Below are 72,089 nucleotides of genomic sequence, written 5' to 3'. Positions count from 1 at the left end.
GCAGAGACCGATAACTAATGATATAATGATTGACAATCCTGACTTCTTAGATGAAGACTACGTTTCATCTTAAAGGGGGAGTTGTGTCACGAATGTCAAACATTAAATCATGTTTATGTTGTATGTCGTGATGGTGGCGTTTTGTGTTTGTCTTACGGCGATAGATAGGCAATGTTGTTTTTGGCGATAGATAATTGTTAAATATAGAGTGGCAAGATGTTTCTTTTAGTCAGCACTAGGGAAGCGGACTTTGATAGAACCCGATCTGAACGTTCATGTGATCAAATGTGGATGTCCGATCTTGTAGGTACCACAGTAAGCCATTGAATAATATTGCATCATGGGAGTTTGTGATCTATTCTGGAGGACGTCGGTTCGCCGTTGTTGGCAGTATACCATTTTTTACGTGTCTACTAATCACGCGTTTGCAAGTAACGTTAGAACAATACACTGTGTATTGTCATACAAATTAATGTATTGTGATCTACGGAATGTGCATCATAAAGATAATTCTATTGGCCAATTCCGGCCTACTGCAGTTAACGAGTGGGGAAACTCGCCAGTGAATGACATTCCCGATTTTGGTTCTGAACTGGATGTGCCTTCTAATTTATGTTACTGGCTACGGAGGTGTACTGCGGTGCAAGGGAATCCACCCGGACCACTCTCCTTCTACAAGTTACGAATATTGGACAGATAAACTCTGTAATTGATTGGTATCGTGCTCGACTGAGTGTGCAGCGTGTATTCTACGACTACAGTGCTTCTGACTGCGTTTTGTAATTACCGTCGTCGCCACCGTTAGCAGAGACTCGCTGGAAAATACACCGTTATCACGCAAAGACCCGTTTTCATCTAGTTTGAAGAAACTGTATGTAGGTAGGGCTGTGTCCGATCGCCAGTATATTATTTGCGTCCGTTGTTTGTTATGTATGTTTGTCTCTTAGTTTTATGCATGCATGCAAGATTCTATGTTAGACAATTATTTACATTATCGATTTAGGCATTTCCTCGTAATAGTATAACGTAATCCACTACCCTTTTCCCGTGTGGAAATATTACAATATTATTACTGAATTATATTTCTAGTGTTATATTTTTTGTGTAACAAAACAACGTGTACCCCACTACCCCTTGTAACGGGTCAGGCATTTCCTGCCCATCTTTTAGGTGTGTGGAATAAAGTACGTTGTTTAAACCTTACTCGTGTAGCGTGTACTTGTTGTTTATGTCGCATATAAATTATATAACTGTCCTAAGTTTCGAATTATTAAAGGACCCAGTTCACAGGGGTGTTATGGGTGTCATTTGTTTGGGACAATTTGAAACCTTAGCTCAACCCAACTAGCACCCTGTGACAAGTTACTTTCAAAAAGTTCTTGTAGAACTTCCTATAGTACCCAGCCGTTTCCAAGTAATAACCTGTCTTCCAACCACTATATGACATAAAAACCTTACTTTAGCACGACCAAAATCACACTTCTCCAGATTTACAGTGAAATCGGCCTGTTGTAATCGACAAACATTTGGTCAAGTGAAATCATGTGATCTTGCCATGTATCATTATATACGACAATATCATCGATATAGGTATCCACGTTATTCAAATATATTGGTACAAAGCATCAGGTGTGACAAAAGCTGGTGATATTTCCTTTCGTTAAAGGAACACCCCAGTACCCTTTTAATAAGTCGCATGTTGTTATATATTTTGGCATTCCAAATCCGTTCAATACAATCGTCAATTCTGGGGATAGGGTACAAATCAGATTTAGTAACCGCATTAACTTTTCTGAAATCTTTGCAGAATGTCATTGAACCATCAGGTTTAGGTATCAAAATACAGGGTGAAGCCCAAGCACTCTCGCTTGGTTCAATGATACGGTTAGCTAACATGTACTCTACCTCTATACGGATTTCCCCCCCCCGTGTTTTAGGGTTCATGCGATAAGGATGTTGTTTGATCAGACTGGTCTCGCCTAAATCTACATCATGATAACAAACATTGGTGTTTTTGGGTATATCTGGGAAAACATTAGCATATTGGGTTAATAGAAGTTTAATATCATCTTTTCTTTCCTTTGACAAATATTCTAGTTTAACGTCAGGATTTGTAAGAATCTCAGAATTACTTAATTTTACTTTACCATCCCTTCTAGTTACAACATTCTCTTATATCTCTGTTTCTAACCTATTCTCTGCATACTCTGTAACAGGAAAATTCTGTGCTACCATAACACTCTAAATGTATGTCATCAGCAACATGATACAATTTTTGCATATTTATGTGGCATAATTGAGTAGACTGGTCATGAGTCTTGATTATATAATTTACATCATTAACTCTTTCTAGTATTTCATATGGACCATGGAACTGAGCCATCAATGTATTCCCTCTAGCATGCAATGACGCTAAAACCAGATCACCACGCTTAAATGAACGTTTTTTTGCCTTTGTGTCATACCTGTACTTAATACTAATTTGAAAAGACTTTAAGTTCACACTCTTTAAGTTTACATGCTTCTTCCAACCGCCTTCTGAAAGTTGATACATACCGATAAATACTCAACCTTGGCAAATTATCATCGAGCCAATGCTCTTCCACTACTTTCAAAGGGCTTCGGGCCACATGTCCGAAAATGAATTCAAACGGGCTAAACCCTAAAGACTCCTGAACTTGCAGCAAATACCAGCAAGTGAATTCCTTCATCTCAATCGCTCTCATAACAATATTTCCTAATCATATTTTTAAGCGTGCAATGAAACCATTCAAATGTCCCCTGGGACTCAGGATGGTAAGCACTGAACATGATCTGTTGTGACCCCAGTCTATATACAAGCTGTTGGAACAACTTTGACATAAAATTTGTGCCTTGATCGGATTGAATCACTCTAGGTAATCCAAACAATATAAAAAAAGCGTATCAGTGCATCAGCGATTTCACAATGGAATAGCTACTATTTGGTATGCTACAGCCCACTCTTCTGAGGCTGCTACAATTTGAGATCGCTATTTTCTCATCAACACACCTCGATCCAGAAAATAACCTCAACTTTCCTCAACTCATCCATAAGCAAAATTAACTCGTACAAATGTGTCAGATCTGGGTCGCCCTTTTGTTCAGTTATTAATTTCTGACGAGACGTGGGCACGTTGTTACTGTCTGACCTGTCAACTCCCTTACACGCATCTTTCAAATTGCTTTCACAAATTTGCCAAATTATTGCCCAACAGTAATGATATTCCCACAATTGGTAATGTAGGACTACTTCCTACAATAACTGGACCAGATATCAAATCAGAAATAATATTAAATAATAACTTCACCATGATACCTTGTGCTATCACTTGTTCACCAGTATCAAACGCGCTCTCAACTATGCATAATCATTCGTGATAAATCTGAAGCATCCTGTTTGATATTTCAACTAAATTGAGAAAGACAGGTAAGACAATACAGAATTGTGTATAAATGATTATGCATAGTTGAGAATTTTAAACTCTGGCAGCAAAGAAAGGAAATGCAGTCCTGGCGTTTGAGGGCGCAAACGCATGCGCAGATTGACACAACTTGAAGGCTGGTATCACAAAGAATAGAAATTGTCAAATTTCGTCATAAATGCGTAAAATCTGGAAAAATATATGATCTACATGTAATCGGACAACATTTTGCGATTGTTCAATGTCTTATAAACACTCGTAACTGGTTTGGACAAGGTATTTTGTATTTTGAGGTATGATTTTCGGCAGCTAGAAAAATGTGTGCATATTTTGTTTCCTCCCTTGTCTTATATATAGTGCAAGCTGATCGGCCGGAAACAAGTATTAGTAATTTTTGTGGTTTCGGAGCGTGATGATTAAATTTAATAACGTATGCTTGTTTTACATTACTAAACTGTTTTAATTCCATACTTTCTATTATTTTGAGCAAGGGTAAGGTCCTGTACCGGGACATAGTCGCACGGCCCCATAGACGTCCACGCATTGAGACGAATAGATCGTCAAGCCCCTGTGCACACGACTGCCCCATTTATACCCCGAGTGTAGCGAGTATCATAATATGGCTGACTGTCATTGAATGCAAATTAGATGAACTTAAGAAATAACAACGACTAATGAATAAATTTGTATAAACGCAAAAATACATTTCTACAAGATCAAATATTAAAATATCGTCACACTGACCCATTTATAAGGTATTGTAAAGGTCACAGGGGAACTTCTTCACAATGAATATTATGACTAAAACCCCAGTGAAAATCCCTAAATTCGCTAAACGTGAAACTAGATAGTTTAGTACAATGCTCCTCCTACAGTAAATCAATTCGTATTCCCCATACTGCACGGACTGCAGTGAGTACCTGATAGTAAATTGCCACCCTGCAGGCATTCATGATGAATAAATGATCGAAGATGACCTAGTTGATAAAAGGAGGGCGTTTGAATTACAGCTGGTTGGTTGAAATAAGAGCGTTGCTTCCATGCATCACAATAACTTTATTCTGTTATTCGGTGTTATCCATGGTTTAATTAATACCAATACCAATTTACCAATAAGCATTCTGATTCTAAACAGCCGAATTCGGGCAGTCGAATAACATTTTTACACAGATTCTCCTCAAACAACACACCTGGGTTGTATCCCACCAATGTTATTAATGTGTAGGTGTGCAAAAAATAAGTTCCAAAGATAAAAACAAAATGCTCGTTGTTCAGCTCAAACAAATACTAAAAAAAAGATGGAAACAAACAACCCGGAGAAATGGGCACTTGACTGGCCGATTAGTTGTTTGAGACCTTAATAGTGCGTTAAACCTATCCTACAACCTTTGACCGTAAGACGTCACGTTTGGACGACATTTGGACACGTATTACGCTACACAGATTGCGAGATACAAAATAATGTCACGTCCATTGTTGGGTAAAGTTTGCGTAGTAACTGGTGCCAGTCGTGGCATCGGTAAAGGAATTGCATTACAACTGGGAGAGGCTGGAGCTACGGTTTACATAACAGGTACGTTTATATATACATCACTGTCGCTTGTTCTTCCAGGGTCATATGCTTTATTGTTAATCTAATTCACTCGCTGCCTTCTATAAATGGAAAGTATAAAGACCGATATTGAGCTTGACATATTGATAATAACACGTTACTCTGGGACCCAAACGACTGAGAAGAATGGTTCCTTACCCAATACTGATTTTGTGATGTCACCCAAAGCACCGTGGAAAAAGGCACTGACCTAATTTCACAACTATTTATGGCCTTCCCATGTCGGTTACCACTATTATGATACACTGTGTAAGCATAGGAGACTGCACATTGGGTCGATTTGAATAGCGCAAAATGTATATATTGTTAGTAATCCTGTAGGTCGAACCTTTACACCAAATGACACACCATTACCAGAATCCTTGCAAGAAACCGCAAAACAGGTACTTACATTTACTATATTAATATTTATAAGCCAAAACCCTGAAGAACCTCGCCCCACATTATAATCTATATAATCCAGCAGATAGGGTAAATTAATGGACTTGCATGTTTATTTTTTTAATAAAATCAATTATGATGGTAGTGCAAATGAAAAGAACACCAACAAATGAACAATGCAAATCTGGTCAGGAAAAGGCAAAACAAGAACATTTTGGATTCCAAATTTGAAACTTTGAAAAGTCTTTTACATAACTCTGAAATTATATTACATTAAATTAAATATATTTAATATGGCAAATATTGGTATCATAATATGAAATATTATTATCGATTCAAGAAATAATGCATATTTCATTAAAAAACAAAAGTGGCATATAATGCCCTCTAATGGATATTTCAAATCCATTTACTCAATTATTAGCGAAGTCTATTGGAAATATTAGCTAATCAGGTCTAGACAATGTCTCATGTATAATTCAGTATATATAATCTGTCAATTTAAGGCGACTAATTAACTCCGCTAAACCATTAAACCCCAGTGTTAAATTATAATTATATACTCATATAATTGATTAATCATTATTTATATCATTTACAGTTTTTATATATTTGATATATACCACGAATCTACATACACATTAATACACGTGTACCAAATGCCATGCTTTTATTCGTACAATACTTCATCCTATTATATGCTGTATTTATGTTCTAATTTTGACCAATTTTTGCAATGAAATATAAATTATTTCTGGGATCATGATTTAGATGTTTGCCATATTTAATATATGTATTACAATTACAGGGTTATGAGAGTTTCAAGTTTTTAACCAAAATGTCATTTTTACAGTCGGGGGGTCGTTTTAACGATCATTTGCAAGTTTTTCAATTTTTATTTTGAATCAAAATTTTGGTTATTTAAACCTTCACATAAGAAATCCTTATGCTTTTATCATAATCATAACAATTGCATGTGTTTTGATGGCTTTATCAGATGAACTACAACAGTTCTTGAACAACACTGAACAAGCTACTTTAATGTGGTATTACCGTTAATCAACCTGAATACGTATTGGTTGGTGTGTTACACAGTGTGGCAAACACATAATATTGTCATTATGTTCAGGTCGAAGAACGTGGTGGCACCTGTATACCAGTGAAATGTGATCACACAGATGATAAACAAGTAGAAGAATTATTCGATAAAGTCAAGAAAAAACAAAATGGGCGATTGGACCTCTTGGTTAACAATGCATATTCAGGCGTTCAAGTGAGTGATATGCACAAGGCGATAGTTGTTTTTTTCTAATTAACTATTGAATGTGACCAAGATGGTAATATCGACATTTGTAAAGCCATTGTACATACTGTATTGCAAGTGACGTCAAATACATCACGTGTATGATAATCTAACATTATTTGTTTTCCCTTTCTTCAGGCTATGCTCGAAGGTCCAACAAACAAATTCTGGGAACTCGATCCTGGCTTTTGGAACACTGTGAACAAAGTGGGACTCAGGTACTTTCATTAACATGCAATCAATATTTTTTTTCAGTTAGTCCTAAAACGCTACAGTCGTTGAGTGGGTAAACTTTGCACGCGCTGTATATGTCGCATGGGACCCACATCAAATACAACGTGTTACGACGATGCTGTACTTTAATTATATGGTATACCTACATGTGTGTGTTTCTGTCGTAACTTAATGTCATTTGAAAGGAAATAAGTATGTTTTTATTATATTGCTGGTATGATTTTAATGTTCTGACTTTCATAAACGTGCATGAACTATTCCTGTGATATTGATTAGTGGTGCAGACCAGCTTAACTTTGATAACATCTTTCTATTAAGGAATTACTGAACATCATAACACAGACCTTGCGCATTAATATCTTTTCTTCTGAAAACATGTTAGCATTCAGGCTAGCATATCATGTGACATTGTCAGTGTTTACTTTATTTCGTCAGAGGCCATTACGTTGCATCAGTGTTTGCAGCAAGAATGATGGTACCAGCAAAGCAGGGTTTGATTATCAACATCTCGTCACAAGGGGGGGCTGATGTACTTTCTTAATGTTGCTTATGGTGTTGGAAAAGCCGGGGTAACTATAATCGTTGCTATTCAGAATTTGAATGAAAGTTACTGTGTTAGCATTTTAGCTCACCGGAGCGTAGGTTCGCTGAGCTAATCCGAAGATGCTGTGTCTGGCCTCTGGATGAATGGATGTGGGCGACTTCTTCTCCAGTTTGACTTAAAGCGCGATGGTCGTCGCGCAGCGCGTGTTCGAGTTTCATTTAAATAAACAATGTATTTTATGTTGTTGTATACGTCACTATGAGTCTCATATCGAACAGGATGCGGCACGACGACTGCTGCCCTTTAATTTGTTTAAACAAACTATCTACCTACCAAAAAACTATAAAAAAATTAAATGACTTCTTCTATGACTCTATTTGATGTACATGGTTGATAGTGATATTTTTGTAGAATATTTTTTAGTGCATATTTACAGTAAAAAATTGCTATTTTTGACTTCTTGAAATCTACCAGCTCAATTGCTTAAATTGGAATAATTCATTAAAAACTCAGAAGGCTAAAACTACCATGCAAATTATTTTTCTCCTGTACTAGTATCTAGTATTGGGATGCATGTATCAAGAACCACTAATCTAAATCAATACAACTGGATATGCAGCTCTTTAGAAATCTAGAAAACTGTTAGTTAATTATGGTTTGGCCATCAAATCTTTTATTTGTTTAACGTATTCTGGCCTGTAGCAAGTGCTGTAATATGCATATGACAAGATGTATTTTTGATTGCTGTGTGCAAGGCATGCAATGGGAGTCATTGCATCAATGTATATATGTGTGTTTGTTCCGCAAATATCTCATGAAACAGCAATTAGATTTAATGATAAGCTGTGATAATACACAGACCTGATGTGGTTTCAGTTGGAATAATATACCATTCCTTTTTGGTAAAACACATTGGGCGTCAGGCCTATTGGCCGATTTTTATGAAACTGACTAATTGCATACCAGTTATCATAGGATCCGTTATACTGCCATGTGGTTCAATGTTAAGAATGAAAATGAACATGATACACACTGTTGTGTAAGTAGCGCTCTCTAAAGACGAAGATCTGTTTGTTGTGTATATGGGTATATGGATGTAATGAATGCCTTTGGATTGTCATTGTATGGACCTTTGTATTTACTGATGTGAACTTTTTTAGGTTGACAGAATGGCACGTGACTGTGCGCATGAGCTGAGAGAACACAACGTTGCGGCTGTTTCGTTGCACCCTGGGGCTGTGAAAACTGAAATGGTCAAGGATACGTTAACTCGAGTCCAAATTGGTGAAAAAGGATATGTGGTAATTAAAACAAGTGTTAATTGATTGCATGTAACGCTATGGCATGTTCCTGACTAGTTCCTGATTACAGTTAATTATGATTAGATTTGTATTTGCTCAATGTGAGATCTCGCATGATGCGTGTAAGACACAAATTAAACATCTACCGCTTAATCGAATAATGTGAATTTGAGTTTCTGTTTTTCAATGTTGAAATGTTGAGATATCCTAACTTCATCTAAACTGACCATCATCAAATGTGTTTATGACATTATTGGGCGTGGAAATACCCAATCAATAGTTTTGCGTTTGTCGAATCCCAATCGATGTTTTTACATCACTCGAACGCTATGACCTTTATGTCTCCTATTTGAGTCCTATTTCACGCATAAAGCGGGATCTCACTGTGAGCAAAAAATATTCAACTGCAGTTCATCTCAATTTCATACCATTGCCGCGCCATTATCTTTTAGTCACACAAGACATCATTACATTCGTCCATTGTTGCTATTGTTGATGTGCAGTGTTGGAATTTTTGATACACAAAATGTGAATATAGATTTTGAATTTTTTTCTTCATCTTTACAGACAACGAAACTATTTGAAAATGCAGAAAGTGCCGAGTATAGTGGCAAGGGAATCGTACATCTGGCAAGCGGTAACTAGCGACGTGTTTTATTCAAAATATATAACAAAATTATAATTTATTTTTCAGCATCCCACTATGTAGTGGATCTGAAAAACGCCTGCTACAATTTTGATTTTGTTTTCTTTTTTTGAATATGTTTGTTCACGACCACACCACACCCAACTTATACCTTGATGTTCAATTAACAGTTAAATGAACGTGGATTTACGGGCAACATAGATTTTGGTTTTTGTAGAACGTCCATATCTAGTAAGTCGAACTTTAATTAATAGTTAACCGAACTTCGATTGTTATTGTGGTTCAAATTCTACAAACGTGCCAAGTGACTAAAGAGATAAATTGCAACAAGCAAACTTACAACATGGTTAAAATGAATTATGTTATGTGAATGTTCAAACAACAACACAAATCTAGGTTGTCTGTATCTCGATATTACAAGTTACTAACTTATCTCCGTATACAAGTCATACAACCCAGATGTACTGTCCTATTGTGTTAATTAAGGTTAACACCTAATGGTGCATTGATTAAATGAGAGATAATAACTCGAATATGCTCACCACGATTTTAAGTATAGCAACAATTTAAAACAAGACGCTTTGCAGCAATCAATAGCACTCGCCTAACATTTATAAGATAAGATAAGATAGAATTTTATTTGGAATGTACCAAAGAAACCTTGAGTAAAGACCAATAGTAATAACAACAACAAAACAAAACAACATTCAGGACAACGAAACTTACAAAACTAAAACATATAAAAAATATAGAAAATAAAATGCTAAGAATGAAAGTATCATTACTTGAAACAATTATACGAAATAATTCACCTATACTTAAATCTACCAACTTTCGGGCATAGATGTACAGGGCTGCAATCAATCTATGTTCTTTGACTTAATAACTGTTACATTATAAAATAAAATACATGTAGAGTGAAAAAGCAGTATTTTTGCACAGGTTCTTCACCTATCACCTCCCTTCTCAGCTGAGATTGATTACTTCACGCGATACCACCGAAACCTGAGATATAGGGCCTGGTGTAGTAATGGCAGAGATCAGCTCATGCTACCCACTTGACACCATTAATGACAAAGCAAGTTTCTTGCTATATTATGGGCCCCTACGTTGCTGGTACTACACATGACATCTCTGACCTACGTTAGGTATCTAGGTATCTCCTGGCAAAGTTAATACTGTTACTCCTCACTGTTAATACAAACTCCTCTCCTCTAGTTTGTCTGTTAGATTCACCCTGTCGTCTGATGATCATTTAGTAAACCTTGCAACTACATACTGTAATTGGATGACATGTATCAACCCCGTTTTTACATGTCTTGTTTAGATATGACCTTGTAAACTACCTGATGTCACGACCACTATGTTTTTGAATAAGTTCTTGATCTAGTTACAATTCGGCGATTTAATAATTTATTATGAATTTTGGTGAGTGTTTTGTTTTCTTCACTTGGCCGTGAAGAAATTATGGGTTGCCATTCTTGATTATAAGTTGTGCATGTGCTATATTAAATTGCAATTATTGGAATTATTCGCTTTCTCGTGAGCAATATACTGTTTAACAATAATTACTATATAAGTTTGTATTTCTAGGATGTATTATTAAGTATAAAAGCTAATAAATCTAAACAAGTCTAATTTTAAACTGCGAATTACAATTTGTGTCCACCTTTTTTTGAACTGCAAAATTAGTTCTAATCAAAGTTATCAAACTTAAAAATTACAATTCTATAATATAAATTCACTTATTTTACAGACCCAAACATTATGAAGAAAACAGGTCGTATTTTGTCATCAGGAGACTTGGCATTGGAGTATGGCTTTACAGACATAGATGGAAAAGTACGACTTTTTAGCAGATATTGATAGGTGCAACACACCAGTGAGAGAATAGTGTATTTGGCAAACTTTACACATGTGACATGTATCAAATATATACATTGTGTAATAAAGTCTGGTCTTATCTATTTTACAAACTGAGAACTGGATTTGAGGTTTAATTCTGATTTCACATTGTCGCAAATAAGCAGAAAGTGCTGCTTTATTGTCAAAGATGACGAATTGTTTCCCTGACACGTGACCAAATAGTATATGGCCAACATGAAAAAGCTGAAGAACAAATAGTATAAATAAGTGGAGTTCACACCACACTAGCTAAATATTAGCTGTTACGTTAAATGACTAAAATGACCTAGGTAATGTAAACAATTCTCTGCTAAACATAGTACGTTTTTGTCTGACAAATAGACGTTTTTATTTTTCAAGACGATGCTAGTGCCATGGGTATTTAATAATGGTTGATGCAGTTACCAGTGATGATTGTAATGGTATTATTGATAACTATATATTTGCTATTTCTGATGTTGATCGAATTCCATTAGCTCTGAATATAGGGGTTGAATCCCAGATCAGTAGTGTTTTTTAAAAACTATATTTAGAGAACTTGCCTGATGAAGAAGCTGCAAATAATTATTACTGTAAACTTACTACTAAAGACACATTACTGAATGTGAATATCTCTGAATCCTGAAGCTGCAAAGTTATTCATTGCAATTACATTATCAAGACTCATAATAAAAATGATGCATTCAATGCATGAAAGCTAGCTTTGTTTCTGCGTTCCTGACATTCTTATTAACCACGTGACGTATGTTGACGACAATCAGTTAAAGGCTTAGCAAGAATGTTATCAATATGTGAAGCATATCTAAACCAATGTTAATCAAAGAAAGCTTAGAAAGAACTCCCGTGTGCTGAGAGTATTGAAGACACATTAAAAATTAATTCAAAATTACTTGTACATGAGATATTGATGGAAAAGCTGAAAACTAATTATGTAAATCAGGTAACTAATATGAACAGAACAGAACAAAAAAATTATGAATTATTATGCCAATTAGAGAATTAATATGAACAAATTTTAACCCAAAATTAATCAGACCTGGCTATTGTTCTAGATCATTTATGTACCAAATTTTATTCAAATGTGATGATCAGTAATTGAGATATCAGTGTTAATTAATTATGTTTATTAGGAGATTAATAAACATAAATATTTACCAAAAACTAATTGGGTTTCTGCATAGTTCTCTTTAAAAGTTTCATTAAAATCCAATTTGTGGTTCTTTATATATCAGTGGAACATTATGCAAATTAGGTAATTAATATCCAATTAAAACTAATCAGGTCTCTGCATAATCCTAGAAGATCTATGTAGCAAGTCTCATTGAAATGATGATTACTACTTGATATATCAAAAGTTGAAAATTAATTAATTATGCAAATTAGGTAATTGATATGTACTCATATTACCCTAAAAACTATCAGGTCTGTGCAGTGTCCTATGACATCTATGTACCAAATTTCATTGAAATGTAATGATTACTACTTGAAATATCAAAAGCTGAAAATTAATTAATTATGCAAATTAGGTAATTAATATGTACTCATATTACCCTAAAAACTATCAGATCTGTGCAGTGTCCTATGACATCTATGTACCAAGTTTCACTGAAATGTGACAATTACTACAAAAATATCAAAAGGTGAAAATTAATTAATTATGCTAATTAGGTAATTAATATCTACTGATATTACCTTACAAACTATCAGGTTTGTGCAGTGTCCTATGACATCTATGTACCAAGTTTCATTGAAATGTGATGATTAGTACTTGAGATATCAGTGGAAAAGCCGAAAATTGATTAATCATTATGCAAATTAGGTAATTAATATTGCACAGATTTTTACCCAAAACTAATCAAATCTGCGCATTAGTTTGGAGCGTCTGTGTGCCAAGTTTCATCAAAATCCAATGAGTGGTTCTTTAGATATCAGTGGAACAGTCATGGAACAGCTAAAAATCAGCTGATTATCATGCAAATTAGGTAATTAATATGCATGTATTTTTACCAAAACCTAATCAAATCTGCGTATTGGCCCAGAGCATCTATGCACCAAGTTACATCAAAAACTGATGTATGGTTCTTGAAATATCAGTGGAACAGACGGACACACATACATACACACACACACACACACAGACAGACATACAGACACACTAACTGCATTTGATAGACTCTGCGTTGTAAAGTTTCACTTTAAATGATGAGGAAGTTTGAGAAGTTAAAATTAAATACATCTAAATACCTTCGGCATTTCATCTCCAATGATCTGTCAGAAGATGCTGACATTGGTAGAGTGCAGACAACTGTTAGCACAGGGTAATTGTCGCATACGACTTATTTACCACTTCCGTTTCACTGAGAATGTTCTAGAACCGTACTGTGTCTGGGTGGAATATTCAATTATTTTTTTAGAAACTGGTTGAATAGGTAATCGAACACTGTAGGAGGCAATAGAAGGTAATGGAACATTCTAGAAATTTGTAGTAAGTTCCAGACTCATTATGTATGCTGATGTAATGGTCTATTTATAGACAGTGGGGGTATATATAGGGGAGTTGTTCAGCACTGAGTTCAGATCCGAGATCTCGTTGAATTGTATTGGAGTTTAAGTATCTAGTTATTGGAGTAGTATTAGTAGCGTTATTGTACTTGATGTTTGCAGAGTATAATAATACCAGTACCAGTTGAAACCTCATCTGTTGGCTCCGTGTTCGTATGTTATCATCGCCGCTAGGGAAGTCTTTATGTTACTGTTGCCATTTTGGTATTTGAACCATCACACCTGTACTATACCAATTACGGTAATATTACGTTGCGTGTGACATCTGGGGGCTCGTCCGGGAGCAGTGAAGACATATAGAAGACAACATGGCCAGCGAGATGAAAGATATGTCGAAACAAGGGTTGATGGAATGGGCGGATGAACTGGGAATGACTGGAGAAGACAAAAGGAAATTTATTTTGGAGCAACTGAATTCTCAGCGGGCTGACAGACAAGCGGCGAGAGAAGAGAGAAAGGCAAAAATGGAAATAGAAGCAGAGGTGAGGAAAATGGAGATTGAGGAAAGAAAGGAAAAGTTACGGCTGGAAGCGAAAGCAGGCGAAAGAGAATTTGAGTTGAGGAGATTAGAGCTGCAAGCAGCAATGCCGGAGTTCCAACAGGCTGATTTTGGCGGTCAACGAAATGTGGTCAGGGATGCACAATAACCAAAGTTGCCTGCATTTGTTGGTGGTAAGGACGAACTTGATAGTTATTTATTGTGGTTTGAGAGGTTTGCAACGAATGCGAGTTGGACACAGACATGGACATAGACATGGATGGGCCACAAAATTGAGTGCGCTGTTGACTGATGCAGTTGACTATGATTGTGTGAAGGTGGCGCTGTAGACAAGTATGATTTCACAGAGGATGGGTACAGGAAGCGATTCCGTGAAATTAAACCTGAAAGTTCTGAGAGTCCTGACCAGTTAATTGTGCGGCTTAAGAATTATTTTGCTAAATGGGTTGAGTTGTCAGGCACTGCAGCAACATATGATGGTGTTACTGACTTGATGGTGAAGGAGCAGTTTATTGGTGCCTGTACAATATATCTTGCAGTTTATCTTAAAGAAAGAGCACCCAAAGATTTAGATGAGTTGGCAGTAACAGCAAAGCAGTACCTAGTGGCACATGGTCGACAGTTATACACGAAGGACCAGGTGAGGCGTACCGATAATAAGACTGCCATTAGAAATACTGATGTGGGACAGGGTAGTAGTATCCGGTGTTATGTATGTCAGGGTGTTGGTCATCGAGCAGCACAATGTCCATCCCGCGTTACTGATGTCAACCATGACAAAGGTGAACAGTGCCTTTCAGTGTGGTGCCATAGGACATGTGGCTAAGTTCTGCCGTAGTGGACAACACAAGGGTCAAGAAAGAAAGTGTCAAACCCAGTACTACTACTGGTGCAGCTGCAGTGGTTAAAGGGGAGTCTAATATCAGTGCTAGATGTGCTGTTCAAATTAACAGTGATGTGCCTAAAATGATTGAGAAGGACCATTTGTTGTTAGCATCGGGGGAGCAGTTAAAGGTTGTGAATGGTGCATGTATGGAATGGAGTGGCGTTGTGGAGGACTTTGCCTGTGGGTCAAGGGAAGGTTGGTGACACAGTTGTGACCATGTTGAGAGACACTGGGTGTAATGGCAGTATAGTCAAGAAGAGCTTGGTATCAGATGACCAGTATACAAAAAAAATGGGTCATATATTGATGGTTGATCATACTGTAAGAAAGGTTCCAGTCGCCATGGTGGAAATTGATACGCCATATTTGAAAGGCACGGTTGAAGCATTATGTGTGCAGAACCCAATCTATGAGTTAATTGTTGGGAATGTGCCCGGAGCAAGACCACCAGATGACCCGGATCCAATGTGGAATGTGAGTGGAGCAGTAACAACCAGAGCGCAAGCGAAGAAATCTGGTAAGGTGAAGCCGCTCAAAGTGTGTGATGTAAAGACTGGAGCACATGTAACAAAAGACAAATTAATCGAGATGCAGCAAGCAGACACATCGTTGAAGAAGTATTATAGTAAGAGAGAACCAGAAGTGAGAGGGCACCATACAACCGAGTTCCAGGTACATGGAGGCTTGCTATATCGCATGTATCGGGATCGTTCAGTTCCAGGAGGCAAGACGGTACGTGGTTGTGCCGAAACTGTTGAGGACTCGTGTTATGGAGATTGCCCATGATTCAATATTTGGTGGACAGAAGACCGGATTGTGACTAGATTTTATTGGCCTGGGCTACATCAAGATGTTACCAGTTTTTGTAGGACGTGTGATGTGTGCCAGAAGACTGTTTCAAAGGGATCAGTTGTGAAGGCCCCATTAGGTAAGATGCCTTAATTGATATGCCATTCAAGCGTGTGGCTATAGATTTGGTTGGACCAATTACGCCAGCCAGTGACGGGGGTCATTGATACATCTTAACTATGGTGGACTATGCAACACGGTATCCAGAGGCCGTTGCACTTAAAAATATGGATAAGGAGACTGTAGCCGAGGCGTTGATTGACTTTTATAGCCGATTGGGGGTTCCAGAAGAAGTACTAAGTGACATGGGGACTCAGTTTGTGTCAGAATGCATGCAGAAGTATCAAGATTGCTCAGCATTAAGAGACTGATGTCTACGCCCTATCACCCCATTTGTAATGGACTGGTGGAAAAGTTTAATGGTACTTTGAAGAAGATGTTAAAGCGGTTGTGCCATGAACAACCAAGGCAATGGCATTGGTATATTAGTGCTTTACTCTTCGCATATAGAGAGGTACCACAGGAGTCAACTGGTTTTTCCCCATGTGAGCTGTTATATGGTCGAACGGTTAGAGGCCCAATGAAGATCCTTAAAGAGTTATGGATCAAAGAGCGATACTCCTTAGATAGTTAATAGTTACCAGTATGTGTTTGAGTTGAGAGATCGGTTAGAACAGACTTTAGCGATTGCTCGAGAGGAATTACAGAAGGCACAGAACCGATACAAGTGTTACTATGATCGAAAAACGAAGAAACGAGTGCTTAAGGAAGGAGATAAGGTGTTAATTTTGCTGCCAACTGACAACAACAAGCTATTGATGCAGTGGAAGGGTCTTTATGTGGTGGAGCAGGTAATAGGCGAAAACGATTATCGAGTGAGGGTAGGTGACAAAGTGAAGACGTATCATGTAAATATGTTAAAGTTGTATGTTGAGCGGGAGACATCACTTACCTGACTACATGAACTTTTGAACAGTATAGTAGAATGTTATTCGTTTATGATTATATTTCCTATTTTATTATATTCTACTGTATGTGATTTTCGAATTTATGTACTCAGAGCTTTATTCAGTTCGATTTGATATATTGTATTGTTGTTACGGGAATAGTACATTGCGTGCGACAGTAATATTCTTAAGGTTGATAAATACAGGTTCATGAAAGTCTCAAGCAATACTGGAATGCATAGACTGATCATTGTTACATATGAATAAACACTGAATCACAAAAAAATGAAAAGATCACTGATGCCACGTGATACGGTTACGTGGGGACGATCACCCAGTCAATCAGAGTGATACAAACAATCGACAAAAACAAACAAGAGTTACGTATATGCGAGAATGGAACGTACTCATTTATTGAAGTTAGATAGAATATATACATATATGCAATACCAGAGGGACGTATGGTTCGCATCTACAGGGCATCAGTCAATTATAATAATATATTCAACAATTCATTACATAGCAAGCGCTAAATACACAAATACAAATACGCTGGGCAATGTGGTAGTTAGCGTAAAATGGTGGGCATAAATGTAATTTGCTATACAAAAATTACTTAACTACAGTTCATTGTTCACACTGCAAACGAAGCAGGCTGCAGAACTTCTGAGCATAGACTTGGTAATACACTAGTCAAAGTGGCTGTAATTTTAAGGTACTTTAGGCGACCAATACACAACCATTTCCGTTGGTGCGTTCGTAGATGCCGGTGCACAAAGCCAGTTGACTTTCGGATAGGCAGAAGGCAAAGCCATGAAAATATCAAGCAATCACCACGAAGTGCAAGACCACGCCCATACCATCCAGCTGCTGTTCTAAGCAAAATCTACCACAGTACTGAACTTGAAACCACATGACTGCCCCATTTATACCCCGAGAACTCCCTAAGTGTAGCGAGTATCATAATATGGCTGACTGTCATTGAATGTAAATTAGATGAACTTAAGAAAGAACAACGACTGATGAATAAATTTGTATAAACGCAAAAATACATTTCTGCAAGATCAAATATTAAAATATCGTCACACTGACCCATTTGTAAAGGTATTGGGTCACAGGGGAACTTCTTCACAATGAATATGATGACTAAAACCCCAGTGAAAATCCCTGCAACATCAAATTCGCTAAACTTGAAACTAGATAGTTTAGTACAATGCTCCTCCTACAGTAAATCAATTCGTATTCCCCATACTGCACGGACTGCAGTGAGTACCTGATAGTAAATTGTCACCCTGCAGGCATTCATGATGAATAAATGATCGAAGATGACCTAGTTGATAAAAGGAGGGCGTTTGAATTACAGCTGGTTGGTTGAAATAAGAGCGTTGCTCCCATGCATCACAATAACTTTATTCTGTTATTCGGTGTTATCCATGGTTTAATTAATACCAATACCAATTAACCAATAAGCATTCTGATTCTAACCAGCCGAATTCGGGCAGTCGAATAACATTTTTACACAGACTCTCCTCAAACAACACACCTGGGTTGTATACCACCAATGTTATTAATGTGTAGGTGTGCAAAAAATTTCCAAAGTTCCAAAGATAAAAACAAAATGCTCGTTGTTCAGCTCAAACAAATACTAAAAAAAGATGGAAACAAACAACCCGGAGAAATGGGCATTTGACCGGCCGATTAGTTGTTTGAAACCTTAATAGTGCGTTAAACCCATTCTACAACCTTTGACCGTGAGACGTCACGTTTGGACGACATTTGGACACGTATTACGCTACACAGATTGCGAGATACAAAATAATGTCACGTCCATTATTGGGTAAAGTTTGCGTAGTAACTGGTGCCAGTCGTGGCATCGGTAAAGGAATTGCATTACAACTAGGAGAGGCTGGAGCTACGGTTTACATAACAGGTACGTTTATATATACATCACTGTCGCTTGTTCTTCCAGGGTCATATGCTTTATTGTTAATCTAATTCACTCGCTGCCTTCTATAAATGGAAAGTATAAAGACCGATATTGAGCTTGACATATTGATAATAACACGTTACTCTGGGACCCAAACGACTGAGAAGAATGGTTCCTTACCCAATAGTGATTTTGTGAGGTCACCCAAAGCACCGTGGAAAAAGGCACTGACCTGATTTCACAACTATTTATGGCCTTCCCATGTCGGTTACCACTATTATGATACACCATGTAAGCATAGGAGGCTGCACATTGGGTCGATTTGGATAGCGCAAAATGTATATATTGTTTGTAATCCTGTAGGTCGAACCTTTACACCAAATGACACACCATTACCAGGATCCTTGCAAGAAACCGCAAAACAGGTACTTACATTTACTACATTAATATTTATAAGCCAAAACCCTGAAGAACCTCGCCCCACATTATAATCTATATAATCCAGCAGATAGGGTAAATTAATGGACTTGCATGTTTATTTTTTTAATAAAATCAAATATGATGGTGAAATATGAAATTATGAAATATAAATTATTTCTTGGATTATGATTTAGATGTTTAATATCTATTTATAATTATAGGGTTATGAGAGGTTCAATTTTTTTTAACCAAAATGTCATTTTCGGAACCATAATATATTTGGGTCAAGTACTTTTTTTAACATTAAGATGCTCCAAATTTGCATTTTATCTGCCCTTTCCATGCTTACACTGGCATTTGCATTATATGTGTGCACTATGTCTGATTAATCACTTTTTATCTCGAATTTCAGACCGAAGATATGTTTTTTTTACAGTCGGAGTGTCGTTTTAATGATTATTTGCAAGTTTTTCATTTTGGATCAAAATGTTGGTTTTTAAAACTTTAGATACGCAATCCTTATGCTTTTATCATAATTACATGTGTTTTAATGGCTAATCAGATGAACTACAACAGTTCTCGAACAACACTTAATAAGGTAATGTGGTATTACCGTTAATCAACCTGAATACGTATTGATTGGTGTGTTACACAGTGTTGCAAACACATAAAATTGTCATTATGTTCAGGTCGAAGAACGTGGTGGCACCTGTATACCAGTGAAATGTGATCACACAGATGATAAACAAGTAGAAGAATTATTCAATAAAATCAACAAAGAACAAAATGGACGATTGGATCTCTTGGTTAACAATGCATATTCAGGTGTTCAAGTGAGTTTTATTTATAAGGCGATAGTTGGTTTTTCCTAATTAACTATTCAAAATAACTAGAAGTTTTGGGCACTGGCCCTTTATCAGTAGTATCATGAAAAGGTGTGTGTGTGAGTGTTATACGGTTATCTCTCTCTTGCTTTTTATGATAGCGATGTTGAGATTATACAAGAAGAGTTGCCATTTTTTATTGAATGTAACCAAGATGGTAATCGACATTTGTAAAACCATGGTACATACTGTATTGGCAAGTGACGTTAAATACACCACTTGACCAAGTTGATGAACGAGTCTGTATTAACTATGCATGATAATCTCACATTTTATTTGTTTTCCCTTTCTTCAGGCTATGCTCGAAGGTCCAACAAACAAATTCTGGGAACTCGATCCTGGCTTTTGGAACACTGTGAACAAAGTGGGACTCAGGTACCTTTTATAAACATGCAATCAATATTTTTTTTCAGTTAGTCCTAAAACGCTACAGTCGTTGAGTGGGTAAACTTTGCACGCGCTGTATATGTCGCATGGGACCCACATCAAATACAACGTGTTACGACGATGTTGTATGGTATACCTACATGTGTGTGTTTCTGTCATAACTTAATACCATTTTTAAATGTTTTCTATTGTTGGTATGATAAAAAAATTCTATCTTTCATAAACTTAGCTATTTGTTCATTTGTATGAACTATTCCCTGTGATATTGATTAGAGGTGCAGACCAGCCTAGCTGTGATATAATCCTTCTATTAAGGAATTACTAAACATCATAACACACACAACTTGCGCATTAATATATTTCATTCTGAAAATATGTGAGTAGGCTAGCATATCATGTGTTTACTTTATTTCGTCAGAGGCCATTACGTTGCGTCTATATTTGCAGCAAGAATGATGGTACCAGCAAAACAGGGTTTGATTATCAACATCTCGTCACCAGGGGGACTGACGTACATTGTTAGCGTTGCTTTTGGTGTTGGAAAAGCCGGGGTAAATATAAACCCCATTTTTTAGAATTGATTGAAACTATGCAAATGATGCTATGTCACGCATATTGGTGGATGGATGTTGGCAACGCAACGCTGAACCGTTTGACTTGATTTTTGTTGTGTAGCTACTTTGGTGTAGAATGAGAATCCGATCTGCCAAAATTATCTACCAAAACAATAAAAATACTTAAATGATTCTTCTATGACTCTAGTTGATGTACATGGCTGATATTGACAGTGCAGTTGCATTGGATTGACCTCAGCAACATTTTTAATTTAATTTGTCGAATATTTGTTCGTGCATATTTATGTTAAGAATTATTTTTGATTTCTTCTTGAAATCTATGTGGCTGTTGAATACCGTTATATCAAGAACCACTAATCTAATTAAATACAACTGGAAATGCTGTTCTTTAGAAATTTGTTAATTGAATTATCGGTTTGACTATCAAGTCTTTTCTTTGTTCATCATATTCGGGCCTGGGCCAGTAATTTGCATATGACAAATGTGTATTTGATTGTTGTGTGCAAGGCACACAATGAAAGTCGTTGCATCTGTGTAGGTATCTATCTGTAGGTATCTGTATATATATGTCCGTTCAACCAATATCATAAACCAATCATTAGATTTTAATGATGATTTGTGATAATGCACATACCTGATAAGGTTTCAGTGGGAATGAAATGTCATTCTTATTTTTATGAATATGACTAATTAAAAAAATCAGACATACATACCAGTTATCATAACAAATCGTCGTCATGTGGTTCAACGCAATGATCCAATAAAAAGAACATGATACATACTGTTGTGTAAGTAGCGTCTTCTAAATACGAAAAGATGCTATTGCGTATATGTGTGTAATGGATGTCTTCCAAATTGTCTATATTCAGCATGAATCAATGAAAAATACTGTATTTAGAGGTATTTTATATTCTAAAAAGAGTAGTTTACGATATTGCTTAAACAATTGACTCGTGACTCATTCAATTCAATAATCAATTCAAGTCAATAATCATGGCTTTAACTGAATAGATGTGAACTTCTCCAGGTTGACAGAATGGCACGTGACTGTGCGCACGAGCTGAGAGAATACAACGTTGCAGCTGTTTCATTGCACCCTGGGGCTGTGAAAACTGAAATGGTCATGGATATGTTAACTCGAGTCCAAAATGGTGGGAAAGAATACCTGGTAACAAAAACAAGCGTTAACTGATTGTGTGTAGCACTAATGTTTTCTAATTTCTAGGGTTTATGCAATGCTGTTATACCTGTTATAATAATAACAATTTCGTTGACCCAATTAATAGCATAGTGATGTCATCATAATATCACGTGATAAATGAAATTGTTATTCACGTATAATTAGAAAACAAAGGTTTAATTATCTGCTCAAAACACCTAATAGAAACAACACAACGCTATCACCTTTGTGTGTCCTGTTTTAACGCGAGATCTCGCCATGAACGGAAAATGGTCTACTGCAGTTCATTTAAATTTCATATCATTATCATACCACTATCTATTAGTCACACAATAAAATCATTGCATTCGTCCATTGTTGGACTTTTTGATACACAGAATGTAAATTTGGATTTTTTCTACTCCAACTTTACAGTCAACGAAACTATTTGAAAATGCAGAAAGTGCCGAGTATATTGGCAAGGGAGTCGTACACCTGGCAAGCGGTAAGTAACGTATTTTATTCTGAATATATTTAAGCGAGATGGTCGTCACCTGTGCACGCGCGGGAATTGAGTCCCAAGCGACGAAAACAACACACACTAAAAACGCAAAGGCTCATGGGTAGACGCTTGTTTGTTAACAATGACACGCTATGGCCGTCTGACGCATGCACAGGTGACGACTCCCCAGCTTTAAACAAATTTAATTTTTTTTATCCACTATTTAGTGGATCTAAAAAAACGTCTCATACAATTTTGATTTGCTTTTTCTTGTTTCTGAATATGTTTATATATATCATTTGTCAGACATGCTGAAATGCTGATTTTTTCAAGTTATGAACATCGAGTTATACCATGTTCAATTTCGCATGACCACATCCAAATTATACCTCAATAATAGTAGTTTATAAATAAATAAACGCTGCTCGGACTGATAAGTATGATATATTGAAGATAATATTTGGTAATCGTAGTCCTAAATAACTATTAAAAATAGCTAGACGTTTCGAGCAATGGCTCTTTATCGATAGCATAGAAGCAATGCTATCGATAAAGAGCCATTGCTCGAAACGTCTAGCTTTTTTTAATAGTTATTTAGGACTACGATTACCAAATATTATCTTCAATATATCAAATTATACCTCGATGTTCAATCAACAGTGAACCGAACTTTGATTGTTATCGCGTTCCAAATTCTCCAAACGTGGCAAGTGGCTAAAGCCAAAAGTTTGCAACAAGCAAGCTTGCAACATGCTTAATTTTGTTAATATGTGAATATTCAAACAACAACATAAATGTTACCTGTCAATTAAAGTTTGGGTTACTAACTTATCTACGTATTTAAATTATACAACTCAGACATGGTGTTAATTAACATTTACCAGAGAGCTAATAACTCCAATACTTGTGATTTATTATTTTTATGGCCTGGGAACATGCATTTCCACTATAAGACTCTCAATGTGACCCCTTCCTACATCGGGGCGTCACTATGTCTGTGCTGATTCAAAAACACCACAGTTACATTTTCTGTATTCCTCATGATTTCTGGATGCTGTTCAAGTGAACTGCATTCCCAACAACGAACTGTCACTGGAAGAACATGTTTCAAATGTGACTAATGCACTACTCATAGCTCTGAACCTATCACCATTTTGTCTCAACAAGTCACCCACAGAGCATTGTTCGTCCAAGGTTAATGTTTGTTGTATATAAATCTATTGAGGCACCACACATTGAGGCTACTGTAAAGCTGTACCTACTACTTTCCCCCCAAATAGGCTGGTTGAGGGAAGAGTTGTCAGTGTTGTAGACGTGTTGGATCTGTAAGCAGAGAAACATCCACCTGCAATTGTTTTTTCACTTGGGGAAACAAGTGATTTGCCTTTCAATCCGAAGATTTTTTCATTCTCACCATATAGGGTTATGCATGCATTGCCAGCAGGTTCCTCTTTCTTCCAGGTCTTTCAGACCTTACTGGGTTCAGTAGCCTGCATGAAGGTTCAATTAATTTAGAACTTTTGGAAGCAGATTGGTAAGGATTGGAAGGTTTGTTTTGTAGTCCCTTAGGGGAAGGAATTACACGCTACTTGACAAAACGACAAAAGAAGTTTTTTTAGGTACCCCTGCTATGCTGGTACTACACATTATATCTCTGGCCTACCTTGGATATCTCCTCGCCTCACTGATACAGTTATCCGCTCCTACAGATTTTTTTCTGTTAGATTTACCCTGTCGTTTGATAACAATTACTTAAACCTCTTTAGGGATGTTCTGCAACTACATATTATGTAATTGGATGACAATTTGTTTGTGTTCACTTCCTTTCTCATTCGAACTGCAAACATATCTGGAATCAAAGTTTAAATTTTGTAATATATATTGGCACTATAAATTCACCTATCTTTACAGACCCGAAAATTATGAAGAAAACAGGTTGTATTTTATCATCAGGAAACTTGGCATTGGAGTATGGCTTTACAGACGTAGATGGAAAAGTACGACTTTATAGCAGATATTGATAGGTGCAACACACCAGTGATAGAATAGTGTGTCTGGCAAACTTTACACATGTGACATGTATCAAATATATGTGATGATACAATGTGTAATAAAGTCTTGTTTTTTTCCATTTTATGTTCAAATTGTAATTAGGGTAAGTGTGAATAATTGAAACTGATTTTAAGGCGAGTTTTATGACATTTAATTGAATGGTTTGGTGCATACAAACTTATTACTATGGAATAGTTTAATTCTGTTTTCACGTTGTCGCAATAAGCAGAAAGTGATGATTTATTGTCAAAGATGACAAACTGTTTCTCTGACACGTGACAAATAATACAACTAAAAATAAATACAAATTTCAAAGGTCTAATAACTACAATTAAATCGGAAAGTAATAAAAATACAGTAGATAAATCAAAGTAAAGATTTTCCCTACCAAGGGGTTTACACAAGTGGTGCTTTGTATTTTTTTTAGATATAGTGAAAAGGCAATGTTATTTTTCATAATTTTTAAGAACGTTACATATTTGTTCACTGAAGGTAATTTCGCTGTTTTAGTAAGATTTTACCTTCTTTTTCAAAATATGTGCAGCTCAAAAGAAGATATTTTTCATCTTCCATATCGTCTTGATCACATTTTGACAGACTCTTTCTGCTGCTGGTAGTTTTGGTTTAGTCCTTCTCCTCAGTTCAATTTTAAAAATGTGATCACTAAGACTGAATTTTGATAACATTCTACGCAAGCAAAATTTTTTTTTATTTCATTTAGGTAATTTTCAAATTCATAGTTTATTTTAAATTGTTTGTATGTTAAGTTTAGTGTTTTCATTTTTGTCTGAATTTAGCTGCTCCTTCCAAGACGATTTGTACTGGTCTCCTAATTTCACTTTGATGATGTAGCTAATATTGTCTACATTGTCTAATATTGTGCCGTTTTTTTGCTTCATCCAGTTCCTCGTGACGAATAATATTTTCAAAATGTTTTATCCACTTTATAATTGCTTTGTTTTCATTTAAAGCGCATTAGCAAACATGCTAAGTCTATACCAATAATATTTTTTTTCTAGAGTTATGACGAATGATACTTTTGAATATTGTATGTATTATATAGCCAAGATAATTGTAAACGAGCTGAAGATCGAATAATATAACTAAGAGGAGTTTGTGATGCATATATATGTTTGTTGATGTGTTACTGAATACAATTAATGATGTTTATATGTTAAATCAATGTGGCGATACTCAGAAAAACCCAATTCAAATGTTATAACTTAAGTTCAATCACGAGTGAAAATGTTCGAGGCTTTTTGTTATAAGAACATTTCAGTAACATCAACATATAATGTAATAATCATTCAACATGCATTATGACATTAAGTATATGTGGGAGATTCATTCATACAACCACAACTTCGATTATGTCAGGTCATTTAAAGGATTTTGGTCTTTCAATCATTATTAAATTATCGAAGCTGCGAATTATGAGAGATGCTGAATTGTTCAAGTTACAGACGTCAAGTTACGAAGTTCAAGTTACGAAAACATGACCACGCCAATATTTCAGAAACCACGCCTACTTTTGCAAAACAACGCCCAAATCGTTTATCGAACAATTCACCATCTCGAATTGTGAATGTATGCCCCACGTTTTGATCGTGAGGTGGGGGAAATTTAAAGCCTACCTACACGCACATATTTGTCTTTTGATTAGTGTGTATCCATAGAGGTTAAAATAAAAAAATGTTTTATTTTTAATATTTACTTACTGTATCGAAGCCCAGAAAATGGGGGCAGTTAGATAAAATGGGAGCAATCAAATCCACTTTAGATGAGCAAAATACTAGCTGTTACGTTATCGTGGGTGACTACAATTACCTTGGTAATATGAATAATTCACTGTTTGCTAAACATATGGTACGTTTTGTGTGTGTATGTGATGAATACGTGTTGTTAATTGTGTTTGCTGCTATTGCAATCGGGTTCTTATACTTAGTACGCGAACGAGTCATGGGATAGTAAATCATGGCTGGATCAGGCAGTTACCAGTTATGATTGTCTTGATATTATTGATAACAATATATTTGCTATTTCTGATGTTGAACACCACACCATTTGTCAGAACAATAATATTTCCCGTAAACCACACTGAGAGAATTTGCCTGAAATTATGAATTACTGTGAAAGTAAAAGTGAAAATCTCTAAATCGCTAAGCTGCAAAGTTATTCATTGTAACACCGGTGATAACATAGAGTGTGTTGAAATGTTTTATGATGATATTTGTATGTCTTAATGGTGCCGTTGTGTTGCTGTTATGTTTTCACAGACGAGGTCATGGAAATATAGTTCCAAACCTGGCTGGTTCGGGTATGTAGTTGATTTGTACAACGTATCAAGGGTCTTGTGGGAGAAATTATATGCTGCAGAGAAAACCATGCAAGGTCCTCTGTTTGATTTCCGCAAGAAAACAAAAGACGCAAATAAATTTATTAAAACTCGTGAAACTGTCTTACTCAAATAACTGCCTTCATGACACTCTTATTAAACACATTATGTATGCTGACGACCATTAGTAAAACACGTAGCAAGATTGTTATCAATATGTGAAGCATATGTGAAGTTGTAGTCATAACATTTAGTACTAGTATGTGAGAAAATTGTCTTTGTCAAGTTTCACATTAAATGGTGAGGAAGTTTGAGATATTTAATTAACCAGGGTTTACTTGAAGTCAAATAGCCATGTATGACAATGGGCAGTTAGAATATACCATTTATAAATATTTCATTGGCTCTCCCAAATAAAAGCCAACCTGCTTATGAATCATGGCCTATTTAAGGGCTAGTAATTGTACTTAGGTTGTCTAATGCTATAATTGTTTTGTGAGACAATGTTTTCATTATATTAACCCGGTATTAATAAATAGTTATTATATTGTAAACTACATTTCTAAGCAATGGTTTGATTTAAAAAGTATTATGCTTGTGTTTTCACACTACCCAAATAAGAAGTTTATTACGATCTCCAAACAAAACTTTTAGATATTGAGATATCCTTGCCATATTGAACAATCCTAAAATGTTCTAAACATTCTCCATTCTCAATTGTGGCCAATTATTTCTGAACCGAGTACATTGACAGGCACTTCTTAAATCATAAAATGTTACATGCGTAAAATTGACATTTTCACTTTTGAAAGGGTTTTTACTCATGGCATACCATTTATAAAAGACTATACGATAAGCTAGAAACACCACACGGAAATCCTGTGAATATGCATTGCATCGTGCATTATTTTCTTCATTGGTAGATAAATACAGATTCATAAAAGTCTCAATAAATACTTGAAGGGATGGACTGCCTATTGTTATACAAGGTTGAATACAAAAACTATATTCAGGTCACGAAAAGAAAGGGCCACTGATATATTTGCGAAGGTAAAGGGTCACATGGGACATTTTTCACAATGATTAATCACTAAACAATGTTCCTCCTACAGTAAATCAGGGGAAATGATCTTAAATTCAATTTATATTCCCCAAACAGCAGTGAGATTTCTCCTAAACAGCTGTTTATATATATATCATACCACAATGTGTTTAAGTTGTTCACTGTGTTATCCAACTTCTAACATATTACTATGCTGTGCAGTGTTGTCAGTCTGTTATTAGGAATATAGTATTCCACTTTATGCATATTCATCCCATATATCCGTTTCACATCTTCTGAAAGTTTATTTCGTTACTTGTGAGCGTTTATTCAAGAATAGTAGAGCGTCCTTGCTCATTTGCATAAACAATTGCCGTTCACGGACACCGTTTACCATTAGAGGTTTTACTCATTGCATACCATATATAAAAAATGATACAAGACACCAGATGCGCCACATAAAAACTCAACGAATATATATGCCTTATAAATATATTTTCTTGCCCAACCGTATAAATTAAGGTTGATAAATAGATTCATGAAAGTTTCAAGAAATACTTGAATGCATCGACTGATTATTGTTAAATACAAAGAGTTTATCATAGAAAAAAATATCACAGGAGAACTTCTTCACAATGAAGACTAAAAATCCAATGAATACCCCTGCAACATCAAATTGGCTGAACTTTAAACTAGTTAATTTTGTATAATGCTTCTCCTACAGTCAAACAAAGATATTAGATTCAATTCATGTTCCCAAAACTGTACGGACTGCGGAATAAGAGCTGAAGGACTGCCCACATTTTCTCATGTTGCCAAGAGGATAAAACAACAATTTCATGTGGCGATGCAAAGCACTAAACTTTATTGAGAGAGCAGCGATTTCGTCTGAAAGCGAAGCAAAACAATGGGGTTGAGAAAATACAGGTCAAGGTTATGTTTTATTTGATGCCTTGCTCGCAGGCATCACAATAATTTTATTCTGTTATTTGGTTCTATTGGAGTAGTTGAAAAGCATGAAATGATGTATGATGGTTTCAATCAATGTGTGTATGTGTCTATGGTTTAATTAGGTTGTCAAATTCTTTACATTGGTAAGTTTTACCGATATGTATTCCTATGTGTGTTTTCAGTTCTATTTGGGGAGTTCAATAACATTTTTACATTGGCAACTTGTAAGAACTGTTTTCAATAATAATGATTTTAATTGATAATGTAATAACTGCCTCATGTATGACTTGTATGTGTTTTAGGCCGAAAGACATGTTTTAGTGATTCAGTATACAATACAATATTTGCTGGGCATCCGCAAAACATTTGATAGTCACCTATGGGGATTTACATTTAGATTTGGCTTAAACAAATTATGTTATGATTTGTCACCAATGGCTAGATCAATTTCAAACGAATATTCATGCTTCGGAAATGATCATCTCACAGAAGGTTAGATTTATATCAGAATGTTACAATGACATATTACAATTTGCTACATGAATTGAAAACTACTGGCTAAGAAAATTAGTACATATTCATTATCATGGCTACTATTTTACCCTTGGAAGCCCAGATATAGTGTTAGTGACACTATGAATGGAATGTATGTGTAAGGCATAAATTAGGTCACATAAGTCACATATTAATTATTCAGACAAACGCTACCGTATTTGCTCTAATAGTAGTGCATGCACTTATGTAAACAACATATGTGTCTTGCAGGCTCTTGTGTACATGACAGAAGTGTGCCCTATAATTAGCAAATAATCATATTTTAAGGATCGTGTATGAACTATCGTATTTTCTTTACTAGTAGTTCAAACGCCAGAAAGGTGTGCTTTGGGCCAACATAGGTAATATTTCAATGATCCAGTGGACAACACTGCACTATTAATAGTGTATGCCTATTACCTTTCGTTTAAAATAAATTATATGTAACAATGACCTACAAGATATTTTTGCTAAGCATTCTTATAATTGATAATTAAATTAGTATTGGATTTTCCCTGGTGGTATTGGTCTATATGCTGTTCTTTGGGCCAACTCATTAATAGTTTGAATCAGATCTAAATTTGCTGATGAATAATTCTAAATGTAATCGTGTGTAGTAGTACTGTGTAGCACATGCTTATCTCTATACAGCTCTGCGAGCTGAGAAGAATAATTTTCTGTTTTGTCTTTGCTTCTAAGACCACATTCGGCCACCAAAACGTGGCAGCCAATGTCATTGAGAAGCTGCCATTGATAAGTGCGTCAACCTCTCTCAGTGAAGTAAGCCATCACTATGGCACACTCTTGAGATAAGCTCTTTATTCACAAATCGCCCTGCAAACGAACCAGTTTGTGATTTACAGTGTCATTTCAGTATCTCACTTTGCATCCACCACTCATTTCCACATCGGCCCTTCCTAATGGAATTTAATAACAATTATATATTTCATGGGAGTTTTACCGCTCATTCAGTATACTTTCATTTTTTGAACTATCACCCTTTCCCTCCCGTTCAATCAGTGTAAATTCATTTTCAAGTTGTGTGCCTGCTAAACTATTCTTGAAAGAAATCACAGAAACATTTAATGAACAGTAACTTTTTATTATGAAGCTTCATAATCATGCCTTAAGTGGGAAGACAATAGACTAAAGTTTTCGTTTAATTTCTACGGAATTAATATTTCATCCAATACCACATTCAACAGCAGTCAAAACAAACCTTTAAATCACATGTATGAAGATACTGAATCTTGTAGTTTTTTGGAGGATTTTGAAAAATATATAATATATAAAAAACTTTCGAAGAAATTACAGAAAATCGCACAAGAAATTGTTTAAAATCACTGGTGTTTAAAATTTACTGGTGTAAGTGAAAGTTCTATGTGGAATAAAACACCTAAACTATTGTAGCATATATTATAGGTTGAGTTACAATTGAGTCAAAATACAAGATTGTTCATGGAAACTTAACACATGAAGTCTTATGACTGTTAAAGAGTAAGTTATGTGTAATCGTACTTTAATAGTCGTCCAGATTATTATTAATGTACACAAAGGTTTTCTATGGTCTACTTGTACGTGATAAAAATCAAATACAATATTTATAATGTCAATACGTATAAATCAACACTCCCAATGCAATAAAGACTTTCTCTTCATCTTTATAAACATTTATAATTTCCAATAGCAGTTGAATTAAACACCTGATCAAAGGTCGATAGATCAGTTTGAATTATAAATATTTATTAAAATGGAGTGAATGCCGTTGTTGCGCTGAGATTTCACATCACAAAGAAATAATGTTCAGAGCCGCATTTATTTGTTCAATGACTAATCACATTGTAATGACTCCATGATAACTGGTTTCCGGATGACTTGATGCTTAATTGCTTGAAATTGAACCGTTTAAACGAGTTACCATTTTCTCCAAACCAGTATCACGTGTATGTATATGAACTTTGAGTCACTATTGGCGTATATCAACTATTTATCCTTCTTTGATCATATCTGCAAATCAAGTACTAGTATGCACTGAACGAATGTTTACACTACATGGCAGCTGAATTACCCTGATGTCATGGGAGGAGGTATAGCCAAAGACAACAGAGGACAGTCAACGGTACTGGCTGTCGATTGGCATCCTAGTAATGAGTAACTTTGTGCCAAGTCATGTGACGACGATTCTAATGTCGTTGATATATCAGTCATATCGGGCTGCTGCCCAAATGAAGGCATTGGTTGCCCCGGCAGCTGTTCTAATGATGGCATTGGTTGCCAGGGTTTAATGACATAAATTACCGTTGTTTGTACATCCGTTTTTGGTTCAGCATCTTCGTTGTCATCATTTGGAACTGCTGTTGTTGTTGTTGTTGTTGTTGTTGTTGTTATCGAGCCTTTTTCACACACGCATTTATCTATTAAACATAAACTTGCACACACAATATTCACACATGTTATAATACAAAGAAAGGGAATGAGAATTCCTCCTACTACAATGTGATCCCATAAAAAGACGAAGAGGGGAGTGGTCATAACACTCGCACCAATTGTTGAAATGAATATATTACAACATTTTGAAAAATCGCTTCTACAACAATAACACTTTCTAACCAAATAACCATCTCCTATCCATCTAGGCTTTTCAGTCTCCATCACACGAGTAACTATGAAATCTACAAAGGAAACAGAAAAATATAGCAGCTATTTACTACAAAATATTAATATTATAATTGGCGAATAAATGTATGTACATCCAAACAATAAAATCACATTATAGAAAAGAGGCTGACGAGTACCATGTGAGTTTCAATCAAAAATGGCCACCAAAAGGTGTCTGGGAAAACATTATATTGAACCACATATATATTCACATATGCACACAATAGCGAGAATATTTCTCAGTCAAACAAAGGTAAAAAAAGACAATACCATGGAAAAAAATAAATACCAAAGGTCACATTATTTGTATTAGTCGGGTAGAATTTATCATTATACCATTTATCAAAAGCTATTTTAAAACTTTATATGTTCATTTTGACATTTTCATGAATAATTTGCATACAAATTTGATTTTTTAAAAATATAAATAATGACGTCATTATGAACTGAAATATCTCAGTTATCAACTTATCTCAAAGATTGCCAAACAAATGTCAAGTTGTTCAATATCATCACCCTTAATTGAATGTGCATTTGCATATCTTTAACTTTAAATCACCAATGTCGTTATTCAGCACGCCTACGAGTTTCATGTGAGCACACAATGTACAACAACGGAAATTTCCTTCATCTTTATAAATACTTAAAAATTTCACTGAAATTAAAACTGAAACGAGAGGTTTATATGGTCGAATTATATTAACGTTTTCAAATCTTTATTTTGGTATATTGCTACATGATATGAACGGTGCCCTGTGTTATCAGAGTGTTAAATCAGTTTGCCTTTTTGCAACAACATAAAGAACCGCCATGCCAAAATATAAACTATTCTGTCTTTCCAACAAACATAACTTTACTAAAACGTATTTTTCTAGATCTTTTCTGATATGCACACTTTTTATGTGTTTCAATAATACAGTGATATACACGCCAAAAGGTAATATGAATAGATTATGAACAGATTTTATTTATTCGTCAGCTCGTACGAAAGTGATAACATGGGAGACATGATTCCCAAAGTGAGGGTTCAAAAGGTATACACAGATCGTCAAACAGCTCGGCGCAACTAACAGATCTTTAACATCCGTTGCATAAGACTTTTTTTTTATTCAACGAATAAATTTATATAGACAAGTACAAAAACAGCCAATGTTGTTTGCCAACAGCATCGGTTTCTGAATAGGGCACTTTTGTCATTGAATCTGTCAAGACGTTTTCCTAAATTGAACACTTTTTTAATTTTACAAATGAATAGTCTGAATGAGGATTCTTTTCTGTCTTGTCTACAATCATATATAAATTGTTTTGCAATGATTATAATGTAATTCAAAATATTCTAAAGATAGGAGGATCCAGTAATGATAATATCATTTGTCAACTGTAAATGCATGTTACTAGTTTTGTTCCACCATTCATCGGAACCTGCCCAAAACAATGTTACAGGGGTGCAATCACAGAATATATGAAAAACAGTTTCACTGTGCACATTGCAAAAACTGCACTTATCACTATCTTTAATTTTCCATTTGTGTAACCAATAATTGGTAGCAAGAAAATTGTGCAGAATTTTATACTGGATTACCTTCGTGTATGAATCTATTGCCACTACATGTGGAAGCTGAAATATTTCATCCCAGTTAATATTTTTATTTTCAAGATAGCTACAGATGCTACCACTAGAATTAGGATATCTTTGTTTCAGAAGTTTCCAGTAAATTTTATTTGAATGCATAGATGTTTTTTGAATACTTTTTCGATCATTAGCCTGCAGATTTTTTGGGGGGTTTTGCTATATTGATCAATGCAACCCAAAGCCACAAATTATTAAATTTAACTCCTCTTTGTACCCATATTTCTAAAGGAACTACAACACCATTAATGTCAGATCTTGAAAATACCATATTCCAGCTTGCATCATGTTTCTGTTGAAAATTGGCTTATTATTAATAAGTACATTTCTTTTGTTCCATATAAAGCAAGACTCGCTACCGGAATTTGCTTTTGACCAGGAAAATAACATTTTTGTATAATAAATTGGTAGGTCCTTATAATATTTAACATCATAATTACATAATAAAAATAGTTGTAAACCACCATATTTATGGATATAATTGTGGAGATATGAACAATCCTGGTAAGCCACTAAGTGTCGTTTCAACCACATGATTTGTGATGATACAATCATAGTTGGCAAGTGCGGAGCTCTTAAACCACCCCCATCAAGATTCAGATTTAATATATATATATACGCAACTTTTCGTTTTTGTTATCCCAAATGAAACGGTAAATAATGCTTTTCATTTGTTTGACATAATTGTTTGGGACATGTAATAAATTGGCGGCGAGGAACAAGAATATAGAGACAATATAAGTTTTGGCAATAATATAAGTTTTGGCAATTTGTATTCTTCCTAGAAGCGTGAGGTTTCTTGATCTCCAAATATTAAAACAAACAGCAGCTTCTACGATTCTTTTTTGTAAATTCAATTCATTTGATCGTACGATATATATATATATATATATATATATATATATATATATATATATATATTCCTAGTATCTTGGTAGGCGTGTCAGGCCATTTAATATCCAATGGTTTGTCTTACCTACAGGTAAGTGACGAAGTGGCCCAATCCGCATAGCTTCGGTTTTGTCATTATTAATTTTAAGACCAGACATTTTTCCAAAGCATTTTAACGGAAATTGACCTAATTTGGCCTAATTTAGATCATGCAAGAGGGCAGTGGTATCATCCGCATATTGCGCCAATTTGATTACATCATTGTGAATATGAATACCTTTAATGTCATTGTCATTTCTAATTGCAATCGCCATAAGTTCGACTGTGATCAAAAATAGGTAGTACGATAATGGATCTCCTTGCCTAGTGCCTCTATTGATATTAAAATAACCAGAGTTAACCCCAATGTTCATAATGCAACTAGAATTTTTTTTTATATACATCTGACCCAGTTAATGAAGGATGGACCAAAATTAAATTTCTCGAGCGCCAGATTTAAAAACAAACAAACAATTAATCGAATCGAACGCCTTCTGGAAATCTATGCATAAAAGAACGCCGGGGATGTTATTACATTTGGTGTGGTCTAAAACGTCCACAATAGTACGAATCGTTTCCCCCTGAACGTAGGCAGTCTGGTTCTCATGAATAATGTGAGGTGGAACCTTGGATATCCGTTTTGCCAAAGCCTTCGATCCTATTTTATAATCAACAGAGCGAATTAGGGCAATTCTTTAAGTGCACAAAACACTCCTGAATGGACAGTTTGCCGTCGCATAGATCGCAGTCCGATTTTATAATTAGACATTAAGTTATTCGGATGTCAGGGAAGAACTGAGACTGTAAACAGGGGTGGTGTGAAGCGGAGATCTTTATTCGGCGTCGTGACATCAGACAAAAGGTGTATCAGGGCGTTGGCCCAACGGCCAAGCCCAGAGAGCAAACAAGTGGACCAGGTCCGGTGTGTCTCCCTGAGTCTATATATGTGTCTCCCTGAGTCTCAAGTAACATGTCTTTTTATAAGCTAAATCACGTGATCCAAATTGAACACCTTTTATGATAGGAAAGTGATTCAATACACCCGCATAAGTTTCCCGAAATACATTGAATAAAATACATTGAATACAAATTACAAAAGTGATTTTAGCACCTCCACATCGTGTGTAAATTTGTCGCAGGTGACAATGTTTTACGAATTATATTGTTACAAGTGATGTCATATACTGTCAGCTGCCCATATAACACATACTTGCTAAAAGCGACACGGATATTGTTTTAGAAACCACGCTTGTAGATAGCAATGTGAAGATACCCTTGATATTGTTTCAATACAAGCGCCACCCGTGGGAATCCTAACCAAGTCCATGACGGCTGTCCGTACGAGCGATATGACACGGACATGCAGGGATCTCGTGCTTTGTAAAGGTCAGTATAATACATTTTGGCTTCATTAAGAATTTCCCCTGGATCAGTAATCGTGCTGTCGTCATTCTTGCGAAGTTTTCTTATATGCTTTTTCGTGAGATTTCTGTCATTACTGTCATTTGAGGAATTAAGTGACAATTCTAGATCACGATATAAGTTTAATTCGCTTTCTCTCCTAAGTTTAGCCATTTCTTTGGAATATTTTTGACTGAATTGTCTAATTTTGTATTTCATAATTTCCCATTTTATCCGTGATATCCCAGAATTTTTTCGCCAATAATTTGTTCCCGCTCCAAGGCGTTAATATACTCTTCTTAATTTAATAGAGAAGAGTTCATTTTCCAGCACCCCACCCCTTTTACAGTGATCCAAACTTTTAATTGCATGGGTGATGGTCAGATTTAATTGCAGCAAGAATATCAGATGTCCCAACCAAATCTTGGAGCTCCTCAGAAGAAATCTAATAATCTAAACAACTGTGAACAATCGGACTTCCACCTCTCCAGCTATACCTCCTAACAAATGAATGTTTAACTCTCCGGACGTCTTGCAACTCAAAATCATTGATAATGACTTTTAATTTAGCGCATGCTTTATCTTTAGTCCCCCCATCGTTGTTATCCCCCCCTTTTGTCAATACGGCTTGTTTAATCCATTATCATCCTCGTACATGTTGGTTTACTGTGCATAGCATTATAATTTCATAGGGAAATAATTGAGAGGAATGAGTGATGACTAAATATGTGATGCAAACGAGTGGTCACTTTCTCGCTATGTTGTCCCCCATTTGGGGTGGGGCAGTTTTCAACTAGCTGCAAAGTCAATTCCCGGCTTAATTAGTTATATTATAACTTTAAATTGTGTCAAAGATGCTCTGAGTTACTTGCAAGTTATCCTAACAATTTAGTAATTCGATAATATCATACCAGGTCGTGAACCCTGGATTTACAGTAAATAAATTCGGTGCTGCTGTAGACACTGTGTACCCTAAATTGTAAATACAATCTTCAAATTGATCTCAGCTAATCAAGTTATAGTGAACATTGATTATCTAGGAATATATGCACAAAACGTACCTGAATGGTAATGTCACAATACGCAGATTAAAACAAATAAGACTCGGAACAGACGTTTCTCAAAAGTAACAACAATACCACTGATTTAGCTGACGCTCCACGATGATGACAACGAGAAAGAAGCGGCGATGATTTTATGCAAACTTAAGGCAACCCAGTTGATTGTTAGCCCGTCACCAAGACACACAGTTATTCAATAATCGATCGGGAAAGGACGACGCCGCTTTTATAACTCGGCATTGAAAGGAATCAGACCGTGACGGCAACACAACATCTCCTATTACATGTCTAGGTAATTTAACGACTGTTACCATGACTACTAAAGAGCGTCATGCTTAAACTTGTAAACAATGTAATGATATTCAACCAAACGTTCAAAATGTCGTTTACGGGGTCATTTGGTGGCCGTACGAGTGATTATTACCACCTTATACTAAAATATGTTTGGATATTTAGAGTAGTAAATAATTTCCACTTCCGGTCCGGTTAGACTTGAAATACACCACGAATATTCATTTTTGAGATATAATTTTTGGTATGTGTTGGTTCTTGGATATTTCAGCTTCGCCGTCCTGTACTTCGTTTAGTAATTCGATAGTTTTGCGATTTTGACATGGGAAAGGCCTTGGCTAAATTATTTGCTGAGGGACGACCGCTTAGGTATGTGCTCTGTAACTTGCAGCACACGAACCTAAAAGAGTTCGGTAATCAAACAAAAATGATGTTGTACTAAAGTACAAAAATTACGTTCAAGGTCTTTACTTTTTCATAGAATAAAAACGATTTGCTACCTTGCTTACTGTGAAACCCTCAAATCAACTGATTTCCATTCTCCCCAAAAGTCAACAATGGTTAAGTCTTGCATTTTACGCTAAGACTCGAAACAGTCGTTTATGCGTCACGTGTTTATTTGCCTTCAATTACGTTTCGGTAGCTGTCACTGTCATCTTCTGAGTCTTGCCGTTTTATGGATTGTGACATGTATTAATGTAACTAGTAATGATATATTCCGTAGACCGTAGCATCACCCCCGTTGTGTAAAAAATAATAGCATATTAATAAAGCATATTAATTCTGTACTACACATTGGTGTGATTTCTACTTTTTATTTGTATTGCATGTACGGCTTGCCAGACAATTCTGATATATGTACCCATCACAGTATTACACACAATATGGCCAAACGCCAAAAGATAGCGATATTTAATAATGAGTAGAATATAGACGATGGCATTATCAATCTCCTACTGGAACGTTCAGGGCTTGAGTAATAAAGTAGGTGACAATGATTTTATTAACAAAATTACTGAACATGACATTATTGGGCTTGGGGAAAACCTGGCTGGATAACAGTACAAAAGATGAACTTCAAATTCCAGGATACTATACATAATCAAACATAAGACAATCTCAGCTGGGAATCTCAGTTGTAATCAAACACGAACTAAAATAAAAAAGAATAAAAATCATAAACATGATTGAAAAAGATATAATATAGTTTAAACTAGAGAAAAGATTCTTCAATAGTGATATCTATATCTGTTTTCTTTATAATCCTCCTAGTATTGATAACATATGGTAAACAAAATTTATTTCTTTGATAATCTTGAAAAAAACGATTACACATTCTAAATTGGGTGATGATATAATTCAAGGACACTTTTAACAGTATAACTAGAATTTTGCCAGATTACATAGAAAATGATACCTCTAGATTTTTACCTTTGCCAGATTCTTAAACATAGATGATAATCATAACCAACGTCATATTTCAGAGTTCACGATTTTACCTTTTATTCAGATCATTGCCAAATTTCTTGTCTTCTCAAACTACCAGAAGATTCGCCATAGGATAATGACACAAACAAAGAACAATTATACTGTCTACCAAAAACATAGAAATGGAATTTATTATCCACCTTCACATATCAAGATACATAGCCTTAGACAGGGTACAACAAAAATTAAATTATTTCTATAGTGCAAATATGAAAAAGAATAATGTTGGGATTAATGAAGCAGTTAAAGCCTTTAACTCAATAATAGATACTTCAGCAACACCAATATTAAACAAATGTAAACAACGTTCAAGAAACGAGGGAAAAAATGGTTTGATAAAGAATGTCAAATAATAAAAAATGATTAATAAAAACAGCTAAGTTGCTGAGCAGGTTTCCATATGATAACAAGCTTCGTGTTACAGTGAAAGAAAATTAAAAAAAAGAGGAACAACGTTTTTGTATTAAACAAATTATCAAATCTCAAAAACAACAACCCGAATGAATTTTGGAAAATAATAAATGCTATGACAGAATCAAAGAAAGATAGCAATAACCCAATATCGATTGGAAAATGGTTACAATATTACGAAATTTTAAATGAAAATACCACTCCGAATAGAACAACATACATACTAAATTAACAAATCTAGAACAAAATATCTCACTTGACCTCAATATAAATAAAAACATAACAGAAAAAGAATCCAAACAATCAATAAACTGTTTTAAATCTAAAATATCTGCTGGTTGATAGTATATGTCCCGAATTATTAAAATATGGCTAAGATTATTTAACTAAGTCACTAACAAAATTATTCAATTTAATACTAGATACAGGTATAATTTCAAACATATGGAATACCAGCATCATAACACATCTATGTAAGAAAGGTGACAGTCATGATCGAAATAACTACAGGGGAATTTCAGTATCAAGACTTACACAATACTTAGAGAACAACAAAATATCAACAATAATCAAGCAGAATTCAGAAAAAATCATCGCAAAACAGACTAAATATTTGTACTTAAACAATAATTGAAAAATATCTTAAAAAGAATAACAAATTCTATTGTTGTTTTGTAGATTTTAAAAGCGCCTTTAATAATGTATGGAGAAATGGGTTATTTCATAAACTTTTAAAGGCTGGTATAAATAGTAGACTATATTTAGTTATAAAAAAAACATGTATCTCCACGCAACCATTAAATCAGGGCACAAAATCACTTGTATGTTTGAAATTTAAAAAAAGAGTAAAATGGATCTGTGTGATGAGTCCAACGCTTTTCAATCTTTTCATACATGATTTAAGTACATCAATGAATTCCAGTCATGAACAACTCAATCCAGCCATATTGAATGGTAAAAATGTATCATCCTTATTTTATGCAGATGATTTAGTTCTTATGTCTCAAACAGCACCCAGTTTTCACAATTTGATAAACATTTTTCCAAATGGAACCTGAAAATAAATTTATATAAAACAAAAATTGTTATTTTTATGGAATAATTCATTAAAAATACCTGAATACTTCTATTACAGAAATACAATTATTAGCTGTGTGACATGTTGTACTTACCTCGGGGTAAGAATCTCATCATCTGGACATGTTGTAGAAGAAAAGAAAACATTATCAGAGAAAGCATGCAAAGCTATGTTTATACTGAACAAAACATTGGATGGAAACACTGACATCAAACTCTTCTTGAAATTAATTCATTCAAACATTAAACCCATCTTACTCTATAGTGCAAATGTCTGGGGATCAGAGATTTTGGATTTTGAAAAATGGGAGAAATGCCCAATTGAAAAAACATACTTTTTTTAAGAGAACACTTCGTTTAAATAGATATACAAGCAACGCGGCAAGTAGGGGCGAAATAAGCGAATTGTCACTATTAATAGAAATTAAAGTAATGCTTGAAATTGAAAAGGGCAGGCACACACGACTTAAACACCACTAAATGAAAGAAAGTGCAAACAATACAACATGAATGTGATTGAGAATGAATTCCACCTTTTCATGATTTCTCATGATTTGTCAACAATATGGGACTTGCGCCAGCAACTTTTGTCTGAATTAAATTGTCTATCACAATGATTCAAACAAAACCAATACATTGATCAGATTGCTCAGTATAGATGAATGTGAAATTATTATTATTATTATTACGCCATGCAGGCAATCAAAACAAATTTATTTGCGCTAAAGTACTTTCAAGGTCTTCACTTTCTTATGGCATAAACACGGTTTTCACACTCGCTTACTAAAAGTAAAATATGTTTGGGTGGCAATCACCGTAGCTGTCGCTGCGGTAAGTAGTCTCACGCCTCTTGGTTATTATTAAATTTTGGTTCCCGGGCGCCTCTAATAAATAAGCTATATTATCGATGGGCTGAATCAATGATATATCACCCAAAAATGGATGATTGGGCAAAATCGTTTCTTTTTTGATCTCCCGTGATTTTGGATTTCCGGGCGCCTGTCATATATAGGCATTCACGCTGAATTTTGGATCCATGGTCGCCTCTAATAAATAACCTGTCTAAGCGCTGGGCTGAATCATTCATATCACAAAATAAACATGGTTGGTCGTGATATTGCATTACATTGCGTTTTTCTACCTCAAGTTTGTTTCAAAGACTGCAGTCGCGCAAAGATAACCAGAACGTTGAAAAATTCGTCGTAAAATTCACGTGCAATATTTGTTTTAAGTCACGTGAATTACGTTTTCGAAGTCCCTCAAATTTGTTTTTGACCTTTGCCACCTATTCCCTAAAGAGTGAATTACAGCACTAATATAATATTTGCTCCCCGGGAATCTGTAATCAAACGGTGTCACTACCGGTATCCAATTTTCGAACTGCATTTATTTTCGCTGTAACTTTACATTTACAAAACATTTATTAATGTCCTCAAAGAAAGTTTTCCAATTTTTCAATATTTTTAACAAAAGAATTACATAGATAGTTAAAAAATATACAACAGATTTCACTAGCATGAGTTTTATATGGGCCCGAAAACTGGCAAAGACGGTAAATGTTGCATTATTGCTGCTATGTTTATGTATCCCTCACCAGAGTGAAATACATCACGAATGTTTGTTCCCCTGGAGTCTGTAATAAAATTGAATTCAAGTTTTTTATTAAAATCCATAAAGGTTTGTGTAGTTTTGGGCATCACAGGTCTTGTCAATATCGATTGCTGTTGGTTTGTAAACTATTAGCAATGCTACTTATTTCATTCATTTCCACCAGATACCACATTCAACAACAGTCGGCATTAGTTTTCAACTTGAGATCGTTTGAGTAGGAAATTGCGACTGACACTGTGTCTTAACTTTCAGCATGTTATTAAAAACAAAACTTTAAATCTCATGTATGGAGATAACTGAAGCTTGTAGTTTTCTTCCTGTACAGACTGTATATTTTATAGATAGGGATAGGCAGAGGACTTTGAAAAATAAACAATTTAAGAAAAATACTTTTGAAAAAAATGTAAACCACAGTAAAATTGTATAAAATCAAACTGATAAAGGTGAAAGCTCTATGTGGAATAACACACTATATAAACTATTGTAGCAATATAGGTTGAGCACACTTGAGTCAGGATACAAGACATGAAGTCTTATGACTGTTAAAGAATAAGTTATGTGTAATCGTACTTTAATAGTCTTCCAGGTTATTATTAATGTACACACAATTTTTTTAAGTTCTACTTGTACGTGAAAAAATCAAATACATTATTGTAAAATGCTCATACGTATAAATAAACTCTTCCAACGTAATAAAGACATTCCCTTCATCTTTATAAACATTTATAATTTCCAATAGCAGTTCAATTAAACACCCCACCAACGTAGGTCGATAGATCAGTTTGAATTATAAATATTTATAAAGATGGAGTGAATGCCGTTGTTGAGCTGAGAGTACACTAATCATGGAAATGCTTTTGACGGATATGATGTCACGTTACAATGAAACTGTTCAGAGTCGCATGTATTTGTTCAATCACTAATCAAATTGTGATGACTCAATGATAACTGGTTTTCCGGATGACTTGATGCTTAATTGTTTGATAACATAGCGTAAAAATCTGCAAACATTCGTTGAACTGTTTAAACTTTTTACCCTTCTTTGATCATATCTGCAGATCAAGTACTAGTATGCACTGAACGATTTTTTACACGACATGGCAGCTTTACTTACTCAGATGTCATGGGAGGAAGTATAGCCAAAGACAACGGAGGACAGTCAATGTTACTAGCTGTCGATTGGTATCCTAGTGGTGAGTAACTCTGTGCCGAGTCATATGACGACGATTCTATTGTCGTTGATTTTTCAGTCATATCGGGCTGCTGTCCAAATGAAGGCATTGGTTGCCCCGGCAACTGTTCTAATGACGGCATTGGTTGCCAGGGTTTAACGACATAAATCACCGTTGTTTGTACATCCGTTTTTGGTTCAACATCTTCAGTGTCATCATGTGGTGTTGTTGTTGTTGTTGTTGTTGTTGTTGTTGTTATCGAGCCTTTTTCACACACGCATTTATTTATTAAAAATACACTTACACACACAATATTAAGACATCCCATAGCACTAAGAAAGGCAAAGAAAATTCCCCTTGCTGTAATGGAATCCCACAAAATGATGATGGGGGCAGTCAAATGAACACTCGTAACAAATGTAATAATGATTATGATTATATATCCTATATAACAATCACATCTACAACAATGACACTTTCTAACCAAATAATCATCTCCTATCCATCTAGGCTTTTCAGTCTCCATCACATAAGTAACTATGAAATCTACAAAAGAAACAGAAAATATAGCATCTATTTACTACAATTTATCAATATATAATAATTAGCAATAAAGGTTACCACTCAAACAATAAAATCACATCATAAAAAAGAAGCTGACGAGTACTATGTGTGTTTCAAACAAAAATGGCCACCCAAAGGTGTCTGGGAAATCATTATATTGAACTACATATATATTCACATATGCACACATAACCAAATTTGATATTGGTATTTGTAATAGCGAGAGTTTGTCTCAGTCAAACAAAGGTCAAAGGTAACAATATCATGGAAACAAATAAATACCAAAGGTCACATCATTTGTATTAGTCAGGTAGAATTTATCATCATACAATTTATCGAAAGCTATTTCAAAACTTTATATGATCATCTTGACATTTTCATGCATATTTTTTTTTAAATATAAATAAGACGTCATTACGAACTGAAATATAAACCAACTTATCTCAATGATTGTCAAACAAATGTCAAGTTCATCAATGTCACCACTCTTAATTGAATGTGCATTTGCATTTCTTTAACTTTAAATCACCAATGTCGTTATTCAGCACGCCTACGAGTTTCATGTGAGTACACAATGTGCAACAAAGGGATTTTCTTCATCTTTATAAATACTTATAAATTTCACCGAAATTTAAACTGAAACGAGAGGTTTATATTGTCGAATTGAATAACATTAGAACGTTTTCAAATCTTTATTTTCGTATATTGCTACATGATACGGTACACTGTGTTATCAGAGTGTTAAATCAGTTTGCATTTTTACAACAACACAAAAGAACCGCCATGCCATAATATAAACTATTCTGTCTTTCCACCAAACATAACTTTACCAAAATGTATTTTTCTAGATTTTTTCTGATATGCACACTTTTTATGTGTTTCAATAATACGGTGATATACACGTCAAAAGGAAATATGAATAGATTATGAACATATTGGGGCGAAATTCCAAAATGTGGAGCATGGAATTTTATTTATTCGTCAGCTCGTACGAAAGTGATAACATGGGAGACATGATTCCCAAAGTGAGGGTTCAAAGGGTAAATACTGGTCGTCTAACAGCTAGGCGCAACTAACAGATCTTTAACATCTGTTGTATAAGACTTTTTTTTATTCAACGAATAAATTTATATAGACAAGTACAAAAACAGCCAATGCTGTTCTGAATAGGGCACTTTTGTCATTGATTCTGTCAAGACATTTTCCTAAATTGAACACTTTTTTTAATTTTACAAATGAATAGTCTGAATGAGGATACTTTTCTGTCTTGTCTACAATCATATATAAATTGTTTTGCAATGATTATAATGTAATTCAAAATATCCTGAAGATTAGAGGATTCAGTAATGATAATATTATTTGTCAACTGTAAATGCATGTTACTAGTTTTGTTCCCCCATTCATCTGAGTCTGCCCAAAACAATGTTACACAGGTGCAATCACAGAATATATAAAAAACAGTTTCACTGTGCACATTGCAAAAACTGCACTTATCACTATCTTTAATTTTCCATTTGTGTAACCAATGTTTGGTAGCAAGAAAATTGTGCTAAATTTTATACTGGATTACCTTCGTGTATGAATCTATTGCTACTACATGTGGAAGCTGAAATATTTTATCCCAGTTAATATGTAGTAGCAATAGATTCATACACGAAGGTAATCCAGTATAAAATTTAGCACAATTGTCTTGCTACCACCAGAATTAGGATATCTTTGTTTCAGAAGTTTCCAGTAAAGTTTATTTGAATGCATAGATGTTATTTGAATACTTTGTCGATCATTAGCCTGCATAATTCTTTTTTGGTTTTGCTATATTGATCAATGCAACCCAAAGCCACAAATTATTAAATTCAACTCCTCTTTGTACCCATATTTCTAAAGGAACTAAAACACCATTAATGTCAAACAGATCTTTAAAATACACCATATTCCAGCTTGCATCATGTTTCTGTTGAAAATTGGCTTATTATTAATAAGTACATTTCTATTGTTCCATATAAAGCAAGACTCGCTACCGGAATTTGCTTTTGACTAGGAAAATAATATTTTTGTATAAAAAAAAGGTAGGTCCATATAATATTTAACATCATAATTACATAATAAAAATAGTTGTGAACCACCATATTTATGCGTATAATTGTGGAGATATGAACAATCCTGGTAAGACACTAAGTGTCGTTTCAACCACATGATTTGTGATGATGCAATCATAGTTGGCAAGTGCGGAGCTCTTAAACCACCCCGTCAAGATTCAGATTTAATATATATATACGCAACTTTTCGTTTTTTGTAATCCCAAATGAAACGGTAAATAATGCTTTTCATTTGTTTGACATTGTTGTTTGGGACATGTAATAAATTGGCGACAAACAATATAAATATAGAGACAATATAAGATTTGGCAATTTTATTCTTCCTAGAAGCGTGAGGTTTCTTGATCTCCAAATATTAAAACAAACGGCAGCTTCTACGATTCTTTTTTGAAAATTCAATTCATTTGATCGTACGAGATATATATATTCCTAGTATCTTGATAGGCGTTTCAGGCCATTTAATATCCAATGGTTTGTCTTACCTGTAACGAAGTGACCCACTCCGCATAGCTTCGGTTTTGTCATTATTAATTTTAAGACCAGACATTTTCCCAAAGCATTTTTACGGAAATTGACGAATTGGCCTAATTTAGATCATGCAAGAGGGCAGTGGTATCATCCGCATATTGCGCCAATTTGATTACATCATTGTGAATATGAATACCTTTAATGTCATTGTTATTTCTAATTGCAATCGCCATAAGTTCGACTGCGATCAAAAATAGGTAATACGATAATGGATCTCATTACCTAGTGCCTCTATTGATATTAAAATAACCAGAGTTAACCTCAATGTTCATAATGCAACTAGAAATGTTTTTATATATACATCTGACCCAGTGAAAGAAGGATGGACCAAAATTAAATTTCTCGAGCGCCAGATTTAAAAACAAACAAACGATTAATCGAATCAAACGCCTTCTGGAAATCTTTGCATAAAAGAACGCTGCGAATGTTATTACATTTGGTGTGGTCTAAAACGTCCACAATAGTACGAATCGTTTCCCCTGAACGTAGACAGTCTGGTTCTCATGAATAATGTGAGGTAGAACCTTGGGTATCCGTTTTGCCAGAGCCTTCGATCCTATTTTATAATCAACAGAGCGAATTAGGGCGCCAATTGTGCAGCTTTATGCGATCTTTTCCCTTCTTGCCAATCAGAGTTATTATAGCTTGCTTCTGAGAATTACCAAGTTCTTCTTTTTCGTGAGCTTCATTCAAACTGTCAACTACAAACTCTACAAACCAAGACCAAAACTATAAGTAAAATTCAACAGTAATACCATCATTGCCAGGAGAGGTTCCAGTTGGCAGTTCTTTAAGTGCACAAAAACACTCCTAAAAGGACAGTTTGCCGTCGCATAGATCGCGGTCCGATTTTATAATTAGACATAAAGTTATTCGGACATGCAGGAATCTCGTGCTTTGTAAAGGTCATAATACATTTTGGCTTCATTAAGAATTTATCAGTTTAATTCGCTTTCTCTCATGAGTTTAGCCATTTCTTTGGAATATTTTTGACTGAATTGTATAATTTTGTCTTTCATAATTTCCCATTTTATCCGTGATATCCCAGAATTTGTTTCGCCAACCATTGTTCCCGCTCCAAGGCGTTAATATACTCTTCTTCATTTAATAGAGAAGAGTTCATTTTCCAGTACCCCACCCCTTTTACAGTGATCCAAACTTTTAATTGCATGGGTGATGGTCAGATTTAATTGCAGCAAGAATATCAGATGTCCCAACCAAATCTTGGAGCTCCTCAGAAGAAATCCAATAATCTAAACAACTGTGAACAATCGGACTTCCACCTCTCCAGCTATACCTCCTAACAAATGAATGTTTAACTCTCCAGACGTCTTGCAACTCAAAATAATTGATAATGACTTTTAATTTAGCGCATGCTCTATCTTTAGTCCCCCCATCGTTGTTATCCCCCCCCCCCTTTTGTCAATACGGCTTGTTTAATCCATTAGCATCCTCGTACATGTTGGTTTACTGTGCATAGCATTATAATTTCATAGGGAAATAATTGACAGGAATGAGTAATGACTAAATATGTGATGCAAACGAGTGGTCACTTTCTCGCTATGTTGTCCCCCATTGGGTGGGGCAGTTTTCAACTAGCTGCAAAGTCAATTTCCGGCTTAATTAGTTATATTATAACTTTAAATTGTGTCAAAGATGCTCTGAGTTACTTGCAAGTTATCCTAACAATTTAGTAATTCGATAATATCATACTAGGTCGTGAACCCTGGATTTACAGTAAATAAATTCGGTACTGCTGTAGGCAATGTATATCCTAAATTGGAAATACAATCTTCAAATTGATCTCAGCTAATCAAGTTATAATGAACATTGATTATCTAGGAATAAATGCACAAAACGTACCTGAATGGTAATGTCACAATAGGCAGATTAAAACAAATAAGACATGCGGGGAAAATATAAGACTCGGAACTGACGTTTCCCAAAAGTAACAACAATACCACTGATTTAGCTGACGGTCAACGAGAAAGAAGCGGAGATGATTTTATGCCCCTCCCGAGGGCAACACAGTTGATTGTTTCCCCGTCACCAAGACACACAGTTATTCAATGATCGATCGGGAAAGGACGCCGCTTTTATAACTCGGCATTGAAAAGAATCAGACCGTGACGGCAACACATCTCCTATTACATGTCTAGGTAATTTAACGACTGTTACCATGACAACTAAAAAGCGTCATGCCTAAACTTGTAAACAATGTATTGATATTCAACTAAACGTTCAAAATGTCGTTTACGGGGTCATTTGGTGGCCGTACGAGTGATTATTACCACCTTATACTAAAATATGTTTGGATATTTAGAGTAGTAAATAATTTCCACTTCTGGTCCGGTTAGACTTGAAATACACCACGAATATTCACTTTTGAGATATAATTTTTGATATGTGTTAGTTCTTGGATATTTCAGCTTCGCCGTCCTGCACTTTGTTTAGTAATTCGATAGTTTTGCGATATTGACATGGGAAATGCCTTGGCTAAATTATTTGCTGAGGGATGACCGCTTAGGTATGTGCTCTGTAACTTGCAGCACATGAACCTAAAAGGGTTCGATAATCAAACAAAAATGATGTTGTACTAAAGTACAAAAATTACGTTCAAGGTCTTTACTTTTTCATAGAATAAAAACGATTTGCTACCTTGCTTACTGTGAAACCCTCAAATCAACTGATTTCCATTCTCCTCAAAAGTCAGCAATGGTTAAGTCTTGTATTTTATGCTAAGACTCGAAACAGTCGTTTATGCTTCACGTGTTTATTTGCCTTCAATTATATTTCGGTAGCTGTCACTGTCATCTTCTGAGTCTTGCCGTTTTATGGATTGTGACATGTGTTAATGTAACTAGTAATATATTCCGTAGGATTACCCCCGTTGTGTGAAAAAAATCACTATTAGCTTAATAAAGCATATTAATTCTGTACTACACATTGGTGGGATTTTTACTTGTTATTTATATTGCATGTACGGCTTGCCAGACAATATCGATTGGGTTACAATCATTTTAGCTATCGCCGAGGTAAATACTAATAGTCTTTCACCCCCTTGGTTATTATCACCGAATTTCTGTCGCCGGAATGATTCACATCCCAAATTTTGGTTCCACGGTTGACTCTAAATAAAAATAGTCTATTTAACCGCTCGAAAGATTGGGTGAAAATCGGTTGTGTTTTTTGCCTCGAACTTTTCTCGCTCCGAAATACAAGGGTGATAGACTGTATTTTTAAGGACGACTTTAATTTTGTTTCGATTTCGTTGTATGCCTTGAAACACAGCAATGTTGTTATTTTGGTGAATCTAAAACATGCTCTGTTCCAATAAAGGATTTTAATATGCCAATCGAACAATTTTAAAAGTTCCTTACTGGAACATCTCCTGTATAATTATTCTCTACTCTCCAAAATTAGACAATGGCAGTAGCCCAAAATTGACTTCCTGTTCTGCACGTCTTTGATTGTATCAATAATGATCAAGTTGACGTATGTAAAGACACTTTCGAACTTGGCAATATTCACTCTCAGACCACTAAGCAAATAGATGGAAATATCAGTTACATCACTCATGAAGACTGATGATTCTAATCCTGGCCGGGATAGCTGCATTTAGTGTTCATTTCAATGCAATTGCGATTCTCAATTTCTATGTGTAAAATCATATCGCTGGTGTGGAAGGCGACAGATTGCTTTGGTTCTGTGGCTCTGACGTTTTCTTAGTCGCATTTTGTATATACCAGTCAGACACTGATAAGTAAGTATGCCGGAGAACACAGTATACAAGGACTGGAAACGTCCAAGTACACAGTGTAGTCAAGGCAAAAGATACTATGGACCTATGATCGAGTTGATAATATTGCTAACCGTCAGTTTTAAATCTCTTTTTTGTTATTGACACAAAACTCTCAATTCTCAACTGTGATGACAAAGCCCTACTCACTGCGAGAGATAATCACTTACAGCGAAAGCCACTCACTCATCGCGAAGCTACTAGTGACAGAATATAAGTGTATCTAAATACCATGACAGACAGAAGCTATTGGTGCTTTTATGGAAATATGTGCTATCAAAGAAAACCCATCACCACAATATATGAAAAAGGTTTACTTCAACTTAAAGTTTACTTTGATATTAAATAGAACTATTAACGAGTTGGGTTCAAATGTCACTTTGGTGTCTTGGAGGGCTTGAAGGCATACGTCTGAAATATGCGGCGAATTTAAGAGCCAGCATGCTAACCTTTGCCCATACAAATCTATCAATAATGTTTATTACAATCGTTTAACAAAACAAGAATCAATCCATGACACAAAGCACTCCATTTACATAACAAAGAGCGCATTGAATAGGTTTATACACATCCTGAACTACACTACAAAAGATCCCAAACTTCACGAAACACACTGTACACCTTTTTTCATATATAAGTCACAAATGTATATGTTATGCCTTGACTTGAATCTGGTGTCTGGCAATGAAGCATTTTCATTGCTGATAAAGATACGTAATCAGCAAACTGACAGACAAAGATCATGACGGAGAGAAATGCATGAAACACGATATATACGATTAAAACATAGACAATTAAAAACAGTAGCTAACGCCGAGATTTGGGAAATGCCAACAGTCCAACAAGTGTAAACTCATCGAACGTCAGAGGTGTAAAATATAAACTACAATATAACATATTATAGATTCTGTAAATTGTCTTACATTATTTGAAGTTGTTTCTGACAGCAACACGGGTAGATGTGCTCAGTAGTTTAACAATAATTTCCCAGTCAACACAGCTTGGTGCGGCCTTAACTAATAAATAAAAAAACATGTTACATGGTCGTTATGGTAAAGGGGGTACTAAACCTATTAAAATACAATATAGCAATCTAAATTACAGACATATATACAAGCGTATAAACATGAAACACAAAATAAGAGCTCACACCTCGCAAATGTAAGCAGACGCTCTTCCCGTTACACCACAACACACTGCACCAACAAAGATGGCTTGAAATAGCGTGCTGTGAATGCGGCCTTACAATGACTGGGTGAACATGCGCAGTGCGAATCGGTGACGACACAGACATTATCTTTAATATCACGATGTAGATTTAAAAAAAATTATTCCAAATAAACAAAGACATCCTTTTATTGGAACGTGAATATTTCACGTAGAAATACTATCATGTACAAACATTCTTGAATTACAAAATGTCATGAGTTGCAATATCATATATTCTGATTGCTCTTGCAAACAAATTTAAATTATCAGTATGGCCCTAACTATCAAAGGTATCCTGTCTTTTAGCATCTATCCTGAGCATGACATATTCATTTCCGTTTCCCAGAATTACTCGAGTTCCAGAGCTTTGTGCGTTTTTTTTTTTTTTTTTTTTTTTTTGTATGCATGTTTTGTTTCTGTGTCGAGGTTCGAAAGTGAAGTTTTCCCAAAGGACTACGCGTTGTAAAATTATTAACGAAACTTGTGATGGGGTAATGAGTGGATTTTGCAGTGCAGGTAATATTTGGAAACAGTAGTATTTGGGGCGATTGTTTTACAGTTCATTACTAACACCCTTTCCCTGCAAACGTAAACAGATTAAAATGTTGCTGTGCTACAAGTAGAATTGATCCCTGGAGATATACCCTTCCTTTTTTCCGCCTCCCACTCACGTATGGCTAGTTTAATAAGACGTGGAATTCGATCATTTCAAATGACCGATCTTGTTGTGAATATAAATTGGTCACAGTCACATATGGTGTTATGAGAGGGCAGGAAAATAATAACCAATGTTGAAATGATCCCGACAAAATAATTATGCATACATGCGTGTTTGGGACACATCGTCTGGAATCGACAATTATAGTCACTGTGAAGGACGCTGGCCATATAAAGAAAATATGGGTTTGACCATTATAAAATTTTGGAAGCAAAGTACGTACAAAACTTTGCCGTGAGTTGATGCTCCTTGTGACAAATATCATAATTAAATTACCAGGGATTGTGTATATTTCTGCACAAAATCCAATTCCAGTTAATGAATTAATTAAAATAGATACTGAGCTAAGCAGTTTGCCCTTTCATTCCAAAAACAAAAGAAAAACTTTACCTACCCTTACTACTGCATGCGAGATGTATATCCACATTACCTCACTTATATGTAAAAACGAATAGTCTGTAAACACATTAAATGTTTGTACTTTGACTATCGGTATATCATATGTACTTTATATCTACCTAAAACTTGATTTCGTAGTTGTGTGATCTATGAGCTGTTGCACATTCCCCCCCCCCCCTACCCCACTTAATGGCGTTAAATAAAACTCAGTTGTACTATACAGGGGCGAGATCTGAAATTACTAGTACTAGCGTGTTAGTTGTTTAAAGCGGGGGAGTCGTCACCTGCGCATACGTCAGATAGCCATAGCGTCTACCCATGAGCCTTTGCGCTTTTAGCTTGCGTTGTTATCGTCGCTTGGGACTCAATTCCCGCACGTGCGCAGGTAACGACCATCTTGCTTTAACTTATGCTCACTTGTGATGGAGGGATATTTAATTGAAATTGACTATACATTTTTTGTAATCAAGTCTTTCCCACGTACAGAACAAGAAAAACAAATTGTCACGCATGTTTTTACAAAAATACTGTAAATAAAAGGCATGGTATGGCACAGGACCAGAACCAGAAATGATGTGTGCGTTCTATATGACTATTGTAGTGTGCATAGCAGCATACAAGTTTATGCAATACATATCGAATGCATTAAATATGTTTACACAATTCAAACGCAAGCGGCCGCGAATGCCTCTACCCTTTAATCGACATGTCTTACCATTTTATTTACTTATTATTCTTCATTCATTCTTCTGAACGGTACTCACTAAAACGAAGGACCGCGAAGGACCGAAGGACCTAACCGAAAGACCGAAGGACTTAAACGGGTGTAATGACTATAAAACGCTGATACGAATTACGTTGTTATACGTTGCATTGTACACAAATTATGCAGTAGCGATTAAATTTACAAAAATAATAAAAAAGCGAAGGACCACAATTATATGATAAATATGAGTGAAGGACCACGTTTATATTATAAATATGAGCGAAGGACCACGATTATATTATAAATATGAGCGAAGAACCACGTTCATATTATATATATGAGCGAAGGACCACGTTCATAAAACATCACAAGGTCGGCACTCAGCTGGAACCCACAGGGCAAAAGAAAAAGGGGCCGTCCAAGAAATACCCGGCGACGGGACCTAGAGGCTGATGTCCGGAGGTTGGGCTATACCTGGACAGGACCGGCCTGGTTGGAGAAATCTTGTTGATGTCCCAGGAGGGACGATAGGCATTAATAATAATTAATAATCTATCAATTTGTTTATACGTAGCTTTACAATTCATTAATTAACATTGCATTGGATACTAGCCGTACGTTTTTCGCTCAGGATTTTAAAATACACATGTCAATTGTTTTTTAATTCATACACAGTGTTTTGTATAAAAAAAAATACTATTATTATATGATGTTGGCAAATGTTTAGCTCCGGGTATGTTGAAAATATATGATAATATATCATCTTAACAAGTAATGTAACTTTAATATTAATAAAGTGTTTTTGTTTGAAAATTGGAAAATATGATTAATAATATAAAAGACTATTCATAAAAAACTTTGGTAATTTTGAATACAAATTATAATATAGTCGTAGCAAATTATATTTCAGATTATTTTTAAATGGAGTTTCTACGTGTATTGGGTATTGTGGTTTGTGCGTAGTTTCGATACTACTTTCATTTAATTTAATTTACCACTGAATGTTTTGGTTTGCGGAAAATACGTATGTATACAACAAGTAACCCGAAAAGTCAGCTAGTGATCGAAATTTGTTCATTGCTATTGCTTGTAGGTAATAATCAGTTAATAAGCACTAACGGACTAAGATGTCATTTCAAACCTCACTGTTACGCGTAGAGAATCCGTGGAACTGTCAGTCTGGTAAACAAGGCTACAACCAATTGACCGCCCGTGTCTGGCAAACCATTTAGTTGCTTACATCTCAACATAAAGCAATCCGAGGTTGTTGTATATTGGGTATGGGATAAACACATGTGGTGACAATGACCATTCCAGTCCAAAATATTCACATTAGCCCAATACACTTTAATATTCACAATATAGAGTACGACTATTATTACATGATATAAGTACCAAGATTGGGGTGTGGTTAATGTCATGCCAATTATTTTAGCAATTATTTCAAACTATGTTATCACGCCGAAGAAGTCCCTGTTTTGTTTTGTCTAAATTCCATTATAATGTAGCCTTGACTCCAGTCATTCAGATTGCCCTTCTCAGTGCATCCGAGAATGATCTGCTGAATTGCAACGTTAATACGTAGACGGCACAGAATTCTGTGTCATCACTGATTGGATGTCTCCATGACTTCAGTTCATTCTCATGGAAACTCTCATGCGCTGACTGAGTCGTAAATAAGGTCCGCTCACGCCCAGAACGATTTACTAGTCTATTATATAATCAAGTTTAATTATAATGTCAATGCCTAAAGAAAACCAAATGAAATGACTCCAGTTCATTTCCCCTTGACACTTGATATGATATTAATCCGGAATTAAACTACATTTTCTATTTCTTCACGATTTTTATTGGAAATAATTAATGTTATTTGTTTAATAATAGATAGTTTATATTTGCTATCCTTACAAGCAGTGTTTAACTCGTCAAAATAATGACACCGACTGTGGCGTGTTAAAGTTTTGTATTTAATGTTCACCAAGTTACGATGTCGCTTGTTTTTGTTTTTATTTTGATTACCAAAATTTGCAATGATTGGGCATTTTGGCACATTTTTCTAACCATGCAGGCCGGGATGTATTGCCGTTGTTTAGGGGATAGTGGGCTCGCATCACATAAGTGAGATATATGAGTTCCATCCGATCCTTAACCATTCCTTCATGTTGAATATACATAGCTTCAATGCGTAATTACAGCCAGTCCCTGTGAAATTTAATTAAGTCAGGCATATTCGGTTAAACGGATTTCTAATGGATCAAACTTGTGCACTGTGTCAAATCACTAATAATTGTTGGATTATGTATTACCATATTATAGCACACGGGAAGATTACATACATAAACTAATTATTAATTGTTATTTATTTCAGTATCTCAAGAGCTGCATTTTACGGATTTTACAGGAAACTCTTCGCTTTAGTGTAGGTTATCAACAGTTAAAACAGTTAAATATCAATCCAATCATGTTAAATAATTGTGCAAATACTTACACAGGGATATAAAGTTGGGTAGCATACTGATGTGATTTTTACAAAATCAAGTAGAATGCACATGCGTGATTTATAGTGGTGATATATAAGGGCATCCCATTCTTGATTCTTGACCTATTGCTTTCATAGTGCATTATTTTATTTACTGTATACAAAATGAACTTAGTTATGATGTACCGTATATTAAATTCTGTTGGCATTGCTTATTAGAGTGACTCTAAATATCTGCACTCTGAAATAATGAGTGATATGAAAAAAAGGTTGAGTTAAATACATTATTAATAAATCCATATTTATTTTGTATTGTTGTTAAAAGTTTATCAAAGACAAAACGGTTAATTCAACATATTCAAAAATCATCAATAGTACATACATTTTAACTGTCAAAGGTCAAGGAAACACTATATATTATCATTATTTTATTTCCATTTCTCTAAAGAAATATACCCCATTAACCTGGGCGAACAGGTTACAATGCATATAAAAAATAAAGTTACAAGCGTGACTTTAATCGCCTCAATAAAATAAAATATTATAACTCACCTATTAGAGAACTCACACTAACAAATTATATCTAATCTGAAAAGCTGTGTATACAAATTTTGCAAGAATTTGGATGATTTCATGGTTATCCTGGGAAAATATATATATAAGTTTACTGATAGGCGAAAAGAAGCTCAAATTGTGGTTCAATGCAGTTAATTCAATCAAAAATTGGTTTTAGAATATGGTTATATGCTGGACAAACTACCAGAAAATGAGTCTCATCTTCAACAGCATCATTCTGTACATATTTGGCAGGTTCTATTTTCCACTTGAGTTCCATAATATCTACCGATCTCAATGTGTAACTTATGATTAGAGCACTGAAAGTTAGTTAAGCTCAAAGTTGTCTGTACAAGGGGACACGAACGATATCCAAATAATTCTCATAAAAAATATTTGTTTTAAATTGGCGAAACGTTCAAGTTCGTAACTTATTTCTACTGTTTGGGGATTTACGAACATCGTCAAATAAAGCACTTTCCAACTTTTGAAATAACAATCTCTCTCTTTCTTTCCAATTAACAACGTTATTTCATCTCATCAATAAACCTATTCTCCCAAATAGTATGCATATTTTGTTTAATTAATAATTTCTTAATAGCTAAAGCAAAAGATGGCTTTTCTACTAGTGCCAATTTTTCGGACTCTCTATAGGCTTTGTAAACGAGTGGATTAGATGACATTTCTAGATTACGTTTCCAAAATTTAATACGGATTATATTTCTGTGGAGATCGTACGAGTTCCCCCATAACTGCATTGCTGGTTGTATTTTGCCCCACACCTAATATATATTTACACCACTTTAACTGAACATATTCAATTGGTTTACAATACCGATTTCCTATAACTGCCGCTCTATAGTTTAAAATTTGTTTAATTTTAGAGTTAAATATTTTTTGAAGTAATTTTGGAGAAATCTCGTTACCAATTCCTTTCCTGACCACGTACGCTGCCTTTGAAGCTTTTCCGGCCAAAATTGCACATTCCAACTTAAATGAACCATTATCGGCAAAGACAACACCTAGATATGTATAATTTACAACAATATCAATTTGATTTCCAAATAGTTTCAAATCCAAGTTATCGTCATCACAGTCAAGAATATACTATTGAAGATAATAATTTCAGTTTTAGTGGTGTTTACAAATATTTTCCACGTATAACAATAAAATTGAAATCTGGCAAGTAACAACTGTAAACCCGAAGCACTATCAGATACAATAACGGTGTCGTCGGCATACATAATACATGTTAGTGGATAAGCATCAAATTCAACCCCATTAAATGGTGCTTTATTCAAAGCCTTTTCTAAATCGTTTAGAAAAAAACGAAAATTGGACTTAATATGCCTCTTACCAAAACAACTCAATAGGGAAATATCACGGTAATTAGCGGGGTCGTGTATGCTACCTTTCTTAAAAATTGGACAAATCAGTAATCAAATCTTGATTACTATTTTGAATAACTCATTTCTAAAGCCATCAAATCCGGGTTATTTTTTTTTCATTTTTAATTTCTTTATTGCAGCTATCACTTCCTCCGTACTAATCTCCATATCTAGTTGTACACTATCAATATAATCTTGTCAACGTGTATTATCATGAGTGGTAATTTCAGAGCCCACTGTCTGGGAAACTGGTGCTTTACTCAAACGCTCAAAATAATTAAACTAATCTGTGTTCGAAATATATGTATGTATATAAAAATCAAATCCTAAATTATCCTTCCTTGTCATCGCTTCAAATAACGTGATACTGTTGTATTTTCATTTTTGCTGAAAGTTTCCCGATGGATGTACTTTATAAAGAAGCAGTATCTGTACTGGTTTCAACTCTTCAAAATATTACAATACAAGAAGCTGAGTGTACTCTAACTAAGCGTGTTTTACTATATATATATATATATATATGTATTAGAAACGCCATGAGCAAGTGTAGGTTTTAGTGAAAATCTCGTACATGGACAGAGTGTGCTAGCCAAAACTACGGCTGTATTATTGTAAACACAAACAGTCAGCATCAGTGTATTTTGTATATGTGGTTTAGAGGGAAATGCCAGTACATTTATTAATCTTGTTACGCGTTTAGTGTTATGTACTCGTCAGTGTCTCGGTCATTCAAATAGAGTCACGTGACAGTTTAGCATAGAAAAAAATAAATGATTAATTTGATAATTGTTGTATAATAATTTTTCTTTTTTAGCTCCGCTTACGACTTTGTCGATCGGAGCTTATCATATAACTGATTGTCCGCCATCGTTCGTGTCAACTTTTTTATTTTCAACTTATTCTTGAAAACTAAAATTCTTATTGCTTTGATTCTAAGTGTCGTGTACATTGAGCAGACCTCTCTTAGATTTTTTTCATTTCGTGTTGACATTTAATTCTCCAATTTTGATGAATACTTTTGTAATTTTTGGTAAAAGTGATATTTTTGACTTGTTGAAAACCGCAGGTCTGATTGCTTTGATATTATATATATAGGTACTACATGCATACCTCTCTCAGATTAATTCATTTCGTGACGATATCTTAAATTCTCAAATTTTGATGAATATTTTTGGTAAAAAGTGATATTTTTTAATTCTTGTTGAAAACCAAAGTCCGATTACTTTGATATAATACATATTGTTCATTTTCTAATGAAATATTAAGTTCTTTAATTGAAATGTGCATTGCTAACAGCGGAGCGGAGCCGACAATACGTGATATTGAATAGCATACATTGAAGTGATTGTTGTTATTTAAGTTTATTGAGTGAATCTACGTTCTTTTAAACGTGGTCCTTCGCTCATATTTATAAAATCAGCGTGGTCCTTCGCTCATATTTATCACGTAATTGTGGTTCTCGCTCATATTTATAATATCAACGTGGTCCTTCGCTCATATTTATCACGTGATTGTGGTCCTCGCTCATATTTATAATATGAACGTGGTCCTTCGCTCATATTTAAATATAAACGTTGTCCTTCGCTCATATTTATGATATAAACTTGGTCCTTTGCTCATATTTATAACATAAACGTGGTCCTTCGCTCATATGTATAATATGAACGTGGTCCTTCGCTCATATTTATAATATAAACGTGGTCCTTCGCTCATATTTATAATATAATCGTGGGTCCTTCGCTCATATGTATAATATAAACGTGGTCCTTCGCTCATATTTATAAGATGAACGTGGTCCTTTGCTCATATTTATAATATAAACGTGGTCCATCGCTCATATTTATCACGTAATCGTGGTCCTTCGCTCTTATTTATAATAAAAACGTGGGGAGGTCCTTCGCTCATATTTATAATATAAACGTGGTACTTCGCTCATATTTATCACGTAATCATGGTCCTTCGCTCATATTTATAATATAAACGTGGTCCTTCGCTCATATTTATAATATAAACGTGGTCCTTCGCTCATTTTTATCACGTAATCATGGTCCTTCGCTCTTATTTATAATATAATCGTGGCCCTTCGCTCATATTTTTAATAAAAAACGTGGTCCTTCGTTCATATTTATAACGTACTCATGGTCCTTCGCTCATATTTATCACTACTCATGGTCCTTCGCTAATATTTATCACGTAATCATGGTCCTTCGCTCATATTTATAATATAAACGTGGTCATTCGTTCATATTTGTCACGTAATCATGGTCCTTCGCTCATATTTGTCACGTAATCACGGTCCTTCGCTCATATTTACAATAAAAACCGAGGTCCTTCGCTCATATTTATAATATAATTGTGGTCCTTCGCTTTAATATTTTTCATGTAATGTATTTATCAAGGTATTTTGGTAAATTTAATCGCTACTGCATAATTTGAGAACAAATGCAACGTATAAAAACGTAATTTGTATCAGGTTTTATAGTCATTACACCCGTTTAAGTCCTTCGGTTAGGTCCTTCGCGGTTCTTCGTTTTAGTGAGTAACGGCTTCCCAAACAATACGTCTAGCTTTGTTGCATACCCCTTGGGCCCCTTTCAAAATTCATTCCTTGCTTACACAAAGTTGACTCTAAAATTATTGGTGACTACGTTGTTGACGTAGACTTCCTGATTATAACAGGCGTTACATGTTGGGCAAAATCAGTTGCCAAATACTATACATTGCGAGATCCATGCAACTTTCTTTAACCATTTTACTTTTTGCATACTGATTGTGTTATATTGACAGACCTACAAGCATAGGTATGTGGGAATTATTCTTGCTCTATCATAAAAATGAAATTAACTAAATAGACTTGTCAATTGCTGGTCAAATGTACAAGCTCACTGGTAAGAGGAATTTCTGTTGGGATTAAACGCAGGTGGCACACAACACTATAAAAAGTTGCTTCTGTGCCACTTTCAAATAAACACCGATACATTCATCTCGGACATAATACAAGCATCCAGTACCTGAGCTTTACAAATACCGTAGGTGATGTATATCTATATTTTATGTTATATGGTAATTACATACAAATGATATTTTACTAATCGAATATGCAAACTCATCTTGGGTGATATGCGAGGTATGGATATGCTATTAAAGGGATGGGGACAACTTTATTTCAGCTTTCTATGCCATTTTTAAGTAATACAGATGTGTGAATGCAAGACATGGTTGATTATTTGGACTAGAACTTATTTTAGTCGTAGTAACACCACCAGGAAGAAGTGTAAAACCAACAAGTACATGATTATACTCTTTTTGTCATATTCTAATCAACCATTAAATATCTCCTATATGCTGAAATGCTGAAAGCTAGGCACTTGGTCAGACTAGGTGAAGACAAAAAGTGCAGTGGGTTATATTGTCACATGGAAACAATTGAGATATGTATCCATACATGACATAGGTCAATACTCAAAGATACTCAATACTCACTATTGCTGAAACTGTGCAGCTTTAGTAAAAGTACAATAACTGGAGTTGAGAACTGGAGTGCTTCCTAAACCATAAAATGCTTGATTTATCTTGATCTTGAAAATGCTTATGTTGCCATCATTTTGACAAGTGGGATAACTACAATTGTGAAAACTTTTTATGTAGGACATCAATAAACACTTTTGACGACTTTTTCACCTTGTATATCACTATATTCCATGATAAAATAAAATAAAAAACATATCCATCAAGCATTATAATAATAACAATACCCCCCTAGTAGTCCTATCGTTAAAAATACATGATATAATAGTGGGTTACAAGTCTATCTACTTTACAAGCATGACTGATGCAAAGCTCCTCTAGAACAAATTATGCCCCCTTGGTGTTTTATTTATTTATTTATTCATATAAAGCTAAATTTCGAAGTATATTTACTAAGCGAACTCCTTCACAATAAGAAATATTTATGATAATCTTCCACCCAACAAGCCTAAATATAGTGATTATATTGAAATGAATTTATTAATAAGAAGAATTTATTATTATCAAAATGTATTGAAAGGTCTGTTGTAGAGAATTGCCTCATAACATTAAGGATTGTTTGAGCAGAACTTCTAGTTAAATACAATGATACTGTTACACAGACAATATTCGGTGGCATCAATATATGTGCTCACTCTTTTTTCGAAACACCTGATTAATGTTTGCCATATAATTGCAAGATCCATATATTTTTTACTTATGATTTTACTATGTTCTGTGATGTACTTTGTTTGTGCTAAATGATTATTTGTCATTTTACGTGAATTGTCGATTGTTTTTCGTTTTTGAAAATATGCATTAGTGTCTATGAATAAGGATATCATTTGGGTACACATTATTTTTCTATTTTGCATATTTCTCCTACAGGTTTACTTTTTTTTCACATTTTAAGGAAAATCAAGAAGCTTACAATTATTGTATGCTCACTTGATTGCAAAATAAATGTTATGTTTTGTCATCTTTTCACAGTTTGCTCAAAAATACAGCCATCATCCACCGTGGGACAGTGACAAACTTTGGTATAAACATTGATAGCCATGTATGTCCACTAAGCTGCAACACGTCTTTTACACGTCTGCTGTGGAAAGGTACTTTTCCATCTATGTCTGTAAAGCCATACTCAGACGCCACGTCTCCCATGAATAAAATACGACCAGATTTCTTCATAATGTTTGGGTCTGAAATATTATAAAAACAAAATTAACATATTGTACAATTTAAATTAATGGATTACTGCCAGGTTCTACAAGATCATCAGCACATTCCACAAAAGTGACACTGTGGCTCTGCTACAATGACCTTAGTTGATTTGTCACTGTTTTTTTTCAAGAGTCCCAATGCCTTATGTCTTTCATGGAGAGAAGTTGACTAATGTCATTAAGATTTTTGAAGACGAATATTCAAAAGATTTTGTCATATATGAATGACGACTTTTACGAAAGATGAGGTCACTGACATTTTATGTGTTCTTAAGATGGAGAAAATGTGAAAAGCTTGACAATTATAAGACATCATGTCTAAAAGAGCTCTGCAAGTAAATGTACATGACCAGCAAATATTATTGCAAAGCACTGAGAAGCAGTCATTTAAGGTAGTGGGAAGCAAAAATAAATAGTTTTTTTCTAGTTCTTTCTAACACATGAAACATTTCTTCAAAATTTGCTGAATCAATACAGGTAATTAAATAATGAACAAACTAGCACTGTTGTGTTTTGCATAATGTTTGTGCTTGGAGAAGCTTATTAATTAGAAAATGTATGTAATGTTCATTGTGTCTTAGCACATCACTTAGCTTATTTATAACCAGTCGGTGAATGCTGTTGAACAGTTTTTGACTATGCATTATTTTTTGATTTGTATATTTACATAACAATGTATGCTAATATATCACTGGCAACATGCGCAAGATTTTCTCCAAATATGCAGCTTTTGGTATGGGATTTGAGATTCAGCAGTAGCTCTGATCAATAAATTGTAAAATTATAAGCATTTGGTTATGAGATTATTAGAACAAATCATTCTTGTTTATTTGTTTATTAGTCACTTCACTTTTTCTGTGTTTCTTAACTTTGAATACTGAATGCCACTATCTCACTGGACCCCATCAAATACTGCATATTAAGATAGTGCTCAAGTTTGAAATATACATCACAATGAAAGATTTAAATATGCAGGTTCTGAAAAACAATGCTTTGTAACAAAATAATGGACTATCAAAGGGGTCAAGTGAGCTGGGAAACACTTCAATTCTTATAGTACGGTAGTTGAACACGTACATTTACATGCATTCAGTTTATCTTGTAAATTTCAGCGGGAAATAATAGTTTTAAGAAATTGCAGGTTTAATCATTTTCACAATGTTTGGCATATAGTTGGTCGTTTGACTACATAGTATGTGTTCCTCTATATCCAGATTTTCAAACATTATATGGTAAATGAAGGTTATGAATCAGATAACAGACAGAGAAATCTTTATTCAAAAATATTGTAACACCCTTCCCACTATCTCAATGAAAAACCTACACCCAAACACACAATAATCAATAACCTGCGAATAAATTCCCATTTACAGAAGCTGCATGCCAAAAACCAAATGGTCAAGGCTCGTGTAGTTAAAACATCATAAATTTGAAATGCTATTAGAACATGCAAGGAATGATAGATTCACATCTAATATAATGTAATAACTAGAGACTCTAGTCACCCTCCAGTCGCCAGCATAAATAGTCCCATATCTGACCAAATAATTATTTAAATTGCATTCAATCTTAATAGAAATTGTTATATAACACATGTTTTGATTGGTTTTCAATCCTACTAAATCTGGATGTAAATTGTAATCAGGTATAATTAACAATGATAGTTAACAAAACCTCTACTTACAATCAGACTGGACTACTCACCACTCAAAAGGTGTACAACACCTCTACCAGAAAATTCAGGACTTTCTCCATTTTCAAATATCTTCAGTTGCTGTAAATAGAAAAACACTGAACTAGTGATCTAGGGTATTTTAAAACTTTCAAATAGTCACATGACACAGCTGTCTTCCACGCACCATCTAAGTTGTATTGCAGGGGTGTGTATTGCCAAGGACAGTGTAAAGCCAATGATTTGACCAAGCAATTAATTTATGACTGAAGTATAAGGATTGATCAGTCTTCATAGATGGAATATGGAAACAAACAATAGGATACAAAAATATAGGAACTGGTAATCTGTTTCCAAGTACTAGGAAACTAGGGATTATTAATAAAATGAACCTAAAATTGATTGGCGGGAGCTACAAATTACTAATTACGTTTGTGGATTACCATAAAGTATGTACCAAATTTCAATGAAATATGATAATTATGCAAATTAGGTAATCAGTATGCTCAACTTTCAACCCGAAACTAATTAGGTCGTTAATCATTGTTCACAAGTATTTGTATATGAGCATATATATATATATTTGTGGTTTGGAATGCAAAGTCTAAGAAAAACAACCTTACATTATCAATTGCTGTGTCACCCTTAGGTGGTGCTTTGCTTAACATATCATTAATAAGCTCAGTTCTCACTGCTCCAGGGTACAATGAAACAGCTGCAACACTGTGTTTCCTTAGTTCATGTGCACAGTCAAATGCCATTTTGTCTACCTACAAGACATATAAATATAAATATAAATATAAAATATTGAGAGAAAAAGTTAAGGTTTTATATTCTTGTTTCTGCATACTTACAGAGTGAATATGGTATTCATATTATATTTAGAGATATCAAAAAATGTTGACTGTTCTCAAATTAAATAACATAAGTAACATAGATGCATTCTCTGTTCAGTAAGGATGGTGGCACAATTCACAACTGATTGCAAATATCGTTCTCACTTAAATATAATTTAATGCAGGATAGAGTGACACTCCAACATAATGCAAGTAACTTGGCAGGTATAAAATTATCCTTTGGCATCGAGAAATACACAAAAAACATACTTAATATAAAAATTGAAACAAATCACAGAAATATGATTAATTTGAAGTAAACACCAGAAATAAAATAGTAAATAGTGATAATAAGGGTACATATGAGTATTAGCCACAAAAGTAAACTCTCTGTATAGACAGCTAAAACAAATTTCAAAAATGCCAAAAGTAGCCAAATTTTTTGAATAAAAACTGAAAATTAACTCAAATTTTATCTGTTGGCTCCAAAATTAGGGTTCATTTTCAGAAATATTGGAGAATATAAGATTAAGGTGCAGAAAAATTTGAGCAAGAAAGTCATTGTGAAAAGGTTAAAAACTGGCATTATTGAAGTAAAATAAGGATTAAATACATGTTTTACATATAGAAATGGATAGATTTAGGCGAGGGTTCTCTGAACCCGCCTATTCACATAGTTCATACCCACCATAGACTCCGGTCAGTCAAAATGACCATTTTGAACTGTAGGCATTAATCAGCGATTCTGCCGGTGACGGAGAGATAAAATCCAGGTCAGGGGAAGCCCCATGACCTCAAGATTCTTTTACCCCTTATGTCATGAACCCACGTGACCAAGGCCACCTGGCAGCGCCCCAGGTAGCCGTCCATCACTCTGGTTCCTTTCTCTCTGCCTTGAGGACTTAGACCAATGCGTCGGAAAGAGTGGGGAGGTTGGGGGGACCCGGAGTCTATGGTGGGTATGAACTATGTGAATAGGCGGATTCGGAGAACGCTCGCCTAAATTCACTACGTTCAATTACCCACCATAGACTCCGGTCAGTCAAAATGACCATTTTGAACTGTAGGCAGAGTCAGACACCGATAGGTGGCGGGTTTTTCCGAGCAAACAGAAAAAAAAAGACCCAAGAAGGGTGGTGTCTTACCTTGCCTGTGCTGTCCCAGAAGCAAGAAGCCAATGCTGCTGTGGTGACAGGGTTCGGTGTGCCCGAGAAAGCTAGACCCAAGCCGAATTCGGGGGTGATAAGCTTGTAGTAGAACCGAAATAGTTCATATGAGTGCGTAGGTCGACAGAACTGAAACCTGGGAGCTTCCAGGAAGTGCTAGTGGAACAGACAATCTGCCCACAAAAATGCCAAGACTGACTTATCGTCTATGCGCAGAGGCCCCTGCAGTCGTCCAGGCTGGGTCAGCAAACAAGGCCTGACCCGCTATGACGGGGTCTAACCTGAAGAGACCCTGCTCAATGGATTGGGTGTCTCCTAGGTAGTAGTTGATGAAGATGTTCTGCGTTCTCCAGAAGCCTGCCCTCAGAATGTGTTTGAGAGGGGCACCTGACGCTAGCGCTAGTGAGTTAGCAATCGCACGAACCTCATGTTCTCGTACTTGGTGTCTCTGCAAGGTCTGTGTTGAGGAGGATAGTGTATTATAGACCTCCAGTACAGTCGCAGTAATCCACCTGGAGATGGAAGTCGGGGAAGCTGGCTTATCCCGTTTGCCAGGGCCGTAACACAAAAACATGTGTTTGGTTCCCCATCTAGAAAACCTGGTACGGTTCTCGTAGCAACTCAGTGCTCGGACCGGGCAGAGAAGCAATTCCTCCTGATCCTCCGGACTGACAATATTTGCCAGTCGGGGGATGACGATCGGCTGAGGATCGTGTCCTGGGATTTGGTTTTTGGCGAGAAACCCGATTCGTGTCTTTAGTACAACTTGATCGTCCATAAAAGCGCCACAACCGTCCGCGAAGGATATTGCGTGCCTAGCTTTGATCGGCGCCTACCTGAGGCGAGGGCCAGTAGGAAGACTATTTTTCCACATCAAAAATTTGAGTGGTGCTGATTGGAGAGGCTCAAAGGGCGGTCTGCTTAGAGCAGACAACACAGCCGACGAGTCCCCGTTGGGCGGCTCCCTTGTATGGGGTCTTGGCATCTGGAAAGCAGTAAATAGTCTCCTAATAATAGGACAATCGGCTAGTCTTGTTCCCGTATGCTCTGAGTGGTGGGGGACAAGACCAACCTGTAGCCAACGCTCGCTGCGTAGGACAAACTCACTTCGTCAAACAGGTGGACGAAGGAGCCTGCTACCTGGCCAATAGATGGATGGTATGGATCAATCTCCCTTCCGCTACACGAATCAGTGTATGCTTGCAGCCTAGAAATGTAGGCTGCATAGGTGGAATCCCTGTTCGCCCTGGCCAGGACGTTGGCAGCCTGCTCAGATAAGGCTTTCGTATGTGCAGGTCTACTGAGAGCCTCTATGCGTGTAAGTGATACCTGCTGGCTCGTTGGTAGTGTGCCGTCTGGTTGGGACGTCAGGCCCGGTAAGTCCGGAAGCACTGCTGGCGCTTCGACTAGCATTTCCAACAGAAGTGGAAACTAGGCCTTGCTTGACCAATTGGGTGCAACCCATGATAGTATGCGGGTGTGCACCTGTCAAAGCTTTACTCCGGTGCCCGGTGAACTAGCGGGAAGGGAGGAAAAACTTACACAACTAAGTGGGTCCACGGGGCAAGCAAAGCGACCCTGGCCCAGGCTCCTGGAGTCAGCAGGAGTGTTACGTATGTCGGGAGCTTAGCGTTCCGGAGTGCGGCAAAACGGTCCAACCTTGGACCGCCCCACGGCCGAAACAGCCTAGAGGCTACCCACTGGGGTATCAGCTACTCCGTGTTCTGGAGACAGAGCCGCACTGAAAGGGCGTCACCAGACTTTTCTTCACCCCTGGAAGGTGGTGTGCGGTTAGCTCCACATTGTATTCCAGGCACCAAAGGAAGATTTTGCTCCGCTAGGACTGACAACGATGGGGAATGCATCCCCCCTCCTTCTTGAAGGAGACCACCGCTGCATTGCCTGTGTGGAGCAGGACTCTGTGGTCTCGAACTACGGGTAGAAAGCGTGGTAGTGCTAAGTATACTGCTCTCAGTTCGAGCCGGTTGATATTGTAGTCCCGAAACTAATGCGGGGGCCATATTCTTGGGCTTATTGGCCCAATAGATGCGCTCCCCAACCCTAGGGGGAGGTATCTGTTACCAGAGTCATACATGCGACGAGCGGGCCCAAGGGGCTCCCTGTCTGAGGTTGGCCAATGACGACCACCAGGGCAGGGCTTCCTTCACTTGGTCCGAGATCGAAACACGCCTATCTAGTTCCCATAGGAGAGCTCGGCGTTATAACAAGCGTTATACCGGGCGGCTGCGTAGTGCGGCCTGGGGAACGACCCTTCGAACCGAGGTCATCATTTCGATGATCCGTATTAGTTCACGGAGGGACACCGAGGGAACGCTGACTAGGCATTCGGCTAGGCTGCCTAGCGCTAAGCAATACACTTGAAATAGCTAAGCCAAGCTTACCTCTGTGTCAATACTCCATGCCCAGGGACACCAACTGCACGTTGGGTCGAGGTGGGACTTGTCGATTTACTAATGAGCCCAACTGGTGAAGTAAATTCCGTGTTAGCCTGACGCGTTTGGCTATTACCCCTTGTCCGGGTTGTTGGTAACCGGAAGTCTGGGTACGGATTGAGGTGTACGGACATCTGGTGAAGCAGCAGCACTACCTGTTTCATCACTCTGGTGAACACGTAGGGTGCTGTGCCTAACCCGAATGGGGAGGCCCCCGGGATTCGAATACTTGGCCCAGCTGGGCGATTCGAAGGAGATGGCAACTCACTGGGTGCATCGGTACGTGCAGGTAGGCCCCACTTAAGTCTAGCGGGGCTAGCCAGTCAAAACGGTGGATGGAGAGAAGAACCCTGAATGGTGTCTCCATGTGGAAGCGATTGAGGAGCACGTACTGATTCAGTCTGCCTAGGTCCAAAACTGGACGCCTGCCATTTGTAGACTTGGTACTACGAACACATTTGAGTAGAAGCCTGGCCTTAGCTCCGGCTGATATACCCTGTGTATGGCGTCTTTCCCCAGCAAACTGCTACTTCCTGTCTGATTGCTTCCGCCTTGTGGGAGTCCCCTGGCAGTGCCCAACAGGGGAGACACTGACGGGGGGAAATGGAGATTTCAGCGGTATCCCTGTAAACTGATGTCACCACCTGGAAAGGTCCGGGGATCGGTCACCCGTCATCTCCAAACCGGACTACACCGGCGCAATCTGTGTACGACAGGGATATGTGGCCATGTGTTCGGCAGTTGCGAGGGAGGGTGCTTCCTTCCCCCATGAGGTGAGTTCCCCAAGGCCTGAAGTAGTCACTAAGTTGTGACCTGGCCATTCACCGAACACGTGCCTGTCTCCCCCCCCCCCCCCCCCGGTTGCAGAGGTGAGCGTCAAACATGCCTCCCCTGCTGCCGGGTAGACGTCCGCCCAGGGAGGGTGAGGAGCCACCACCTGGCTCTTACCTCCCTGGGGGCGTGCTACTACCCTCCCCTCCCATGGAAGGGTATAAGCGCTTGCCTCCTGGCTGACTCCAGCTAGCGGACAACGCCCTAGGGCATTGTGTTTTCTGTGCTTGGGGTGCCCTCCGTTTGCCCATGGCAGGACCAACTGGCTAGCGGATTCAATGTGAACCCTCTGGTTCATTGCACTCCGAAGCTCCGAGACTGTACCCACCATTCCCTGAACAAAGAGGGTGGAGGAAGTCCAGTCTGCGTCACTGAGGTGGGGACGTATCAGCTTGTCGGCGAAAACATGTGCGTCTAAGGCCACGTCCCGTAGCACGGTAGTGGCCCTGGCCAAGAGAGCCAGGCGACACTAGGGGGTGTCACATGTAGATGTGCGGTGGCCCACCAGTAAAAATGTTGCTTGGTCTAGGAGGCTGGTGCGTTCTGCCTCCAAGGTCTCCAGAGTGCTGGCCACGCATAATGTGCTCCAGCAACTCTGCCCTCAGGGCTAGATGGGTCGTCTTTAATTGGAAAGGACACCCATGGAACGCAGCTATCCCCCTTTGCCCGGTTTGCCAAATTCGTGGTACCGGGGTCTGGGGAAGGAGCCTTGGAATCCGGTTGGGGGCGTTTTGGTCTCATTTCACGCTATGGGGTCTGATCCCGAAACCACACCAACCGGGTAGCGTTTAGTTCAGTGGGAAGTGTTGCCTAATGTTATCCCCACCTGGGGGCCTTAAGCATTACATCCTCCACGGCTGACCAACGCCGCCCATCAACACCGTTTGCATGCTCTGCACCCCACTCCGCACTCAGGCAGACAGGGAGAGACTTGCCGACGGGGTTGCTTTGGATCCCGACGCCTGTGATCCCATAAGCGTTGAAGCAACCTTAGGTGGTTGCTTTAGGATCAAGGGTGGGGGTATATACATCGTATCACTGGGATCGATGATACTCCGCCTCACCCCAAAAGTGTGGCTCACCGAGTCATACAGATGGAAGACTCTGAGGGACCGCCCGGAGTACCGGCTGTATCCGACGCGAGCGAACTGCATCTCCTTTCACTTTAAATATGTGAGAGGGAGCGTGTTCGACTGTGCGTCTCATGACAAGGTCAGTTCCCTCTGGGGACGCCCTAGGGTCGATAAGAAGGAAGTCAAAACCCACAGCGAGGACCGGACACAAGGAAAAACTCGTTACCGTTGTACAGTTACCACGTGACGAACCCTAGCTAGCTGAAAGTAGGGGGGGTCAACGTGTGCCCAGCCCTGAAAGCCCTGCCTCGAGATCGGAGACTTGACTGCCAGCACCCCATTGGCATTCAGTGCCAGAGGACCAGAGAAGGACCGGTGCAATTAGCCTGAGCCTCGGCCAACCCCCAAAATAGTGAGAGGGCCATGCCTGGGAACGGGGGTTCCCCGGAAGAGACGTGTTTGAATGCAAACATGCTTTCGTGTCTCTTCCTGCTTGCCCACCGAGGGGACACAGTGGAGACAGCTCGCTCCGACTGCGTCTAATCTACCCGGCCTGCCAGGGACGCAATTGCCCCGACAGTCCTTCGACCAAAGCCCTCAACTCGGAGGCAAACTCGGTGCCGTGCGAGGAAGGGTCCACGAAGAGACCCGCAACGGGCCCCATAGGAGAAAACCCTCCAGGGGCACAGCCTCGCTGCAGCCGGTAAAATCGGGTAAAAACACCGCCTGAAAAAACAGACTGTGAGGATGCCCTATGATCAGCGGGGGAGACCGATAAAAATATCGGTACCTTCGCCATCGGGCCTCTTACTGGACGTCCCGGTACATGAAGTACCGGTAGCCGAGCGTGAGGATTTTCCACTCATGCAAAACACGCAACTCACTTTAACCGATTTGTTTACTGGACGCGCGACCTTGCTGTGACGTGGTCAGTGTCAGCGATTTTGATGGCTCTGAAAGAAAATCTCAGGCCTCAGAACTCCAGTGAAAAAAACACGCTTTCACGCAAAAACCCCGAAACCCGCACATAGCCACGACAAAGTATCTCGGATGCGGGTTCTATGCTGGTAAATTCAGAATAAACCACTGTACGGTCGGCTCGAAACACGAGGAGACCGGAAAGAAAAAGGCAGCGAGCCTTGGTGCTGTCATTACATCGATATATTGCTAAATACATTGAAAATAAAAGACGACATGCATGAGGGAAAACGAATTACAGTTGTAAAAGGTGGCCTCGGTCACGTGGGTTCGTGACGTAAGGGGTAAAAGAATCTTGAGGT

General features: G+C 36.5%; 2 protein-coding genes, 2 long non-coding RNA genes and 1 pseudogene across 5 annotated transcripts in view; 2 read left to right on the top strand and 3 right to left on the bottom strand.

Moving 5' to 3' along the window:
• Window positions 1-4,839: 4,839 nt before the first annotated feature.
• Window positions 4,840-11,447, top strand: LOC146742726 (dehydrogenase/reductase SDR family member 1-like; annotated as a pseudogene). The gene is made up of 8 exons (XR_014929851.1): window positions 4,840-5,016; window positions 5,377-5,438; window positions 6,566-6,709; window positions 6,878-6,957; window positions 7,409-7,542; window positions 8,678-8,818; window positions 9,386-9,455; window positions 11,221-11,447. The product of XR_014929851.1 is annotated as a dehydrogenase/reductase SDR family member 1-like (transcript).
• Window positions 11,448-18,930: 7,483 nt separating this feature from the next.
• Window positions 18,931-25,102, top strand: LOC102800816 (dehydrogenase/reductase SDR family member 1-like). The gene is made up of 8 exons (XM_006816858.3): window positions 18,931-19,042; window positions 19,403-19,464; window positions 20,149-20,292; window positions 20,639-20,718; window positions 21,149-21,281; window positions 22,333-22,473; window positions 22,900-22,969; window positions 24,878-25,102. The coding sequence occupies exons 1-8, from the start codon at window positions 18,931-18,933 to the stop codon at window positions 24,985-24,987; spliced, it is 852 nt and encodes a 283-aa protein (XP_006816921.3). The 3' UTR covers window positions 24,988-25,102.
• Window positions 25,103-30,961: 5,859 nt separating this feature from the next.
• LOC146742725 (uncharacterized) lies at window positions 30,962-37,710 on the bottom strand. Its single transcript, XR_014929850.1, has 2 exons — window positions 37,561-37,710; window positions 30,962-32,552 (listed from the first exon to the last, which is right to left on the bottom strand). It is a non-coding gene; the product is annotated as an uncharacterized LOC146742725 (long non-coding RNA).
• A 4,484-nt stretch (window positions 37,711-42,194) lies between these two features.
• Window positions 42,195-51,810, bottom strand: LOC146742724 (uncharacterized). Its single transcript, XR_014929849.1, has 3 exons — window positions 51,750-51,810; window positions 51,521-51,613; window positions 42,195-44,156 (listed from the first exon to the last, which is right to left on the bottom strand). It is a non-coding gene; the product is annotated as an uncharacterized LOC146742724 (long non-coding RNA).
• A 9,914-nt stretch (window positions 51,811-61,724) lies between these two features.
• LOC102808420 (dehydrogenase/reductase SDR family member 1-like) overlaps window positions 61,725-72,089 on the bottom strand; it is a 14,861-nt gene continuing 4,496 nt past the window's right edge. The window contains exons 6-8 of the mRNA XM_006816845.3: window positions 65,074-65,220; window positions 64,483-64,552; window positions 61,725-62,757 (exon numbers count right to left, since the gene is read on the bottom strand). Coding sequence (XP_006816908.1) covers window positions 62,543-62,757; window positions 64,483-64,552; window positions 65,074-65,220 — 432 coding nt within the window. The 3' untranslated portion in view covers window positions 61,725-62,542. The remainder of the gene's footprint in view (window positions 62,758-64,482; window positions 64,553-65,073; window positions 65,221-72,089) is intronic.

The sequence above is a fragment of the Saccoglossus kowalevskii genome, chromosome 6, assembly GCF_978046115.1.
Source record: "Saccoglossus kowalevskii chromosome 6, keSacKowa6.1, whole genome shotgun sequence".
In the NCBI taxonomy this organism is placed as follows: Eukaryota; Metazoa; Hemichordata; class Enteropneusta; family Harrimaniidae; genus Saccoglossus; species Saccoglossus kowalevskii.
The sequence above is the reverse complement of the archived record's forward strand: the minus strand, read 5'-3'. Positions and strand labels throughout refer to the sequence as shown.

Bases quoted from the DNA above. Each gene is read 5' to 3' on its own strand.
- LOC102800816 (XM_006816858.3), top strand. From the start codon at position 18,931: ATGTCACGTCCATTATTGGGTAAAGTTTGCGTAGTAACTGGTGCCAGT. The intron at 20,293-20,638 runs GTGAGTTTTATT...CCCTTTCTTCAG, and splicing joins ATGCATATTCAGGTGTTCAA to GCTATGCTCGAAGGTCCAAC. The intron at 21,282-22,332 runs GTAAATATAAAC...GAACTTCTCCAG, and splicing joins TTGGTGTTGGAAAAGCCGGG to GTTGACAGAATGGCACGTGA.